This window comes from Ursus maritimus, unplaced genomic scaffold (assembly GCF_017311325.1).
Source record: "Ursus maritimus isolate PB19 unplaced genomic scaffold, ASM1731132v1 scaffold_1, whole genome shotgun sequence".
NCBI classification, from domain to species: Eukaryota; Metazoa; Chordata; class Mammalia; order Carnivora; family Ursidae; genus Ursus; species Ursus maritimus.
The window spans coordinates 18,108,335-18,178,167 of NW_024423343.1; the positions used below are offsets into that span (position 1 = coordinate 18,108,335).

Sequence of the window (69,833 nt, forward strand, 5' to 3'; positions counted from 1 at the left end):
GTGGTGCCTCTCTTCTTCCCACCCCTAGGAGGCCCCAGGGCGATCGGGCTGCGCAGGCCTCAGCCGTCTGGCCTCCCTGTAGCCAAATTCAGACACTAGCCTGACTCCTCACCTCACTTTCCCACCTCTAGGCCTTCCTTACTGCTCTCCCACGTGCCCAGAACACCCTCTCCCCCAAAGTGCATTTCTTCCCCTGGAACTCTTACTCCTCCCCTCTCAAGGCCAGCTCCAGCCTGATTGCCCAAATTCCAGACTATAGACTCTGGGCCCAGACTGCCTTGGTCCCTAATCCCGGCTCTGCCTCTCACTAGGCATGCAACCTTGGGCACGTTTCTTGCCAGAGACTCTTCTTTCCTCATCTGTAAATGGGGATCACAACAGTGCATGTCTCAGAGGGAGGCTGTGAGGATTAATTGAGTCACTTTATGTAAATAAAGTGCTTAGAACAGCTCTGGGAAGATTGCAAGTGCTATTTAAGTATTCAGTGAAAATTATCTTTTTCTGCCTTACATTACAATGACCATTTCCTCCAAGTTAAGACACCCATGAACTGTGAAACACGTCATTTATTTAATAACATCATTTCAGGGGGAAAAAACATCACCCTGTGAAACGTACAAATTGTAAGCCATCCTCCAGTTTCATATACGTGTAAAGCAGCTCAGTAATGGTATCTGTGGCACGTCCTCCTCTCTCAGAATCTAGTCAGCCAGCCCCCTTTTCAGTTCCATGGGCATTCATCGTTGGTTTTTTTTTTTTTTTTTTTTTTTTTTTAAGTAACCTCTATGCCCAAAGTGGGGCTTGAACTCAAGACCCTGAGCTCAAGTGTCACTTGCTCTACCCACTGAGCCAGCCAGATACCCCTTGCATTCCTTTGTTATGGTCGGTACACCAGGGCTTGGATTCAAGTTCTTACTCCCAAATGGTATTTAGCTGAGCAAACTGTTTTTCCTAAACAGCCAAGGTAACTCGCAAGTGTAGTGAATGTTAAATGAGATAATATATAGGTTAAGGCGTTAGCACTATACCGGATATTCCGCACAGGAGAAACCATCAAAGCGATGATTTAAAAACGTGTCTCTCCGAAGTCGTGAGAGGTGGAAGAGAGTGGTATTTCAGGGTCGAAGTGCCCTCCAGTGGCCATAAGGGAAAACTGCAGGCTTCGTGAGGCGCTTGGGGCGCCCTTCCTTTGCTGGTCCAGCAAGGAACTCAGCCCCACCTACTACCCCCCAGCCAGGCTTATCCAAGCCTTCTGGAATTTTTCATATTATCTTTCCTTTTACAGAGGCCTTAAGGGGCTTTAAAGAAGTACTTAATAGGATAAGAGACCAGGGGCAGAGCTTTCGCCCAGGAAGGGCTATAGCCTGGACATAGACTGTTTCTCAAAACTTGTAGGCCCAGAGCTCTGTGGCAGGGAGGTAGGATGGTGGAATGCTGTGCGCTGGGCATCAGTTCTCCTCTGGCTGGGACACTGGTATCTGGCCTGTGAGATACCCCTCTTGCTGCCCACATCCAGAAATCTAACACAGACCAAGTATAGCCCATTACAAGTATCTGCTTCTATGTTTTGACAGATGTGTCATTTATCTTCCCTCCCTTCCTTCCTTCTTTCCCTCCTTCCTCCCTCCCTCCCTTCCTCCTTTCCTTTCTCCATCAGTATTTACACTGTGTACCAAGCTTCACATCCTGGGTGCTGGGGTTAAAAAGATCAGTCCAACACAGACACACCCACAGCCACCAAGAGCTGTTCACAATGTCCCAGACACCACATGCAGAGCTAATCCTTGCATGTGAGTGTTTACAGCGTCTCTGTGTGGCTCAGTGGGAGGGCAGAGGCAGGAATATCAGATCCAGGCTGCCTAATTTCCTTTGATGAAACACGTCCATAGTGAAAGATTTGTCTGGCCAGGTTTGGGGGCTGACTTCCCCCTCCTGGGCCACACTGCTCCTCTGAGAAATCCTCCCCATCTCAAACATTGACCAACCCCCCAGCTCCACCTGCCTCGGGGTCCCCGATCTTCCCTCCCTTCCCCCACCATTGCCCTTTGCCCAGGGCCCAGTGCTGGGAGGCAGGGAGGGCTGATGGGAGCTACCCTTGCAATGGATGGCCTGGATAGGGATTTTACTTACCTGATACTTAGCATCCAAACCCAGATCGCTGGCCACCTCTGGCCAACTCCCCATTGTCCAGGATTGAGAGAAAGGAGACTTATTCTAGACTCATTGCATGGGGTTGGGGGGGGAGGTGACTGGAGGTGCTCAAGTTTCGTCTTTTGGGAAGATGACAGGAGGGGGAGGAAGAGCTGGTGGGTGATGTGTGCATTGTTCCTGGGACTCTGTTGCCTCCCTGAGCTGTCATCCTCCTCTTTCCCTTCATGATCAAACTTCTCAAATGTCTTCCCATCCCTTCCCACCTCATTGCTTGTTCCTAATAGTTCCATTTCCTTAGAATGCTTCCCAGCTGCCTTAGTACAGGCTACTGGTCCGTCATCGGGTCCCCTGCACTCCTGGACCCGTCTAACAGATGTGTAATGAGAACCACAGATATGTCGCTTTACATGTTCTAGCAGCCACATTTTTTTAATTAATTTATTTTATTTTATTTTATTTATTTTTTAAGGCTTTATTTATTGAGAGAGCGAGCCCTTGCAGGGGGAAGAGGGAGAGGGAGAAGCAGACTTCCCGCAGAGCAGGGAGCCTCGACGCAGGACCCTGGGATCACAACCTGAGCCGAAGGCAGACGCTCAACCGCTTGAGCCACCCAAGCACCTCTAATTTATTTTTAAAGATTTTATTTATTCTTTTGAGAGAGAGAGCTAGAGAGAGCACAAGCAGGGGGAGAGGCAGAGGCTGAGGGAGAAGCAGACTCCACGCTGAGCAGAGTGCCTGATGCGGGTCTCAATCCCAGGACCTGGAGATCATGACCCGAGCTGAAGGCAGATGCTTAACCATCTGAGCCCCCCAGGGGCCATATTTTCAAAAGGTAAAAGAAACAGATGAGGTTAATTTTTATTTTTTAGTATTTTATTTATTTATTTGAGAGAGAGCGTGCACGCAAGTGTGGGGAGGAGCAGAGGAAGAGGGACAAGCAGACTCTGGGCTGAGCGTGGAGCCCGGGGTGGGGCTCGATCTCATGACCCTGGGATCAGGACCTGAGCCAAAACCAAGAGTCGGATGCTTAACCAACTGCACCACACAGCCACTCCAAGGTGAGATTAATTTTAATAATACAGTATTTTAAGCCAAAGGATCCAAAATTTTATCATTTCAACATGTAATCAATATTTTAAAATTGAGATGTATATTTTTTCATAAGCTGATGTGTATATTATATTTTAAAATTGAGATGTATATTTTTTCATAAGCTGATGTGTATATTATTTCATATGCGTGGCCCCCCTCAGTTCAGCCACACTCTGAGGGCTCCGGAGTCACATTGGCCTGGGGCCACTCAACCGGGCAGTGCAGTTCTAGAGCCTTCATTTACTACTTGGCTTATGCACTTTTATTACGTGTGGTTAATCGGCTCATCTCCACGTGGTGTGCTGTCTCCCGAGGGAGATGAGAAGCCCCCTAGGCCGGAGTCTTCATTTCATTCATCCCTGCCTCTCCCACCGCTGCAATCTTAGCAGAAACAAGCAGCCGTGCTTGTCAGCAGAGGCAGAGGCCTCGGGGCAGATAGGACTCCCTGAATCCAGCAGGGGAAATCCTGCCAGACCACAGCCCATTTCTCTCGCTTAAGAGCCTGTCGTGGGCACCGTGCAGTCCTGCCTGAAGCCCCATCTCTGTAGACCTGGGATAGAGCCCTTGCTCTTGGGGTGGGTTACACAAAGGATGTGGCTCCAGCATCCCACCACCGGGCTGGGAGCTCCTGGGGGCAGAAAAGGAGTGATTCGGGTCGACAAGAGCCAGACCCGCCACACGTGCACAATGCATGCTTGTCGAGTGAATAAAGGACTGGCTGGCCGGAGGCAGTGAAGCCTCTCATTCACGTATTCGTGCACCCGAAAAATGTTGGAGCATTTGCCAGGCATCAGGCCCTGTGCTAGGCACTAGGGGTTCAGCAGTGAAAAGCAGATGTGGACTAGGCCCTCCTGGAACTTACCTTCTGGTGGGGGGAGTGGGGGACAGAGGGTAAATAAGGAAACCGTTGCAAATGAACTAATGAGCACCCTGACCCGGGAAGGGAAACAAAGGGGCCCAGATAGAGGATGAGGGTGGAATTCTTCAAGTGAAAAAGAAAGGCTATCTGTGGCTTCCTGGGATTCAGGACCCTCCCACCCCCAGGTCAGGGGTCACCATGTAGACATTGGCCACTAGAGGCTGGCCTGAGGCTGGGTGCTGTGAGGGCTTTGCTGTTTCCAACTGCATTGATGATGTCACAATGGGCCCTATGGGGACAGGGACTGAAGACCCTGGACGTTGGAGCAGAGGGGCAGAGGCAGGGGGAGGAGCTGGCAGAAAAGGCAGTAGGGCCCCCGAGGTGTCTCTTCAGCCTCTGACAGACCCCGTCCGGCGCGGGAGGAGGTGAGCAGGTGACCATGGCGCTCAGCCTCTCCGCCACGTCCGTTCCCAACAACTGGCTCCCAGGCTACCCTGAGGTAACCAGGCCTGTCTTCTAGGTCTGTCTTCGGTGGGAACGTCCAGCCAGAGCACGGTGCCGACCTGTAAGCCAAGCATTGTCCTAGGCATGGTGGGGGCTAGTAAGATGGGGGAGATACGGCCCCTGCCCTCAAGTTGCCAACAAATTAGACCTTAAGCAAGAGGCTTACAGGATCAATTCTCATCTTCCTTTCTCGGCTCGCTTTGGGGGAGCGGTCTCGTCCCCCAGCTTCTCTCTGTGTTGGCCCACAACAAGGCGCTGTCCTCAGGGGCAGCTCACCCATGGCACTAGTGTTCTTGGGAATCTGGACTAGTGTCTCTCAGGGTGATCTAAGGACAGAATTTGCAGCATGGGTTAAAAATGCACGTGCCTGAGCCTCAGCCCAAACCTTCCAAAGCAGAATTGTCAAGTATGGGGCTTGTGAATCTGCTTTTTAAAAAACACTCTAGGTAACCCTTACCCTAAGCACTGCCCTGGTGTTTTTCGGTTTTTGGTTTTTGGTTTTGGGGTGTTTTTTTTGTTTCTTTTTGGTTTTTTTGCCCTGGTGTTTAAATACCTCCTACGGTTCCCAAGTCTGGCTAACCAGGGTGGGTCAGTTTCTCGGTCTGAGATGGGTGTTGGCTTTGATATTTTTATTACTGATGAAAAGCTGTGATTCACAGGCTGCTGGTGGCTGGCTGTCAGTTTGGAAGGAATCAGAGGCCACTAAGAACAGAATTCTCTATCTTTTCGATCTATCTATAAAATGCTTACCTGAGCAGACACTGTTTAAAGGCCATTAAAATACCAGACACAGAATAACCCAGTCCCTGGAACTTTATAGACATATTTACTCAAACCCAAGTGCTTGCAAAAAGTAAATAAAAGGGAAACAAAATGAGCAAGCACCCCTAGAAATACAAACTGAAAGTAAACAGCCCTGTTCACTAAAATAAACAGGACAAATCCAGGGAGGATTAAATGACCTCTAGTCAGACAGGCTCAGAGCCAGAAATGCCCCATCCTGGCTCTGGGAGGAAGGAGACAGGAGGCCTGTCTCCATCACCTGAGGCATGGGCCACGATCGCTGTCCTGGGGGTCAGGGCCAGGCCTGCAAGAGCAGACAGTATCCTGGGGGGTAAGGGTGCCCCCTAGCCCTCCCTGCCAGCCTGCCACAGCGCCTAAAAATCAGGTTTAAAGATCAAGAAGTGTGCCCTAAAAAGCCTCTGATAAAATGCACGTTTCCTGGGGGTGTAGAACCTTAAATCACTATTATCTGCCATTTATTCCTGAATTTAGCGACCGTTTATTTAGCACTCGCTGTGTTTTAGGCCCTGAGCCAGTCACTAGAGGTATCCAGATAAGTAAGGCATAACGGTGCCCCCAAGTTGCACACCGTTTACAACGAAAGAAATGATAATAAATGGTAACATTTATCGCTCACTTAGCATTTGACAAACTTAATGACAAGCACCCTCCAGGCACTTTCTAATCCTCATAACGTTATGGATCTCATTGACTCTTCCTAACGTCACGCAGTCACTGCTGTTGTCTTTCCCCATTTTACAGACATGTCAACTGAGGCTCAAAGTCTGTGGTGTGATAGTACGTGGGTAATACTAGCTCTCTGAAGAAGGAAAAAAAGCTCTGATCTGTAGTGTTTGCGAATCGGGAGTGTTCATCCTCCCCGGCCAGTTTCAAGCTACCAGCACATTGTCCCTGAATGTGGAGTTGGAAAGAGGCAGGGGTGTGGGCTGGCTCCAACATCCCCACTGGAAGCAAGGCTCACAGCTAAGCAGGGGAGGGGCCAGCACTTGAACCCAGGTGGCGTGATCCCAAGCCCCCGCCCATAACCACTTTGTTATACCGTCAGTCACCTACAGGAGATCATTGACATTGGAAAGGGATACATCTTAAGACCCTGGAGAAGCGCCAAAAGTTGACAATGGTCCATAAAACTTCTTGGCTGGTTAATAGCCTGTGCTTCCTCTATCTCTGTTTTTATCACCAACAGGGGCAGTTGGTTTTCTTTTGAGAACCATTTTAAAAACTTCTAATTTTGAAATAATTATCATTCACAGGAGGTTGCAAAAATAGTATGGAGAGGTCTTATGTACCTTCCACTCATTTTCCCTCCATGGTCCCATTTTAAATAACTACAGTACATAATATCACAATCCAGCAAGGGATATTGGTAAAAAGTGTGTGTATATTTCTATGCCCTGTTATCTGGGCTTGCCAGATTTAGCAAATAAGAATACAGGATGCTCAGTTAAATTTTGTCTTCTTGAGTTTAATTTAGTTTAGTTTAGTTTTGATTTTAGTGCAAGTATAGCCCATGCTATATTTGAGACATACTTATGCTAGGAAATTATTCTTTATCTGAAATGCAAATTTAATTGGGTATCCTGCACGTTAGCTGGCAACCCTCATTTACCACATGTATGGAGTCACGCAACCACTACCCTAATCAAGATAGAGACCTATTCTGCCACCACAAAGATGTTCCTTATGCTACTCCTTTACTATCCCCTACCCTCCCTAGCCTGTGGCAACCACTAATTCGCTCTCCATTCCTATAATTTTGTCATTTTTTCCCACTTAGCATAATGTCCATGAGATCCATCCAAGTTGTTGCAGTTTTCAATACTTTGGTCCTTTTTATTGCTGGGGAGTATTCTCCGAGTGCAAATTTTCACAAAGAATTTTTTTTTAATCTCATTCATTGGATAAATATTTATTGTATCGCTACTATGTGCCAGGTGCAGACACAGAGCAGGTGAGGAGCTGGTTGCAATCAGGGTTGGGTTTTTGCCAGGCAAGTAAGCAAATGCAGAGTGGCAAGGCACAGGCATGATTAAGACAACTGAGTGGATGACGTGCTGGGTGGGAGGGAAGCAGAACCGGGGGCGGGGAGACAGGATCAATAGTTCATAGTTCTGTGTAGGTGAAGAATTAATGGAGGTGGGTACCTTTTTCAGAAGGGTTCCCTATCTCCTCCCCAGTTTATTTTTTGTTTAAATATCAACATCAGGGGCGCCTGGGTGGCACAGCGGTTAAGCGTCTGCCTTCGGCTCAGGGCGTGATCCCAGCGTTATGGGATCGAGCGCCACATCGGGCTCCTCCGCTGGGAGCCTGCTTCTTCCTCTCCCACTCCCCCTGCTTGTGTTCCCTCTCTCGCTGGCTGTCTCTGTCGAATAAATAAATAAAATCTTTAAAAAAAAATATCAACATCAAATGAGACATTCCATCTACTTCCCCTTCCACATGGAGACACAATTTCCAAATCAGAAGTAATACAGTTTTACGTGAGCATATTTTTTTAAGTTTTTATTTATTTAAACTTCCTTCCACATGGAGACACAATTTCCAAATCAGAAGTAATACAGTTTTACGTGAGCATATTTTTTTAAAGTTTTTATTTATTTAAACTTCCTTCCACATGGAGACACAATTTCCAAATCAGACGTAATACAGTTTTACGTGAGCATATTTTTTTAAGTTTTTATTTATTTATTTATTTGAGAGAGCGCACCAGCAGAGTGAGCTGCAGGCCTAGGGAGAAGCAGACTCCCTGATGAGCAGGGAGCCAGAAGTGGGGCTCGATCCCAGGATCCTGAGATCGTGACCTGAGCCAAAGGCAGATGCTTAACCGACTGAGCCACCCAGGGGACCCTTATGCAAGCATTTTTAAACTGAAGGTTTTAGGGATAAATGCCAACCAACAAATTGCTTACTAACTCAATCAGAGTACGGAAGAAAACAAAATTTTGGTCCCAGAAAGTACTTACAGATCATCTTTCCACCTGTTACTTCTTAAATTTGCTAGTTGGTTTTAAAAGTAGGGAATATGTGGGCGGATATAGGAAAAAATTCAAAAACTGCAAAAGGATTTATTGGAAAAGAGATGTGTTTCTCTTCCACAGAACCTTAGCCAAAATTTCTCCTTCCTAGTGTCAGTTACTATTTCCTTGTGACCACTTTTAAACATATAAGAATATATATGTGTGTCTGTGTGTTTATACACAGGGAGTACCTTAACTGCTATTCTGTACCTTGTTTTTTCATTTAGTATATCTTGGAAATTATTCCCTATCTGCCTATAAAAGTGCTGCATTCTTTTTAAGCTTACAAAGTACATTAAAAAAAAGATTTTATGTATTTATGAGAGAGTGAGAGAGAGAGAGAGCAGGGGGAGGAGCAAAGGGAGAGGAACAAGCAGACACTGCGCTGAGTGCAGAGCCCCACACGGGGGGTTCTATTTCAGGACCCCGAGATCATGACCTGAGCTGAAATCAGGAGTCGGATGCTCAACTGATTGAGTCACCCAGGTGCCCCTAAAGCCTCCCTCCTAGAACATAACTTGATTGAGAATTACAGTCTGGCCGAAGCTGCTCACCTCAAGGCATCCTGGGATTTGCAGTTCTTAATCAGTAGAGTCTTGCATGGAAAACAGAACTTGAGCAGAAGACATGTGTTGGAGACAAAAGTGCCCTTCCAACAACACTGTAGAAGGACGTATTGTACTGTGTCCTATGCACGCTCCTATCATTATGCCCAGAAGCAAATTATTTATGTATTTAAACAACCAAGATAGCTACCAGCAATGAGATACCCAGGGCTGTCTCGGCATCGGGAAACCAAGATCATTTTAGCAGACAGGGACAGTACACACACACACACACACACACACACACACACACACACACACATACAGTCCACACACCTTCTCTTCCTTACACCATTGCTTTGGTCTTCGGTATCTCAAATCACTCTTAACAATTATGTGACAAATTACTACTTAGGAAGCTTCTCACAAACTGAGGGATCAGAAAGGACATGTATGTCAAATGAACGCACACTGAAGTGTCACCAATTGCTATGGTAACTTACAAACATTTGCACTTTAATAGTTGTTCAGCCAAACAGAAGTGAATGATGGTAGCCTTGTAAACATCAGCTAAGGACTGGTGGGGAAGATTTTCTCAGCAGGCTGAGGGCAAGAATGATTCTCAGAAATGTTTTTTGGATAGCTGAGGACCCCCCCTTGACCCTCCCATCTCAGAATCAATACCATTCCACTCTCTTTCCAGACCTGTTTCCGTGCATTTACATATACACATATATAAACTCTAGACATTTAGCTCATTACGTGAGTTTTACCTAAATGCCCTTGCCCTGGAAGTATTATTCTGGAAATTGCTTTTTCTTTCACTCAATATATTCAGCACTTTTTTCTATGATAATACATAAAAATTGACCTCATTGTTTTTTTGCAGCCATATGGCACTCAGAAACTCTGTGTCTCAAACTTCAATTTGCATTCAGATCATCTAGGGATCTTGTTAACATGCAGATTATGATCTGAGAGGGTTAGAGTAAGCCCTGAGGTTCTTTCTGCATTTCTAGAAAGTTGCCATGTGTTGTAGATGCTGCTGGTCAAGAAATCACACTGTGAGGAACAAAGATGTAGAGGAGAAGTGAAGTTGTGTGTTTAGAGCTGACTTGGACCAGCCCATGAGAACTGATGGTCAGATTTCCAGGCATTTTGTCATCCTGTCGCTAAATGCAGCGATCATTAAAAAATTCAATTATGTAAACTTACAATAAATTATATTGCAAACAGATAACAAATACTCAAAAATCATCACTTTCCTAGCTATTTTGCTATCAATGTATGTTCTTTAGGTTATGGATGTCTATAATATCTGTAGGGTACAAATCTATACAATGGCACGCTTTTGTGTGTCTCTTCCCAGCTCCACACTCAGTTCACGTTGGCAGCTTGGAACCAGCCACCGGGAGTGTTTACAGCACAGAAATCGGTGTAAAGTCGTGCATTTCCCCAGGCCTTCTCCCACACTTCATATTACCAATCTTTTTCATTTTTGCTACTCTGACAAATCAAAAATGGTATGTCATTTTTAACTTGCATTTCCCTGATTACAGAAAGACCAAGTCTTACACTCATTCCTAGGAATTTATTTATTTATTTTTAAAGATTTTATTTATTTATGTGAGAGAGAGAAGCGAGCGTGAGTGGGGGAAGGGCAGAGGGAGAGGGACAAGCCCACTTCCCGGCGAGCAGGGAGCCTGATGCGGGGCTGGATCCCAGGACCCAAGGATCATAACCTGAGCCCAAGGCAGATGCTTAACAGACTGCACCACCCAGGCACCCCTTATTCCTAGGAATTTAATAGTATTTCTTGTTCTTGTAATTAGGAAGTATGTAATTATGAGTATGTTTTCTAGTTGATTGTGCATGGGAAGGCTGATGACTTTTAAAATCAGGCCATTCCTCCTAACCAGTTCAAATAGCTTGTCAGTTTATATTCTTAGAGGTTCTAGGTAATCAAATAATCTATAAGTAATGAGAAATTTTATTTTTCCATGTATATAATTGTTTTGCTTTGTGGCACCGGCTCTGACTGCCACATTGACAACCAGCAGTAAAGCTCACTGGTGTCTTACTTCTGACTTGAAAGGAGCACTTCTGTACTTCCCCACTAATTTCTGCTGTTATGCCTTTATCCTTTCTCTTTCTGGCTTCTTAAGAGGATTTCGTTTTGTTTTTTGTCAAGAATGGATGTTCAGTTTATCCAATGTTTACTTTCACTTTCTAAGTTACCCATTTTGGTGATATTTGAATTTCTCACATTAGCATGTACTCTTTTTTTGTTCTCAGAAGATCATTACAATTTTTTTAAGTTTAATCTCCTTCCCTTATACATCACACCCCCGTTTCAGCTCTTGTCACTGTCCGTGAACGTGTCCCTTCCCCACTAGCCAGCCTCTGGATCTCAGAGGAAAAGAATGTTCTCTCCATGACCCACTCAGCACTGAAACTTTATACCTAATGACATTTCAACAAACAGGGAATGCCATGAATTTACCCCACCATCTGTATATTCTTGAACACCTACAATACCTACTCCTGTGAATTGAGACTGCTGGGCCTTTCTGACTGCTCCCCACCCCCCTCCCAACATTCCTACCCCAGTATATAAAGGGCAGATTGCACTGTGCACCTGTAATCCCTGGGGTGTTAACACCCCTGGTTGCTGGGCCCTGTTTTGTACCCAGGGGCCACCAAGAGTCCTGATCAGAATCTGTGACTAGGCGAGTATCCTGCTTTTTTAGACTGCTACTCACCACTCTGGACATATGAATATTGGGATTGTCTCCAAGAACATGTGGAGTTTGTTTTATTTTGTCCTTTTAAGAAGTGGAAAGAGTGCAGATAGGGGTCAAATTCTAGATGCATCCAAATGGCTGTGTGATCTTGGGCAAGTCATTAACTTCTCTGTCCCTCAGGGACTTCCCGGGTAACAGAAACTTACCAAGGTGCATATGAAAAGGGCCAGGAAAGATCTGAGGGCGGCTTGTTCCAGGCCTCTGGAGTCAAATTAATTGAGTCCAAACCCCACCCCTGCCATTACTGCCCTGGACGGGTGGTTCGTCTCTGTACTTGGTTTTGTTCATGTATAAAATGGGGACAGTGAAAGTACAAAGTTGATAGAGCTGTTGTGAAGATTAAACAGATAACACACGAAGCCTTATCTAAAGCTCACCGTGAGCGTCCCATGAACACTAGCCCTGTTGCTTTTATTATCACAAGGGTGCCTGTGGCGAGAGAGAGCACTTTGTACAGTACTCGTCGGACCAGGTGAGCTGCCAGGGGCGAGTTTTTCCTTGTACTCTCTAACCCGGGGCAGGCGTGGGCGCGCGCGGCTCGCGGCTGTCCTAGCACCTCCGGGGCAGCAGAGGGACCCCGCCACCACCGCTGACAGCGGGGGCGGGGCGGGCGGCGAGGCCTAGAGAGGGGCGGAGCAGAGGGCGCGGCGGGGGCGGGGCGGGCGGAGCGAACGAATGAGGGGCGGAGCAGACGGGGCGGCGGGGGCGGGGCGGCCTGGAGAGGGGCGGAACAGACGGTGCGGCGGGGGCGGGGCGGGCTTAGGGGGCGGGCCGAGCACGGGGGCAGGGCTAGCGGACGCGAGCCCACGCGTGGGGCCATGCAGGTAGGTGTCCACGGCCTGCCCAGCTCTAACTCCGGTTCCAGACCCGGCTCGGAGTCCGCTCGGGCCTAAGCTCAACAGCGCGCTGAGGTGAGGGCTGTGCCTGACCCAAAGCGAAACCGAAAGTCCGGCCTCCGTGACCTGATCTTCCTGGGGCTGGGAAGGGTGGCCTGCGAAAGACTGGGAGCATGGGCGGGGCGGGGGGGTTAATTCCCCGGCCAATAGGACTTTGGCTGCTTGGTGCAGGCCGGCTTGGAGTTAGGGGTCCGCTTGGGAGCCTGGAGCTCGGAACCGACCGGGATTTCTGGGCTGGGCAGGCACGTGGGGGTGGGATTTAGGGGGCCGGGCTAAAGCTCGGATTAGGGGGCGGGACGTCTTGGGCGATCTGGGCGGGGAGTGCGGCTGGGGTTCTGATACTTTGGCGAGAGGGCTGGAGCTTTCGGCGGAAAGAGGTTTGGCCCGGCATCTGCCTCTGTCGGTGGGGAAAGGGGCGGAAACAGAGGTCTGAGCCTTAGAGCAATCACTTCGCGGGAATGGGGCTTGTGGTGGGGGGGAGGTGGTTCCCGGGGCCTGGATAATATAAATCAAGGGTCCCAAACCTCGTAGGAGTCTGAGCAGCACCCCCACCCTCCCGCCCCCACTAGGTGGCCATGACCGGTAGGGCCCGCAAAGAGGCGGTGCAGGCCGCGGCCCGGGAACTCCTCAAGTTCGTCAACCGGAGCCCCTCTCCTTTCCACGGTAAGTGACCAGGACAGGGGAGGAGGGTGGTGGCCGGTTGTCCCCAATCCGCTTCCGTCGCTATGAAAGGGCTCTTTTTGTACAGCCGTGGCCGAGTGCCGCAGCCGCCTCCTCCAGGCTGGCTTCCATGAACTCAAAGAGACGGAAAGCTGGGATATCAAGCCAGAGAGCAAGGTACGTGGGGTGGGGTGGGGGCAGAGAACCAGGTCCCTAGTCTGGGACTCAAAGTCCTTTGTGCCAGCTGGCTAGCTAATCAAATCAATCTCCCCCCTCCCCACCCCCCAGTACTTCCTGACCAGGAACTCCTCCACCATCATCGCTTTTGCTGTGGGAGGCCAGTATGTTCCTGGCAATGGTTTCAGCCTCATTGGGGCCCACACGGACAGCCCCTGCCTCCGGGTGAGGACCTGGGGCTGGGGTAGGGGAGGCATCACCGCAATACAGGGCAAAAGGGAGTGGAGAGGTACAAATTGGGGGCCTATTCCTGCAACGGGGGAGACTTGTTGCCCCCTTTCCTCCACACTTTGGGCTCTTCTTCGTCAGCCATATTCTTTCTGTGTTCCTTAGGTCTCGGTCCGTCTGTCTCACCTCCAAATCATGCCATTCAGCCTTCTCTGACTTCTCATTCCCCATCTTCACACTTAGGTGAAACGGCGGTCCCGCCGCAGCCAGGTGGGTTTCCAGCAGGTTGGCGTGGAGACCTATGGTGGTGGGATCTGGAGCACCTGGTTTGACCGGGACCTGACCTTGGCTGGACGAGTCATTGTCAAGGTGGGAACTGGGATTGGGCCTGGGAGGTTCTCACCTTCAGCTGCTTGAGGATTGACTGTGACGTTCCTTCAGGGTACCAGTGGCGAGCTCCCCAGGGAAGGGGGTGTGGGGCAGTCTGGGTTTGAGGATCACGTTGGTTAGTCTGGGTGAAGTGGGGGGGCTTTAACCCGCTGTGGTTGGGAGGCGCCATCTTTTGACCTGGCCTGGTGGGCCACAGTGCCCTAACTCAGGCCAGCTGGAACAGCGGCTGGTGCACGTGGACCGGCCCATTCTCCGCATCCCACACCTGGCCATCCATCTGCAGCGCAACGTCAACGAGAACTTTGGGCCCAACATGGAGATGCACTTGTGAGCCTGGGGCAAGGGCTGCGGTGACTGGGAGGGAGGGCCGTGGCAGCAGGTGGTGGAAGGGACCCAGTGGGACCTGGGCCCCTGCTGCCTCGTGGTTGCCACAGCCAGGTCCTACTCTTGGGACCCGATTGATGATATCCGAGGGCCCTCATAGCTCTGCCATTTGGGAAGTGAGCTGGGAATCGAAGGGCAAGGGCAGTTCCCATTGGGAGATGCCCGAGCTCAGGGTTGCCGTGCCCCCCGGCTCGCCCCACACTTTCCTCCCGTGTCTCCCCAGAGTCCCCATTCTTGCCACAGCAGTCCAGGAGGAGCTGGAGAAGGGGACTCCTGAGCCTGGGCCTGTCAATGCTGCAGTAAGAGAGTCCCCTGCTCATGGGAAGGGGTGGGGGAGAGGGGGAAGGGACTGATTCCCTGAGAAGGGGGAGGAGGGGAAGAGCAGACCTCCTTCCTCCTGGCATGCTTCTGCCCTGCAGGATGACCGGCACCACTCCGTCCTCATGTCCCTTCTCTGTGCCCACCTGGGACTGAGCCCCGAGGATATCTTGGAGATGGAACTCTGCCTTGCTGACACCCAGCCTGCGGTAAGGAATGGCTGTAGGGACTCATGGGTGGGGGTCGTGGGGATCCTTGCCTGCCCCAGTGTATCCCCTAAAGTACTCACCACCTCGGCCAGTCCCTCGGTTACTCTCATCCCTCTTCTTCCCAGTAGACACCATGTCCCTCTGCCTCCCGGCCAGTAGTTCTCAAAAGGGCACTTTCGTGCTCCAGACCTGCCTCCTCGGATGCCTACAGTGGGCCCTGAGAATCAGCCCCTCCACAGATTTTTCCCCTCCTAGGAATTTCTGCTACAGGGGGTCACTGTGTACTTTGACCCACCCTGGCCCTGCACCTCTGAGGGCAGAAGGCCCAGATGCGGCCCCCCTTTATCTGGAGCCTGCCCTCGAGTCCCTCTCAGTTGCCCACAGTAGATTATGAAATCTTTGGATGTTCAGTCCTGTTTGAAGGTGCACCGTTTCTGGGCTGGTCTCCTCTTCTGTTTATTTCCTTAGCGTTTCTTGTGTCTGTTCAGCCTCCCCCCTTTTCCCCGTCCCCCAGGAACTGGTAGGAACCATGGGCATCACCTGCCATCCCTCAGCTCCTGCCCAGTTCCGTTCCCCATTGTCCACTCTGTCCCACCCAGCAGGATCATGGCGCCCTAAGCCGGGGGACAGGGCGGGTTGCACACAGAGCCAAGGAGGCTCGCTCAAACCCAGGCCTTTGGGAGCAGGGAGAAGCAGGTGAGTTGGGGTGGAGGCTTGAAGGTTGGGCCGACTGTCCTGTGCTTCTAGGTGCTGGGTGGTGCCTACGAGGAGTTCATCTTCGCCCCCCGGCTGGACAACCTCCATAGCTGCTTCTGTGCCCTGCAGGTGAGCCGCTGGGGCCCCCCAGGGCAGCCGTGGTCAGGGGCTGCCTCAAGGCCCAGCAGGTCCTAAGAGGGCCAGTGGCCACCTCCTCCGTCTGCTGGTGCTAGGGGGACCGTGGGGAGGGGCCGGGGCTGAGGCGGGGGACAGCGGTGTCTCCTCCCCTGGCTCCGCTGCGTGTTCTTTACGTGAGCCTCCGCTTCCGGGGAGAGGCCTTAGGGCCTCATAAGGCAGCACCACCCGCCTCCCTCTGCTCCCCCTGCCCTCCGAGTTTGCACCCACACAGCCTGCTGTCTGTGCCTTGGGGTCTCCGTGGGGCCATCTCTTCTCCTTCTGGTCACTTTGGTGTCCTGGCCTTCTTTCTCCCCTAGTCTATTCTATTTCTTCCTTTCCTCTCGTTTTCTGTCTTTTCATCTCTCTCCCTCCTGCCCCATCCTATTCTTGGAGAGAGGCTTTGGACTTTAATGGAGACCAGGGCCGAACCTGGGACCTGTATCAGCTTCTGCAGCCAGCCAGCTGTGTCCCCTTGCTGGCGTACCAGTCCCCTCTGTGGGTCTCGATCTTTTCACTGGAGCCAATTAGTTTCTGTGCTCTGTGTGGTGTGTTTGACTTCCCCGGATTCTCCACTCTTCCCCTGCATTTTATTCATCCTCCTGCCTTTCCCGTGGGCAGGTATGGGGCACATCCAGAGGGTGGTTCTCCCAGCCCCGCTGAGAAGGTCTCCCACATGCCAGGCAATGTCATAAGCGATGAAGGCCAGTCAGAGCCCCAGCCCATCATCCTGGCCATGACGACAGAAGGCAGGCCGGGAGCGTGAACCTCCCAGGTGTTGGGGGGCAGGGTTCTGGAGGAAGGACGAGTGAAGAGGATGCCCTTGATCCCCCCGAACAGGCTTTGATCGACTCCTGTGCGGCCCCTGCCTCTTTGGCCGCGGAGCCCCACGTGCGCATGATCGCTCTCTATGACAACGAAGAGGTACGTAGAGGGCTTTGTGGAGGGTCTCTTCTGTGGAGGGTCCCCTCTGTGAGGCTTCCCGCAGCCAGCTTGTGCCAGGCACCCATCGTAAGCCAGGGCTGTTCTGGAAGCCATGGAGATGGGAAGGCCTGTGCTCCCTTAGCACCTGGTCGCCCTCGCTCAGCATGTGTCTGCTTCTAGAACTAGGACCATATCTCCCACGTCGCTGTGTGTGCCACAGGGTGAGTTCCTCGAGGACGGGGACTCTGCCCTTCATCCTGTAGTCCCAGGGCTCTGCGTGCAGTGGGGCCTCACTCCGCGTGCTCCCGTGAGATGCACTCTTAGACACCGCCACAGCCTGGACACACGGGTCCTTCTCGCCCCTGGAACAACACGGGTCAGAGTGAGCAGTTCAGGACAGGTGTCTGCCGTCCTGAGCACTTGGCTTCCATCTCAGGATCCCGGCTGGCTGGCTGTTCCAGCTCCTGCCATCGTGTCTATACTGAGTGAGGAGGACGAGAGGAAAGGGCAGAGGGAGGGGGCCCGCCCATCCTTTTAAGGCACAACCCGAAGATGGCATTCGTCACTGGCTGTGTTCTGTGGAACTCGGTCGGTATGGCCATGTTTAATGCAAGGGAAAGCTAGGGGTGGCCTCTCTAACTGGGTAGTCCTGTGCTCAGCTGCAATTTGGGTGTTTTCTTGTGCAGGATAGCGTGGATAGTTAGCAGTCTCTGTTACGTGCATAAAATGTGACTGGCCAGCATGGTGGGGCACCTGTCCTGAACCCCAGATGTGAAGGTCAGGAGAGGAGGAGGCGAGGCAGGTGCAGGAAGCCCACAGAAAATGCTCTTTCTGCCCCAGAGATGACGTAGGACTAGTTCAGCCCCAGCCCCCCATCATGTTTTCAGGGGCACGGAGTTGGGGAAGTTGCTGACAACACCCCGCATTCTTCAGTCACTGAGTCAGCGGGGTCCCAGGCATCAGTGGTGGTCCTGGGTGTTGGGCTCCTCTCCCTGGCTCCCAGCTCCGGCCCCTGAGCCCAGACCCCAGAGCCAGTCTCTGCTCTCACCAGGTGGGCTCCGAGAGCGCCCAAGGGGCGCAGTCATTGCTGACAGAGCTGGTGCTGCGCCGAATCTCAGCCTCGTTCCAGCACCTGACGGCCTTCGAGGAGGCCATCCCCAAGTCCTACATGATCAGCGCAGACATGGCCCACGCTGTGCACCCCAACTATCTGTGAGTCTGCTGGGCCCGGCATGCAGTCCTCACAACTGGAGACCCAAGCGAGCCCGCCTTAAGGCTCAGCCCTGGGCCTGGCCTCTCTCCCTTCCCCTTCCTCCTCCTCCTGGCGGGAAGGTCAGTGGTGGCTTCCTTTTGATTGTGCCAAGACCCTAGTGGGTCAAAGCCATGTAATGCCCAACCCTGGTATGTTGAGTAGACTCCGCAGATTTCTTTCCACCTACTGCCAGAGGCCGCCTGGGATGGTGTGTTCAGCGTGCCCATCAGCTCCTGCGGGCTGGGAGGGGAAGAATGGTGTGGTGTGTTAGTGATGTTTCCAGGGGATAGATGGAGGTGGGTGCTGACGGGCCTGCCTCCTGTCCGCCATCCCAGCCTTTACTCGGTCTCTTACAGGGACAAGCATGAGGAGAACCACCGGCCCTTATTCCACAAGGTGAGATGCTCCTGTTTCTCCTTAGGGACTTGACGGCCTGGCTGGTTCTGGGCCTCGTCTCCTTCCCTGTGGGCCCATCACCCCTGTGTGCCTCACTCTCGCTTGCTGGTCTCCCTGTCCCCAGGGCCCTGTGATCAAGGTGAACAGCAAGCAGCGCTATGCATCCAATGCAGTTTCCGAGGCCCTGATCCGAGAGGTGGCCAATAAGGTCGGGGTGCCTCTGCAGGTGAGGCCGGGCCCTGCCTGGGAAGACGGGATAGAGGGAGTGGGGTTGGGGGGGAGGGGCATAAGCAGAGGGGCCCCCAGTGAAAGGGGGGGCCTGGGAGCCCACCTTTGGTGGATGGGGTTCCAGTAGAGTGAGAAGAACGGGTTTTGGATGGAGGCCGCGCTGGGCTCAGTGCTGGGTGTGCGGCGGGGCTCTAGCCCCGAGGCTGAGGACCAGGCGCTCCGTTTCTCTGAGTCCATTTCCCCACCTGTAAAATGGGGCTGAGGATGACGCGTCTCCTGCTGGATTTCTGTGAGACCTGAAGGTACGGTGTGCTCGTGGCACGTGGGTCTAGTCCTGCTTTTTACCCATCCAGCTCGTCCTGTCTCTCTTCCACACCCTGGGGTCCTCTGTACGTGAAGTTCAGGGCTGGGGAGACTGGAACTCCCGCCTGCTCGTTTTCATTCTTGCCGTGGCAATGGCTCAGGTCGTCAGAAATAGGTGGAGGTAGAGGACTGGGGCCCCGGGGGTCCAGTGACACAGAGCCAGCAGGTCCTGGTGGGTCAGGGCTGGGTGCTGGCATCCTGCCTCCCGGCTCCCTGCCACACGGCCCCCCACTGCTGCATGTGGACCTGAGTTGTTCCCTTCTTGGGAGGCCTCTCTGAGGAAGTGACACTTGGAGCCGAGACTTTACTGTTGAGAAAGAGGCAGCTGTGGGTGAGTCTGCAGGGAGAGCAGCCCCGTGCAAAGGCCCCACTAGGCACAGGAGTGCGCTTGGGGCGGGCGAGAGCCAGAGTGCAAGGGAGAGAAGCCTGCCCAGGCCAGTCGTGAGGGACTCCTAGGCCATGGAAGGGGGTCTGCGTGTTCTTCTAAGGCAGCGAGAAGACATGGGCGGAATTTTCTTTAATTAAACTCACAGCAGAAGCAGGACATGTGTACTTAAAAAAATCAGGAAATGCCAATAGAAATAAGAAAACATGAACCCACAGAGATTTGTGTATGTGCTTCCAGATTTTCTTTCTATGCATATACTTACCACATATCTTATAACAAGTGGAATTATTTTGGATATATTGTTTGCTTCCTCTTCACTCTGTATTCTCTGCCTTTTCATTCCAGTACGCTTTTGTTTCCGTAAATTTGTATCTAATCCTAACGTATGGATCATTTTTTTTTTAAAGTTAAGCTCTACGCCCAACGTGGGGCTTGAACTCACGATCCCGAGATCGAGAGTTGCATGTTCTACCAACTGAGCCAGCCAGGTGACCCCAGATCATTTTCAGTTTTCCCTAGTTGTCCCCAAAACAGTCTTTACAGACGTTTGTCCCACCGCAGTATCTAGTTCAGGACCCTCATGTTACGTCTGGTTGATTCATGGCTTAAATGGCTCATAGTGTAGGGCAGCCCTCACCACCCCCTTTTAAAATAATGTTGACCTGGGGCATGCAGTCAGTTAAACATCGGACTCTTGGTTTTGGCTCAGGTCCCGATCTCAGGGTTGTGAGATTGAGCCCCGTGTCGGACTCTGCACTCAGCGTAGAGTCTGCTTGGGATTCTCTCTCCCTCTCCCTCTGCCCCTCCCACTCGTATGCTCACTCTCCATCTCAAATAAATAAATAAATCTTAAAAAAAATAAATAACATTGACTTGTTAAAGAAATAAGGCTCATCATCCCACATAATGTCTCACTTTCTGGATTTGTCTGGTTGCTTCCTCTTGGGGTCGTTTAGCTGGTGCCTCTAGGCCCTGTATTTCCTGTAAACTGGAATTCCTACCCAAAGGCTTGATAGATTCAAGTTAGACATTTTTGGCCAGAAGACATCATGACGGGTGTGTCCTTCGTGTTGCATCATACACGTATTATCTGGGTGATCAGCCCTTCGTGATGATAAGATTGAGCACCCGATTGGGGTGCCCTCCAGTCCCTCCGTCATCTGGGAGTTTTCTCCTCTGGATGGACAGTGTCCTGTGCCAGTGATGAGTTTCCTACTGGCCAGATACCTAATGGTTTTGACACCCATTGATAATCCTTGCCGAAATCAATTTCATTCCCCGATTCATCCCTTCTACGAGTCATCCCTTCTGTAGATATTAGCTGCTATTCTTCTGGGAAGCGGAACTTTCTCCCCATCAACTAGGGCTATTTAGTTATCACGAAATATGGTTTCTACTGGAAAGACCAGATAAATGCTCATTCTTTCCCTTTTATACCCAGTTTTCAAGGTGACGCATGTTAATAGCCACGTCAAATGGTGACACATAGAGGTTTTTTTCTTTTCCTTTGCGGACATTAAATCAGATTTTCATTGGTTTAGTGTGGATCCAATGCACTGTAGTAATTTTTTTTTTTAAGATTTTATTTATTTGAGAGAGAGAGAGAGCAGGGGGAGGGGCAGAGAGAGAGAATCTCAAGGAGACTTCCCACTGAACACAGAGCCTGACACGGGGCTCGATCCCAAGACCCTGAGATCATGACGCAAACCGAAATCAAGAATCAGGTGCTTAACTGAGTGAGCCACCCAGGTGCCCCTGTAGTCACCTTATTTCATCCTCAGTCATAACTTTGACCAATGGGAGTCCTTTCGACACGTGGCCTTTGACAGGACCCTTGAAAGTTTTCTTGCTCTCTGTACAACAAGAAATTGCAGGCTCATCTTGTTCATTTGAATGGTGATTTTAGAGACCATGATCTGGCACCATTGTTATCATGGGGGACAGTGCTTTGGGGTCATTTCTGTTGACATAGCTAGAAAAAAATACATACTTTGAAAATCGTGATTTAATACTATAATTCTTATTCAAAAGAATAATAGTTATTACTTAATTTATCTGATTTTATAATTCTGTTTTCCCTTACACTAAAAATCTTAATACTGGGGGCGCCTGGGTGGCACAGTCGTTAAGCATCTGCCTTCGGCTCAGGGTGTGATCCCGGCGTTCTGGGATCGAGCCCCACATCAGGCTCCTCCGCTGGGAGCCTGCTTCTTCCTCTCCCACTCCCCCTGCTTGTGTTCCTTCTCTTGCTGGCTGTCTCTATCTCTGTCAAATGAATAAATAAAATCTTTAAAAAAAATCTTAATACTGAATGTCATATTATGATTTTCTTATTTATTTATTTTTTTGCCAGAATATAAGGAAAATGGTTTTAGAATGCCAATAGCAATATTTCTAAAAACACTAAAACTGCTGAATGGTTGTTCTTTTTTTTTTTAAAGATTTTATTTATTTATTTATTTGACAGAGAGAGAGGAAGCGAGAGAGGGAACACAAGCAGGAGGAGTGTGAGAGGGAGAAGCAGGCTTCCCACTGAGCAGGGAGCCCAATGCGGGGCTAGATCCCAGGCCCCTGGGATCATGACCTGAGCTGAAGGCAGAGGTTTAACGACTGAGCCACCCAGGCACCACTGAATGATTGTTCTTTGTGTGTGTATGGGGGCGGGGAGAGAGTGTATGTTAAGCAAGAGGTTGATGTAAATGGTACCTTTTTTTTTCTTTAATTCCCTTGCCTACTATGGATTCTTAATGGAAGGCAAGGTGCTGGTAGCCAGAATTAGGGTGGAGAGAATGGAACCAATTCAGAATATACTGTCCCTTGGGCCTGCCATTTAATGTGTGCTTCCTGTTTTCATTTTGGTCACATCCGCTCTCCAAGGGGCAGAAGTGGGCCCCTTTCAGCAGTTCTTAGGCGACTCCCTCTTTGGGCTTAACGAGCAGACACCTCTCCTCCCCTCCCTAGGATCTCATGGTCCGGAATGACTCTCCCTGTGGAACCACCATCGGACCTATCTTGGCTTCTCGGCTGGGGCTGCGGGTTCTAGATTTAGGCAGCCCCCAACTGGCCATGCACTCCATCCGGGAGACCGCCTGTACCTCAGGAGTACTCCAGACCCTCACCCTCTTCAAGGTGACTCCCACCTCACCCATCCTCACGGCAGCTGGGCTCCTTCCTTCCCCGGTGCCTGGATTGGTTGCTGGGGGCAATGTCACCATCGCTAGGTGGCCAGCTTGGCTGACGGGAGGTGGCTGTCCTGGGCCTACCATGTAGGAGAGGAAGGGTTCCCATTCTTCTCCAGGCACAGGGGCCCTCATCAGCCCCCAGAGGATAATGAGAGGACAGAGAGGGGGCAGGAGATGGGAAGACTGGGGCAGTTGTCAAGTGTGGGTGAACTGGGCCTCTCTGGCTGGGCCCTGTGTTGGCGGGAGGTGTGCTGTGGGGCACCCCCCTCTGGCCTCCATTGATTCCAGATCCTATGTTGCTTTCCATTTTAGGGCTTCTTTGAGCTGTTCCCTTCTCTGAGCCGTAACCTCCTAGTGGATTGAGGCCTCTTGGAAAGACTTCTCTTGCACTTGAGAAGTGGTCAGCTGAGCTGAAGCTGGATTATTAAAGTGGATTTCTCACTCAGACTCGTTCTGTGGCGCTTATTTGGAGACCAGAAGAGTGGGAGTCAAACCTGACTTGACCTCTGGAACCAGAACAGAGGGGTGGGGAGGGGGCAGGTAGAGGAGGCCACAGCTCCTGGGAGCTGATGGAGACCTGATCTCAGATCTCTTTTCCTGAAGGCCGTGCCTGAAGTGGGCGTGGGTAGGTGGGTCCACAATGGGAAGGTCCCTTCTCCCATCCCTAGTCCTCCCTTCTGGGAAGTGGCCTCAATGCTCTTCCATTACCAGAAGAGTCCAGGAGCCCATCTCAGCGCCGTGAGGTCTCCACACTCAGCATGAGGCCCCCAGGGCTGCCCTGGACAGTCTGGGTGGTTCCCCTTCCTGCCCCTGTCAGTCTCATTACCTTTTATAAGCAGTCTCTTATTATTCAGTGTTTTTTTCCCTGGTTAATAATTTCCCCCCTGTCATTTCCCTTTTCTTCTTTCTCCTTTTTTCTCCTTCCTTTCTTCCTCTTTTCCTTCCTCTTCCTCTACCTCTTCTTATGTTTATTCATCCCCCCCCCTTTTTTAAGATTTTATTTATTTGACAGAGAGACAGCCAGAGAGAGAGGGAACTTTCCACAAGCAGGGGGAGTGGGAGAGGAAGAAGCAGGCTCTCAGAAGAGGAGCCTGATATGGGGCTCGATCCTGGAACGCGGGGATCACGCCCTGAGCCGAAGGCAGACGCGTAACTACTGAGCCACCCAGGTGCCCCCATCCCCCTTCTTTGCCTTGCAGTTTGCCTGATTTGTGGCTTTCCCCCTGAGCACCAGCAATCTTAACGTTAGTGCTAAGTGTGCTGGTGACAAGCTGGCTTGGGACACCATGGGGTTACAAGCCTCTGGCTAAGTCATCTAGGTACAACTTAACCTTCACCCTTGGGTTTGTGGCTGACCCTGAGGATGACATTGACACGAGACAGATTAACAGGAAAAGGGGCATACAAATTTGTTTCCTACAGGCGTCACATGACAAAGCCTTCCTGAGGAAATGAAGACCCTGAGAAGGAGCAAACCCTAAATGCTTGTGTATTGGGTTGAACAAGGAGAGGCGATTGTGGAAGGGTGACTGAACTATGTGGGGAGGCTAAGAGAACACAAGGATTTGAAAAAAAAAAAACAAGATCTGTTTGTCCAGAATTCTCACTCTCATTCTCAACTTTCTGTCTTTGGAGATAAGAATGTCACTCACGGGGCGCCTGGGTGGCTCCGTGCCTTTAGGTTAAGCAGTCCTTTGGAAGCCAACTTGACTGACTTGACCCTGCGTAGCCCGCTGCTTTGGAACCGAGCGCCCCCTAGTGTTGATGTGGTCCTAGGATTTCTGCAGAGACCAGGTGGCAGCCCTTGATCACCAAGTCTGGAATATTTTCTCAGACTGCTGTAAGCATGAAATAGGAGTATTTGTATTTCCTTCCTTCTCCTTTGGTTGAACTGGGTGATTTTTGGAGGACGTATGGAGAGATCTGGACTCAGGCAGCCATTGCCATCCCACAGGGGCTGCCAGTGCTGTTTGTAATAGTAAAATATGAGCGGTGTTGGTGGGAGACACTGTTAGTAACCCACTTCCATCCCTCACTTTGATCACTTCGATAGACTTGGCCCAACTTCCACCTGCCAGTAGCAAAACTTCTTTGCCCAGGGGGTATGCATTTGCTGCTTGACTAGTTTTCCACTGGAGGCATTTGGAAGTGCTAGGGAACTAATGCTCCCCACCCCAGAGACTCCAACCAGAGACTGCCAAGATTCTTCAAGAAGACTCCAGCTCCCTCGCATCCTGGGAGATCACGCTGACATGGGTAGTTGACACTGGCTCCCTGACCCCAGCAGAATTAAGCTCCAGGATTAAGCCTGATAACACCCCCTTTACTGGCCACTCTCCCTTTGTCTCGCATCCCCATGCTCCCCCCCCCCCCCCCGGTGTTTTCCTCTACCTCCCAAATATCTCAGGTCTGCTGCTGAGAGCCTAAACTAATCCAGTGTTCCTTTGAGAGTGAGAATAAGACAAGGATGCTTGGTTTTCTATTTAGAATCAACATTGTACTGTTGGTTCCTAGCTTGGGTGATAAGATGAGACAGGATAAAAGGAACACTGAAAGGGGAGGAATAAATGTCCTTTTGATATGATTTGTTACATAGACAATCCAAAGGCTATATTCCTTGAATTAATAAGAGTTTATCAAGATAGCTGGCTGAAAAATCAATATACCAAAATTAATTCTATTTTTTTAGACCAGCAATGAATAGTTAGAAAATGAAAATTTTAAAAGGACAACTTCTACAAAGCATAATCATCAAGTACCTACGAAGAAGCATAAAAAGATTTCTCTAGAAAAACTTATATGGAAGGAAGTCCAAGTAATTTGGAAGATTGGTGTTATTGGTGGATGTGAAATTCAATATCGTAAAAATACTGGTTATCCTCCAAATTGATAAATAGATTCAGTGCAATCCTAATAATGTAATGGGTTCGCTCCTCTCTGCTGTTCATATAAATAGTGGAAATTGACACGTGAGTTCTATAATATATATGAAAATAGCTAAAACACTTTGAAGAAGACAATTGCCTTATCAGTTATCAAAGCTTATTACAAAACTGATTAAGACAGTATATTATTGGTTCAAGGGTTGACTAACCAGTAGAACCAATAGAGACAAATGATATCTGACACTTGATTTATGCTGAAAGTGGCAACTCGGATGATCTTTTCAATAAATTGTGCTCTGAAAATTGGATATTCATATGGAAAAATTAAATTGGAACCCTCCCTCCCACAATATGCATAATTAATTGCAAATGGATTTTAGATCTAAATATAGATGGCAAAATAAAGCTTTTAGAAAATATTAAAGGAGGGGCGCCTGGGTAGCGCAGCGGTTAAGCGTCTGCCTTCAGCTCAGGGCGTGATCCCAGCGTTCTGGGTTCGAGCCCCACATCAGGCTCCTCCGCTATGAGCCTGCTTCTTCCTCTCCCACTCCCCCTGCTTGTGTTCCCTCTCTCGCTGGCTGTCTCTGTCTCTGTCGAATAAATAAATAAAATCTTTAAAAAAAAAAAGAAAGAAAATATTAAAGGAGAGTATCTTTACGATCTTGGTTAGGGGAAGATTTAAATGGGATACAAAGAACACTACGCATAGAGGAAAATATCGACATATTTGACCTCATTGAAATTAAGACATCATTCAGAGTACATAAGACCTACAGTCAGTAAGAAAAGTCAGATATCTAAAAAAATGGGCAAAGTACTTACATGGGCACTTTGTAATAAAAAAAACCATTAAATCTATGAAAACACACTCTACTTCATTAGTCCTCAGAGAAATATTAGGTTGAATCATGAAATTGTTGATATTTGACCATTTTGACCTACAAAATGGCAATTTCATACGGCTTAATCTAACGGTTTAATAAATTAAAACCCTGATAAGTCACCACCACACACCCACTATGATACATGAAATTTTAAAATCTGACAATACCAAGTGTTGGTGAGGACGTGGAGCAAGAAGAACTCTCGTACAATGTTAGTGAGAATGTAAACTGACAGCAGTTTAGGACGTCGGTTCGTCATTAGCCTCATTGATCAGCTACTCTACTTCTGTAGACCCCTCAGTAAAATTGAGATAAGGAAACTGAAGGACTCTGTAAAAATCTGCTTTTTGCTCCTTTTCCTGCTTCTCTTCTTGCCAAGACTGCTCACCCACTTTACACATGCTGCATAATGCAAACAGCATTGTCCTCCTTGTAAGGGACAAAGAGTTAAGGGTTTCTTTAGAACAGCTAACATCTAAGGAAGGACCAGATGAGAAGGACTGGACGAAGCCCTCGTATGCATATTCCAGACAACCCACATGAGACATCTCAACGCCAAGCCCCCCAGTGGCTCCAAGGACTAATACCTGGGCCCTTGTCTTTCTTCTAACCAGTTCTTGATGCCTGAGAGGACACGTACAGTGGACCACAGTCCTCAATAAATGCCCTAGATCTCAAGCAAAGAGGAGACTCTCTCTCCTGTCCTTTCTGATTCCCCCAGACACTCCGTCTGTACATGCACTCTCTCTCTACCTTCAGTAAACTCTGCTTTCATCTCCTGCTGGCTCGCATTTGATTTCCATCCTGCGTGCAGCCATGAGCCCTCTTGGCTGGTCCTGCGAGACCCCTTCTGAGTCCCTGGCCCCAGACTGCTGGCATCAAAAGCATTTGCATGTGCACCAAGAATATTCAGAGAACCTGTTCCTAAGATTTCCAAACTGGAAACAACCCCGAGGGTCCATACACAATACGGTAGATACCGGGAGAGATCCCAGCTTCGTGGGGGCTGAAACATACAATTTGGGGACCCTCTTTAAGTAGAAGGATACAAAATTACAAATCAAAATTTAGTATGAAAGCAAATATCTCATAAGAATAAGGACAAAAGTTTAAGGAAGAATTCTATGCAAAACCCACATGATCATCTCAATAGATGCAGAAAAAGCATTTGACCAAATTCAACATCCTTTCATGATTAAAACACACACACACACACACACACACACACACACACACACACACACATTTAACACCCAGAAATAGAAGGGAACTTCCTTAACCTGATAAAGGGTACCCGTGAAAAACCCACAGATAAACATCATACTCAGTGATGATGACTGAAAGCCGTCCCCCTAAGGATCAGAAACAAGACAAGGATGTCTGCTCCCACCAATTTTAGTCAACATTAGACTCGAGCTTCTATCCAGGGCAATCAGGCAAGAAAAAGGTGTAGCTGGAATGAGAAAACATAGTATAACAAATTACTTTTGCAAATCATATACGAATATTTGATCATGTGAACACATGGCTAGGGCTCCTCCCAGAGCCTTGGAAGGTGTCTGTGAAGATTTTGAGGACCCCCAAAGCTAGAGGTTCCTCGGCTTCTGAATGATAGTGTAAAGTTATCACACAATGGAAGACTATAAAGCAATGAAAATGAATACAGGACTGTTTCATTCAATGATATGGATAAGTTTTTAAAATATAATGTTGGGGGAACGCCTGGGTGGCTCAATTGGTGAAGCATCTGACTTTGGCTCAGGTCATGATGCCAGGGTCCTGGGAATGAGCCCCGTGTCGGGCTCCCCGTTCAGTGGGGAGCCTGCTTGTCCCTCTTCCTCTGCCCCTCCCCCTGCTCATGCACAGGCGTGCTCTCTCTCTCAAATAAATAACATAAAATAAACTATAATGTTGGGATGCCTGGCTGGCTCAGCCAGTAGAACACGTGACTCTTGATCTCGGGGTCATGAGTTTAAGTCCCACAATGGGCATAGAGATTACCTTTTTTTAAAGATTTTATTTACTTATTTGACAGAGAGAGAGAGACAACCAGTGAGAGAAGGAACACAAGCAGGGGGAGTGGGAGAGGAAGAAGCAGGCTCCCAGCGGAGCAGAGAGCTTGATGCGAGGCTCGGTCCCAGAACCCTGGGATCATGACCTGAGCTGAAGGCAGATGCTTAACAACTGGGCCACCCAGGCACCCCGGGCATAGAGATTACTTTAAAAAAATGAAATGTAGGGGCGCCTGCGTGGCTCAGTCGGTTAAGCACCTGACTTCGGCTCAGATCATGATCCCTGAGTCCTGGGATCAAGTCCCATTTTCGGGGGGGGGGGTGGTGTCTCTGCTCAGCAGGGAGTCTGCTTGTCCCTCTCCCTCTGCCCCTCCCCTCACTCGTGCTCATTCTCTCTCTCTCAAATAAAATCTTTAAAAAACACAATATGTTGAACAAAAGCAGTCAGCACAAAATAATACATATTGTAATTTAGTGAGTTGAATAGTGTCTCTCCAAAATTGCTGTCTCCCTGGAACCCTGGAATGCGTCGTGATTTGGAAACTGGGTCCTGCAGATGTAATTGGTTAAAGTTCTCGAGACGAAATCATCCTGGATCAGGTGGGCTCTAAATCCAATGATTAGTGTCTTTATACGAGAAAAGAGAGGGAGACATGGACACACAGAGACACAGCAGAGATGCTGTCACAAGCCAATGAATGCCAGGAGTCCCCAGAAACTGGCAAAGGTAAAGGAGGATACTCCGTAGAGCCTTTGGAGGGAGCATTGCTCTGTCAACACCTTGATTTTGGACTTCTGGCCTCCAGAAGTGTGAGAGAAGACATTTTTGCGTAGAGAGCAAAATGGAGTCTGTTGTGTCAAGCAGGGGCCTGTGTCAGGCTATGACGGAAGCAGGTAAGGTATCGCAGCTGGGAGATCTTGCAGGGACCAGCGTCAGCTGGCACCTAGAACTGATAAGCAGCAGAAGCAGAGCAGGTCTGCGGGTCCCCCAAAACCAATTAAATCCCTTTTAAAAGGGGAGGATTTGGACAGCCAACTGTCAGTCTCTACAGACCTAACCTCTCTATGTCTGACCACTTCAAAAAGGCAACTGCCCAGATTGATCTCTGAACAGAACCGAGAGCCTTCAGGGCTTGAACATCAGAAGCAGTCAGTGCGGAGCGCGGACTGGGACCGGACAGAGGCTTTATCTCAACTGCGAGCCCACAGACTGACTTCGCGTTTGTTCACTCCCTGCACCCTTCTGTTATCTTGTTTGTTGTGTGGTTTGCCTTCTACCCTGCTCTGGGTGCTATGTAAGAAGCCAGGTTTAATCACATGGTGAGATGTCATCGAGCTTGGAATCCTGAACCTGCTTTATCATTGCAATTTAACTTTGCTTTATGACTGAATAAAGCTGACATCGTGGAAAGACACAACATGTGTGTGCCCCTTCGTAGTGTGCTCATGACATTTGTTTGAAGTCACCAAGCTTGTAATTTGTTGCAGGAGCCCTAGGAAGCTAGTTCCACCATATAATTACATTTCTAAAGCCCACTCTTTAGAAATGTGTGCTTAAGTAACACAATGCACATCCATTGTTGCCCAATGACAAAGATAAGGAAGGGAGTTATGCCCCCAAAGTCAAGAGAGGGATTAACTTTGGGGGGAAGGAGGAGAGATGTAACCTGGCAAGAGCAAGGAGGTGTTTCTGCAGGTACTGGCAGCATTCTGTCACCTGGAAAGCATGACATGGTTGTTCACACTCCAATAATCTGTTGAGCTGCACCCTTAGCTCTTATCCACTTCAGTGTATATGTATTACTTTTCCCAACCATCAGGTAAAAATACTCATTAAGGTGCGGGGGGACATGCATGGGTGGCTCAGTCGGTTAAGTGTCCGACTCTTGATCTCAGCTCAAGTCTTGATCTCAGGGTTATAAGTTCAAGCCCTGCACTGGGCTCCACACTGGGCATGGAGCCTACTTAAAAAGGGGTGAGGGTGGGGTCATAAAATCCTCCAAATACAAAAGTTGGCATTAGACACATTCTAAATTGAAAGAGGAGAGGAGTTCCTCTAAGATGATCAGGTTATTAGATATAAAGAAATGCCCCCCTTCTTGCTCAATGCACCCTTGAAAAGCTTAGGATAGGCCCTGGGCAGAAAGTAGATGAGAGGGTCAGTGGGGGGTCTCCTGGAAAATCCCCTTCCCCTGGCCAGGCTCCCCTTGCTTCCCCCAGGGGGCGCTGCTCTCCACTGAACTCAGCTTCTGGGGCCTGGAGGCCGCCCTTCCTTAGCTCCCTAGCGCACAGCCTCTTTTCCAGGAGATTTCCACCAGGGATGATCACGTCCTCGAGGGAAGACCCTGTTCCCCGACAAAGGGTCTTGCAGACCTCAACGCAACGATATTATCTCCTTCCCTGGAGATCCATGAGGAGGCGCAGTAATGGAGGCCCATGCTTTGCTCATTGCCCCCTTCCCCCACCCCCTCCCCAAATAACCCACAGACAAGAAGTTCCTGGGGAGCCTCCAAGGCTGAGTCTGGCTTTTAGTGAGGTTGTCTCAGGGCTCCCCCTCTTCCCATCAGGGGGAGCAGCTTCTGTGCTCAGGACTAGCTGGGGTCTCTCCCATCTCCCTGATGAGCTGTGAAGCAGGACTCCTGAGTTCTGCTTCTGATACTACTCCAGACCAGGCCTGCCCTTCTGGGTTTCAAGGTCTCCCACCCACCCATGGGGCTTGGGCTGTGGTCGGAGAATCCCAGGGAGGCTGACGCTGACGTGGAGAAGAATTCCGCTCCTACGGTGTCTGTATAGCACGCGCTGTTCTCACATCCGTCATCGCCATTCCATTCTCACGGCTCCCTCACAGCGTGCCCATCTCATGGATGAGGACACTGAGGCAGAGACATTTCTTATCTGTCTCTGGACCCAGAGTGCCTTTCATTTGTTCAACAAATGTGTACTGAGCATCTGCTGTGAGATCGGTCTGGAGCTGGACGCTGACATGTCCCCCGCTCCCTCTCACAACTACACTCCAATGAAGAGGTAGAAACGAAAAAATCATTATAAACAGTGGTGTGTGTTGTGGAGAAGAGGGATAGAAATGAGGCGGTAATGATGCGTAGGGAGAAGAAACACATCTCTGAAAGGGTGGTATTTATGCTGAAACAAAGGGACAACCGTGAGGACAGGGAGAGGAGGAAACAGTCTGCAACAAGAGCTCAGGGATTCACGAATGGAGAGGAAGCTGGTGTGGCTGGAGCAGGGAGAGGGAGAGAAGGAAACAGACCGGAGAGGAAGGGGAGGCTGGGTCTTGTCGCGCCTTATAGCCATGGGGTGGGGTGTGTCAGCGATTAGTCTGAAGTGTAAAGGAAAGCCACGGAAGCAGGGGAAGCAACAGTGAAACATGCTTCAATTTCTATTTTAGAAAGCTCCTCTTGGTGCTTATAAAAGAGATTATTGGGAGGCAAGAGTGGAACAGCACAAATTCTAGGCTCCTGGAACACACCCCGATGTATCAGCTACTCCAGGCAACCAGATGAGAAGCAACTTCAGTAGCAGGTAAGAGATGATGTGGTTTGAACAAGGTTGGTGGTATGGGGTCTGGAAAAGATACAGACTGACAGGAGGACATTTTTGCAGGGAGAAAGCTTGTCGAGGACTGGGGCGGCGGGAGGCAGCGGTAGAAAGGTGGGGCAGTCATGGCCAATGTTAACTGAGCACTTGCTATGTGCCAGTCCGGTCCTACTTCTAAGTGCTTCACAGGGTATTAAAAGAATCAATCCTCCTAGGAACACTGTGAGCTAAATACTATTATCATCCTCATCTTGGAGGTGAACGAGGCCCCAGCGAAGTTAAAGGGCTGCCTGAAGGTGCTTGGGTTTGACCCCAGGCAACGTTACCCAGCACGGTCTTAAGGGGTATCCAGATAGGGGACCCTACTTCTCAAGAACTATGCCCAGGCTCCGTTTACAGATTTTCAATGACACAGGATATCCACCTCTCCCAACCCCCATCCTTAATCCTTGGAAATAAGGAGATGGAGGCGATTCTCGTGTGTGTGTGTGTGTGTGTGTGTGTGTGTGTGTGTGTGAGATGGGGGTGTCCGGAGGGGGTTCTAGAGCGAGGGTCAACTATATTTAGGAGCAGCCCACTCTTAAAAGGAGGACTCTGACGCCAAGACCCGGAAGAGCAGGGGTTGGGGGCCTCGTTACCAGCCGCCGCGGTTGGCCGAGCTGCCGGAGGGGGGCGCTCGCAGCTGCCGCCGGGGTCTGGCCTCGCCGCGGCGGGGCCCGCGCTGGAGCTTACGGTCCGCGGCGACCATGCAGCAGCCGGCGCGGCGGGCGCGGGGGGCCCGGGGACCTGTGGGGATGCGTCTGATTCTTTGCTTCCTGCTGTTGAGCAGCTGCCCGGGGGGCTGGGACCCCGTTTGTCCCCACGGTCAGGAGGAAAGCTGGGGGAAGGGCCGGGAAACGGGGGCTGCGGGAGCGGCGGATGCTCGAAGCTCGGGGAACTGCGTGGGGTGGGGAAAATCGAGCGCGTCTTGCAGGCACGGGGGTAGAAGGGGGCGTTAAAAACCGGAAGGTGGAGGTAGGACAGAAGAGAAGCGGGCCCCAGGGGAGATTGAGGGTTCAGCAGGAGGAACGGAGAGGACCCCAGAGTGGGCCAGGGGACACAGATCCGGGCCACGAGGCCACGAGAGAAGAAACACGCGCTGAGGGCCAGGGCGGAGGTGCCTGGAGCCGAGGGGTAGGCTGAAAGAGCCGGGCCCTCAGGCATCCGGTCCCGACGACCTGGGGAGATGACTGGGCCCAGCCAGGCGCCTCCACTTACCCTCTAGCCTGGGGACGCAGGTCCGGGGTGGGGTGGGGGGGGGGCTGTTAGAGGACGCCTAGCCTTCCCTGCACTCGTGTCCCTCCCCCTCCACTTGTCCTCCACGGTCCTTGAACTTGGAGACCAGTGCGGAGGACTCAATGCCGGCGCTTTGTGGAGGGCTGGATGGGCACTAAGGGACGGTAGGCCTTGTGCAGATGCCTGAACCCTTTCACCTTCTGGATTCTCCCCCACCCCACCCCGTCTACCTGGACAGAGGAGGGTGTATATGGTAGAAAGGTTATTCCCCACATCGTGTAGCTGGGTATACTGCGGCTTCCAGGATGAGAACCTGGGCTGCCAGCCCTAATAGTCTGAACCCAGGTTCCAGGTTTATTCTTCCAAAGATTCCAGAACTCTTTTCAGCTCTCCACCCAGGAAGCAGCCAAACTTCTTCCCCCATCCCTAGCCTGTCCCCCTGTCTGTCCATTCAATTTCTGTAGCCCTCTGAGGCTCTGCTCACCTGTCCATCCACAGGCTGTCTCTTGGCCCGCAGACTCTGCTCTTACCTGGAAGTCTGTGCCAAAGGTGAGTGAGACCCAGACGATAAAGAGCAAAGCGTGGAGATGAAGGGAGAGCTGATAACCAGGAAGGGGGAGGGATCTGAGAGTGATGGTGGAGAGGGTGCTGCTTCTCTGGGACCAGACCTCCCGAAGGCTTTTGGCCAACGTCCCTGCTAATGCCTTTCTGTGCCCTTAGAAGGACAGAGCCAGGTGGGAATGCAGCGGGCCAGGTCCCGGCGAGAAGTCATCACCCTGGTCTTCGGATACTGGCAAGGTGTGCTCCAGCAGCTCGTGCCTCAAGGTGAGAGCAGAAGAGCTGAAAGAGAGAGACTAGGCTGTCAGATGTAAAGGTGGGGGAGGGATCCCCAACTTGACATGAAAAGCACTTTCCAGAAATTTCTCTGCCTGAAACTTTCTCATCATATTCACCTTTGGAGCCTCACCTGCCCAGACCCTGAGCAAGAGAGGGGTGGTGGTCTCCCAGCCTTTGTGGGGAAACTGTTCTCACTTAGTTTCTTTAGAGGAGCACAGTAGAGGCGATTAGAAGTCCCAGGAAGAGGTTGGCATCCATCTCCTTGGGACCAGCCCTGTACTTCTCCCCACTGTGCTATCCTAGTGCTCAGAGCCAGGACTTATGGGATCTCCAGTCAGACCCTCCCCCTCCCCCCCCCACATATATTCCAAACTCTGAACTGGGGGGAGTAGGCAGTTCAGAGCATATGGCAAATAGAAGCATGACAGATGGGGGTGGAGAGTGGGAGGCGATTCCTTGGGGAAAGGTGTCTGACCCTTCTTGAAAGCAGGGTTTCGTGGTTGCAGGGTTCATAAGGGAGATCTGCTTGGAGTTCAAATGACTGCTACTAATGATCATAGTGTCTAATGTGCACGGAATGCCTTAGAGTTTTAAAAGCACTGTGTACATCTTCAACTTCATTCAGTTCTCATAACAGCACTGTTAAGTTCACATTTGACCACTTCCTGCACACCAAGCACCGTGCGAAGAACCTTACATGGACTATCTCCTGTAATTCTCTCAGCAACGGTTCATCATTTCATGGGTGGGAAAACTGAAGCTCAGCCAATCTAATGACGTTTCCCAGGGCCAAAGAACTAGTAAGAGCAGGGATTCCAATGCTGAGGTGGGCAGAAGACAAACTCCTGTACCCCAGTCAGTCTCTGGATCCCTCCAATGCACTGTGGTCCTTATGCACTTGGGGGAAAGCAGAAATTCTAATCACACTCTGGTTTCTGGGGTGGGTCAATCCAGCTCTCCCAAGTGTCACCTCACACTCCTCCCTCTCTCCCCATAGGACTGTTCTGGAAGGATGATGTCACTCAAGCTGTGAAGACCAAGAAGATGGAGCACATGCCCAGGCTCCATGCCTCAGAGACCTGCATGAGAGATGAGTAGACAGCCTTTTCCACCAAAACCACCACGGCAAGGTGTGGGAGGCCTGTGGTCTGTCCACACTGCGCATGACCGGTAGACAGAACAGTGGGAAGGGAAGGAGTGTCAGGGCTGCAGGTAGGAGCTGTCAGAAGTCCAGGGAATAGAATGAAGAGAGCACCTGTCTGATTTCAGCCCGAAGCAATCCCATGATACAGTGGTGATGTCTGCAAAGGGAGGGGATTGGGACGCAAGGCTACTACTTGGTATCTCTGGCTTAATCTTTGTCTTCTAGGGACAAGTGCAAAGAGAAACTCTTCGTTGTTTGCTGTTCGCTAGGGTGAGGGGCCTTCAGGGATTTTGAAATTCTTCATTTGGATCCCATCTCTTTTCCTCTGGGCCTTTTCACATCTTCTCTTCATCTTTGACTCCTGCCTTCCTTCCCCTCAGAGCCCAGTGACCAAGGTGAACAAGGAGCAATGCTTGAGCTCTGAAATGGTTTCAGAGGTCGTGAACCAAGAGATGACCACCCATGGCCAGGCCCCACTGTAGGTGAGGGCCTGGCCTTGTCTGGGAATGCTGAACCCACCCAGGGCCTGTTTATAGAGGGAGGCAGGGTGAAGGAGGGAATAGACATTGGTTGATAAGGAATGACAAGACTTCACTGGGGCTGATGGAGAACCTTCTGGAAGAGAGCTCCTGGAGGATGGAAAAGAACAGAGTTTTCAGTACAAAGCCAGCCCAATCCGGGCTCTACCGCTGCCCGGCTGTGACCTTGGACACATTCCCTAGGCTCTTTAAGTCCTTTCTTCCACATCTGTAACATGGGGATGGTAATAAAGGCGACCCCTCTGGTGTTGCTGTGTGGATTAAAGACAATATACGAAAATGCCACTGGTTGCTGGATTGAGGGGAAATTCTCCCTTTCCCCACTGGAGGGCACGCCCACTTTCTCTCTCACAGAACTTTTCACCGATTTTGGCAACTGTGGGATGCAGGGGCTGGGGGCCTCCATTGGCCTCTTACATGATCAAGCAGAGGCACAGAGCTTGAAGGGCCTGCAGAAACCTACTTGGGGGGCTTTACAACTTAAAAAATATATATGGGTCTCTGTTTTTCTAAGAAAATCTTGAGTATGACATGACCCTAATCCTTACCTTGCCCATCCATCCATATCTATATATCTATATAAATTTCTCTTTCTCTACACACACACACACACACACACACACACACACACACACGTACACATACATCTCTCTATATAGATCTAAAGCTACTCTCCTTAAATGGGACAGGAGTACCCAGAACCCCTCACATTCAGCCTCCCCCTTGCTCTTCTCTGTGGTGTGGAAGAAGTCACCTGGGGAAAAAGCCCTTGGGCATCCCCTGGGACCCTTGAGCTCTTGGGAGCCCAGGTATAAAATGACTCACCTCTTAGTTATCATCCGTCTTTACAGCTGAGAAACTGACTGGGCAGACCTGGAGCAGGGCCAGACCTGGTCTCCTGACCCGACTTTCCCCCACCCCAGCCCCATCGTTTCTCTCCAGGGCCCCGGTAGAAGCTGGGCTGTTTCACACATCAGACTTCTTCACACTCATGATAGCCTAAGGAGGTGACATTTGAACTTTGACCTAAATGACACAAGGAAGCAGCCAGGGGAAGATCTGGAAGAAAAATCCCCAAGGCAGAGAGAATTACAAATACAATCGCCCTTAGGTGAGACTGCAGGGCTCCTTCAGAGAACTCAGCGCTCATCGCTCATCGTCTGTAAGGCAGGATTTGGGTTTTATTCAAAGTGCGGTGGAAATCATCAACGAGGGAAAGGCAATGTGATAAATATTGTATAAAGATACAGTGATGCTGCTGGAAGATGGATTATGAAATGGACAAGAGTAAAACCAAGTCGGACTGTTTGGGGCTATTGAGTTGTCCAGGTAGGATCTGGTGGTACCTTGGACAAAGGTCGAGGCAGCATTGCTGGGAAGCTCCAAGCTGGACTCCATCCACAGGCAGCCTGTACCTCAGAGATGCTCCAGCCTTTTACCCCTTTCAAAGAAACTGGTCCTCCTCTCTGTCACCATGGCAGCCAGGCCTCCTTAGCTTGGATTGGTTGATGGACCACATCGTTGGTCCTGTGCCTGACCCCACGATGGGGACTGGTTGCCATGGTTCTATCAAGTGTGCAAACAAGGAGCAGGCCCAGGGGACCGGCAAGCCCTGTGTCTAATGGAAAATCCCTGGAAGGAGATAAGATTAGAGATGGGGACCAGGGAAAGGGCTGTAGGTCTGACAGCACCTGAGTCCCTTGTCTCAGGCCTTATTCACATCAAGACTGCTATGGAGACTTGCTCTGAATTTGGTGGGGAGGGGTGGGGAAAGGAGTTGCAACCCCTGCCTCAGAGCATTCATTGAAAATTCCTTGTTTCTTCCTATTCTAGGGTGACTTTGAGCCATTCCCTAGTCTGAGTCACGAGTCACGAGTCACAACCTCGCAGCTGATTGAGGCCTCAGGGGAAGCCTCCCATCCCCCACACCTTCCTGGTGCTCCCAGGAAGGACAATTTCAGGCTGATCCAAATGTGGATCATGAAAGCTGATTTTCAAGCAAACTTTCTACAGACTTGTCTGGAGGCAGGAGGGTAGGATTTGGATCTGACCAGAGCATCTGAGGTGAGAGAGGTGGGATCGAAACACAGGGAAGTTTGGGGTGTGGGATTCGGAGAGCACAGCCTCGGTTGCCCCCAGTGCCTGGGTTCCGATCCCTTCCTCCCCTCACCGATCATTTCTAAGGCAGATGAAAGGCAAGATGGAATCACAGCTGGAGAGACAGCCATCCCCACCCACAGCCTTCAAACGTGTCTTCTGGGTCTCTTCCATCTGTGGAAGGAAAGTCTTTCCTCCAGACCTCGGATCTGGCAGGCCTGGGACCTCGCTCTACCTTTGAGGTTCACAGTACTCTCTGAGCATTAGGGTCCCCTACAGAGCAGTCATGCCAGCCCCAAACCCAAGAACCCATACAGAGAATTCTGTGACTGCAGTCTTTGCACATTTAACATTCTGATGCCTGTGGTCACTTTGCCCCTGGGAGAAGGGGACCAGCCAGCATTGCTCAGTCCAACCAAACTCCAGACATCCCATGCCTCAAGCTTAGTATTTCTCGAATCACTTAGCTCATTTGATCCTCACAAATGGGAGCACATGGGAAAGTACCAAGCCTACTGTCTGTTCAGACTGCTGTAACAAAATACTATAAACCGGGTGGCTTATAAACAACAGAAATTTCTTTCTCATAGTTCGAGAGGCTGGAAAGCCAATATGAGGCTCTGGCAGAATTGGTGTCTGGTGAGACCTGCCTTCTGGTTCATAGATGGTGTCTTTTCAACACGTCCTCACATGGAGGAAGAGGCAACACATCTCTCTGGGATCTTTTTTTATAAGGGCACTAATCCCATTCATGAGGGGTCCATCCCCACAAAGGCCCTACTTGCAAATACTGTCTTATCACCTTGAGGGTTAGGATTTCAACATATGAATTTTGCGATGGACACAATATTCAGACCATCACACCTACCTACTTATAGAACCCAGGGGAATTAAGAGACACTCCTCTGATAATCCAGGCTTAACCATGCTGCCAATGCCATGTCCTAACCCCTGCATCTGTGCATCTAAGGATATAGCTAAACATAAGCTCAACTCATCATATTTTTCTATACCTGGTTTTTATTAGGTTGATCCCTACCACCTATCCTACTTTTCCCCGTCATGCATTCACTGTGTCTGGCCACCACAGCACATGGTTCCTGCCTCAAGGCAACCGAAGCTTAGTCAGGGAAGTAAGTTATACATATGGCCTATGTGTGCGATAGATATTTATTGAACACTTGCACAGCAGATTGATAGATTCCCTGCTTCATATCCTCTGGTCCATCTCTGAGTTCCCCGTAGCTGCAGGGAGACTGTGTCTGTACATGCTGACAGCTTCCCATCTCAAGCTAGGACTCTGCTTCTCGTCCTGTGGGTTTTCTGGAATGCCAGGGGATCTTGCCTACATGTGCTCAAGACAGCTTTGAGGTGTCTGGGACTAAATATCCCCAGAAGCAGCTCTCAACCAGTTAAGGACCGAGTTTAGTGGATAGATATTCCAGCAGATCCGTCCCTGGTGGGGTAAATCTGAGACAAGTTCTATGCAGATCCTCAGGGGTCCCCAGCAGAGTTCATTTCCAGTTGCCCATGGTGATGGTTAATTTTATGTGTCAGTGTGACTGGGTGAAGGGATGCCCAGACAGATGGTAAAACATTGTATCTGAGTATGTCTGTGTGGATGTCTCTGGAAGAGATCAGCATTCAAATAAGTAGATTGAATACAGAAGATGCCTTCCCTAATGTGGGCGGGCATCATCCAATCCACTGAGGGCCCAAACAGAACAAAAACGTGGAGGGAGGGTGAATCTGCTCTCTGCTTGAGCTGGGACATCCATCTTCTCCTGTCCCTGGACATCAGTGTTTCTGGTTTTCAGGCCGTTGGACTCGGATTGGAACTTATATCATCAGCTCCCCTGATTCTCAGATCCTGGGACGTAAGTTTCCCGGTTCTCTCCTTGCAGAGGCAAACCATGGGATTTCTCAGCCTCCATCATTGCGTGCATCCTTTACTTCCTCATTTGGGATTATCGAAATGCTTTTCAGTATTTGATTTTAATGTATCAGTTATGTTTTTTTAAATTATCTTCCTATACTTTTTAAGTGGTTGCTCTAGGCATCTGAGTATACATATTTAACTTTCCATAGTCTGCTTGTAATTGCTGTTTTATGGGGCACCTGGCCAGCTCCATCAGTAGAGTGTGTGACTCTTGATCTCAGGGTTGTGAGTTTGAGCCCCACGTTGGGTGTAGAGTTTGCTTAAAAATAAAAGCTTAAAAGAAAAATAATTGCTCTTGCCAGAATATATTTCTTCCCTTTTCTCCATTTATGTCATAGCTGTTGATTAGAATCAATTACATCTACATACATTGGAAACTCTATCAGAGAATGTTAGAATTTTTGCTTTGAGCTATCAAATGCATTGTAAACCATTCAAAAGGGGAAGAATAGCCTATATTGTTTACCCAGATAGCTCCCATTTCTATTACTTTCTCCATTCTTGATGTTCTGGGTTTCCTTCTGATACCATTTCCCTTTTATCTGAAGAACTTCCTTTAGCAACTCATTTAGAACAGGTCTGCCGGCTACAGATTAGTTTTTCTTTATCTTTGTTTCACCTTCATTCCTGAAGTATATTTTGCTGGATATAGAATGCTGGATTGACAACTCTTTTCTTTCACCACTTTCAAAATGCTATTCCATTCCCTTCAGGCCCCCATAGTTCATAATGAAAAATCCACTGTCATTTGGATTATTGTTCTCCTGTAAGTGATATGTTGTTTTTCTCTGGTTGTTTTCAAGATTTTGTCTTTGGTTTTAGTTTTTAGAAGTTTGATTATGATGCATCAGGGCATGGATTTCTTCAAGTTTCTCCTGTTTGTGTAACCAAACCCAAGTTCATTGCCTGACACAAGGCAAAGGCCAATCACTGAGACATTGAATATACAGCAAGGAGAAGGTTTATTCAAGAGGCAGACAAGTGAGGAGATGGAAGGACAAGCCTCAAATTTGCCTCCCCAAAGAGAGAGAGTCAGGAATTTTTAAAGGCAAGCAGAAAAGGGTCTGGGTAAAGGAGAAAGAAGCTTCCATGACCCCAAAATGAAGTTAGAGAGTATTATGTGAAGCAAAATAAGTCAGTCAGAGAAAGACAAATACCATATGATTTCACTCATATGTGGGATTTAAGAAACAAAACAGATGAACATAGAGGGGGGAAAAGAGAGAAGCAAACTGGAAAACAGACTCTTAACTATAGAGAACAAACTGAGGGTGGCTGGAGGGGCAGTGGGTGGGGGCATGGGCTAAATGGGTGATGGGTATTAAGGAGGGCACTTGTTGTGATGAGCACTGGATGTTGTATATAAGTGCTAAATCACTAAATTCTACACCTGAAACTAATACTACACTGTATGTTAACTAATGGATTTAAATAAAACATGAAAAAGAAAAATAAATAAATAAAGGCAGTTACTAAGTAAGAGACAGTTAATTTCATTTTGCTCTTTCATTTCAAAGAGGGGGCCATTGGTCCTGACTGGTTCTGGCTAGCTTCTTGCTGAAACCTTAGGTCTCTGCAAGACGAAATCAACACTGGGTTACCATGGTGTCAGGCAAGGATATTATCTTATAGAAACAGGGTGGCAGACAGCATTCTCAGAACAAGCAGATTTGGGTTAAAAAGTTGCAGCTGTGCTTATCTGCCCTCTTAACCCTTTGGTTGCAGGTTTCATTGGGAGTTCACTGAACTTATTGGGTCTGTAGGTTTGTGGCTTTTGACAAATTTGGGACGTTTTCAGCCATTATTTCTTCAAATATTTTTAGTGAACTACCCTTTTTCTCCTCTTCTTCTGGAACTCCAGAGACATGCATGTTAAACTTTTAGCATTGTCCTACAGGTCCCTGAGGCTGTTTGCTTTTTTCCCCAATGTTTTTCTGTTGTTCTGATTGGATCACTTCTATTATTCCATCTTCAAGTTAACTGATAGTTTCTTCTGTATTCCTATTATATTATTGAGCAGTGGGTTTTTTATCCTGGTTATCGTATTTTTGGTTCCAAAATAGCACAATAAAACAAACAAACAAACAAACAAACACATTAGAGGAACAAACAGAACATCCAGTGGTAGGAAATGCTGTTGGAGAAGTCGCCCAGAACTGGTTATTTGGGGCCTTGCAGTTAGTAACAACGAGTCTAGATTTTATACAAAGAGCAGAAGAAAATCACTAGGGATTTTAAGGAAATTACTAGAATTACGTGATGTACAATCCTAGGGACATCTGGGTGGCTCAGTCGGCTAAGCGTCTGCCTTTGGCTCAGGTCATGATCCCAGGAACCTGGGATCAAGCCCCACTTCCAGCTTCCTGCTCAGTGGGGAGTCTGCTCCCTCTCCCTCTGCCTGCTGCTCCCCCTGCTTGTGCCCTCTCTCTGTCAAATAAATAAATAAAATCTTTAAAAAATAAAAAATAAAAAGACCACCCTAGCACTGCTGGATAAGGTATAGATAAAGGGCCAGAGTGGAACCCACAGGCCTGTTAGGAAGTATTGTTTTGGTCTAGGGGACACTGTGATAGCTTGCACTGGGCAATTATATAGAGCTGAGTACTTCCAGCTGGCCATGCACTCTACGGAGAGACAGCCTGAACCTCAGGGGGGATTCCAGACCCTCACCTCTCCAAGGAAACGTCTTCTGCCTCCTGTCACCATGGCAACTGTGCTTCATCTGCCAGGGATTGGTCGCTGTGGTGACATCACCAGCACTACGTGACTGATCCCACAATGAGAACTGTTGCCATGGTGCTAAAGAATGCATAAAAGAATCTGCCACTTTTCTCCAAGTCAAGGTCCTTGACTAGCTCTGAAACTATGGGGATATCAGGGGAGGGAAGAGAAGATCAGATGCCAGACCCAAGGGGTTGCCAGCTGTCAGGCAGTTGCTAAGTCCCTATGCTCCAGGACTTGCCCAAATCAGGACTGCTATTAGAGCCTATTATTTACTGGGGGAGAGGTGGTTTATGTTGGAGGTGGGAAGTCCTCCAGCATATATACACACAAATTCCACATCTCATGTTTCCTTACACTTCAAAGCTTTTTTTTAAAGATTTTATTTATTTATTTATTTATTTGACAGAGAGAGAGAGAGCCAGCAAGAGAGGGAACACAAGCAGGGGGAGTAGGAGAGGGAGAAGCAGGCTCCCAGCGGAGGAGCCCGATGTGGGGTTCGATCCCAGAACGCCAGGATCACGCCCTGAGCCAAAGGCAGACACTTAACGACTGAACCACCCAGGCGCCCCTACACTTCAAAGCTTTTTAAGCTGTTTCCTTCTCTGAGCAAAATTTTGTAGCTGATCGAGGCATCCTTATCCCCCATGCCCTGCATTGCCATCTAGAGGGGAAGTTCTAGGACAACCTGCTTCTGTATTTTTAAAGTGGGTTTTTATCAAAGCTCTTTCTGTGGGCTTGTCTGGTGGCAGGGGAGGTGGGCTTCAACCAGAGCTTCTGGAGTAAAACATGTAGGGCCATAACAGAGAAGACGTTTGGGATGGTGACAGTGCAGATGGTAGCTTGGTTTCTAATCCCTTTCTCCTTCCAGACATCAATCATAACATGAATGCAAGGCAGGGTAGGACCACAGCTGAATTGCAATCCTTCCTCACCCACTTCCTCCACCCACCCACAACACGTTCTGGTGATCTTTTTACTCCTGGGAAAAGAACTTCTTCCCTTTGAACTCCAGGTCCCATAGGCCTGAGAACCTGCTTGGTCTTCTGGGGTTATTACTTCCAGCATTAAGGTGTCCTCCAACAGATAGCAAAAAGAAGAGCAGTATCTGTGCATGCATAAGTTATTATTCTGCTAGCTATTTCCCTGGCAGTTTGAAATTTTAGAAGGGAGAGAGAAGCAGTGCCACCTCTGCTCAACTACCCAAAACCCAGAATGTTCATTTTTCCTATAGCATTATGTATCTCAGAGCAGATTCAGACTCATTTGTTCTTAGGCCTCAAATTATTTCTGTAAACAACTTTCAAATATGTATAACACAAGTCAATGATAACCAAATAACCCTCCAGTTCCTGGTGTAACAAAATAGCTTGTGTTAGTCTCTTTCTAACATTGAATATAAATGCCCTACCCAAAATATAAAAATAACTGTTTGAAAGCATGGAGACCAACCAAAAGCAAGAAAAGCTAGAAGGAATATAATCCTTGAAAAAAGGGAAGTCTACAGGTGAGTCCTACGTTTAACAGGCTTTCCTCCTAAGGACACTTCACAGTTTCCTGCAGCACCTGGGGTAATAGAGCTCAGGCAGAAAGTGGCCTCAGAAACATAGGCTGCAGCACAGAAACACCAGAGCAACTGGAAATTGAGGAAGAAATCTGGGAAATGAGTGAGCTACAGAGAGGTGAACCCAAAATCCAAATACAAATTTCCCTCAAATACTTAACTACCTTTTATTTATTGATTTTTAAAGATCTTATTTGTTTATTTGATAGAGAGAGAACGAGAGAAGCAGGGGGAATGGTGGAGGGAGAGGGAGAAGCAGACTCCCCACTGAGCAGGGAGCCTGATGTGAGGCTCGATTCCAGGACTCTGGGATCATGACCTGAGCTGAAAGCAGGGGCTTAACCCACTGAGTCACCCAGGCAACCCCTCTGGAGTCTTAAATGGAGAATCATTTTCTTGCCTTTTTCAGCTTATAGATGCTGTTTGCATTCCTTGGCTTGTGGCCTCTTCCTGGCATCTCTCTAACCTCTTCCAATGTCACATCTCCCACCACTGACTCTGACACTCCTGCTTTTCTCTTATAAAGACCCTCGTGATTGTATGGCACATACCTGGAAAATCCAAGCTAATCTCATCTGAGGTTAATCACCTTCTAAGATTAATCACACTGCAAAGTCCCTTTTACCATATAAAGTAACATATGCATAGGTTCCAGGGACTCTGACATGGACATCTTGAGGGGCCATTATTCAGCCTACCAGACATCTGTGGTGGATGTGGTAGGGCATGTGACTCTTGATCTTGAGGTCATGAGTTTGAGCCCCACGCTGGAGGTAGAGATTACTTTTAAAATTTTTTAAATGTAAAAAAAAATGTTGAAATACCAGATTATGGTTTAGAAAGTTCACACAGTAGCTTATAACTAAACAAGAATGGACACAAGAGATCAGTTAGCTTGTTAGCTAATTATCAAAGAGTACAGTGGTTTGAACCAAGGCGATGGCAGTGGATGTGGAGAGAAGTGGATGGATATACGGTATATTTTGCAGGTTGAACTCATGCACGTTGAAGATTTTTAAGAGGTGAGGGTAAAGTAAGCAACAAAGATAATAAAAATTGACTAATTACATTGTCTACTGTCCAGTCGCTATTCATATTTAATCCTCATAACAAGCTTATGAGGTAGGTACAATTCTCACCCGCATCTTACGTGCAATCGGTTTTTTCTGGGAGTAGAAGCAGTAGTCCTTGCGACCTGGTTTACGTAAAAAAGCGGGCGCCTAGGGGTGAGTTGGAATGCTTCTGCCTGCGGTAAAGGGAAGGAGGAGTTGGCTACGCGTCCGCAGGGGCAGGGACCAACCGCGATTGGCCAAGCTGCCGAAAGAGGGTTGTGCAGATCCAGCGCATGTTGTGTGTGGGAAGCTACAGTCCCGCTCAGCTCCTCCGGCTGCTATCTCTACTTTCTCTGCGACTTAGGAGGGGGCGAGCGCGCCGAGATGGGGAGGATGCAGCACCTGCTGTGGCCTAGGAGCTCCAGGGGGCTCTGGCTGCTCCTCTCCTTCCTGCTGCTGAACAGCCGCCCAGGGGGCTGCGGCGACATTAGTGGCCACGGTCAGGAGGAAACCTGCGGGGGAGGGGGGGAGGACGGGAGGTGCGGGCAGGCCAGAGAGCGCTCCTGAGAGAAGTGGCTGAGGGAACCTCAAGGTTTGGAACTCAGGAGGAAAAGGATGTATTGGGGGGCCGTGAAAAGAGATAAATGTAGTGAGCATCTTGTAGAAAGAGACGCAGGCTTGAGGTGGCCCTCGGCATATGGGATCTGGCCTTAAGAGAAGCGACCTCAGAGGAAGATTGGGGATCCAGGAGGAGGACGGAAAGACGAGTGGGCAGAGGGAAGTAAGCCCCGCCTATGTCGCCATAAGAGAAGTAAGACGCACTGAGGGGCCAAGGAAGAGATGCCCAGGGCTGAGGGATAGGCAGGGGACCCGGATTTTTGGACAATAGGAGCAGGGACGCACTACGGGGTCCTGGCTCCAGAGAGAAAGCTGGGCAGAGAAACGAGCTAGGATTTCATCACAAGCCCTCAGAGGCTGGTATCTGCTCTCTGATTTCTGATAAGAAGGGGTAGGTTAGGCTGGGGTAAAAGAGAATGGAGGGGGAACGAGTCCATCCTTCTTCCTCTCCCTCCTCTCTGAGCCTTTGGGGTAGACCAGCGCTGACTCACGTCTGAGCAGCCAGAGACCGACTGCGCATACTCGAGGATTCCAGGGCCAGGCGCGTGGGGAAGAGCGCTCAAAGTCCTAGTCTGACGCCAAGTTTCCCCCCCAGATTCTTGGGTTTTAGAGGCCAGTGCGGAGGGCTCGCGAAGAACTGTGGGAGGAGGCCTGGTGGCGGAAGACAGGAAAGGTGTGTGTGTGGCGGGGGAAGGGGATGTTCCTGTAGGGATACCTCGCCTTCTTTGCCGCCCAGACGCCTCTTCCAAGCCAGGCTTTGGTCGCTCCCTCAGCACCACGGACAGCGCCAGGAGCCTTTGGCTCTGGCAGAGGGTGTCCAGGTCACCACTTTTCCTATCCGTCCTGGAGCGATGCCTCAGACAACAATTTCCCCTTCCAGAAGAAGCTCTTTTCTTTCTCATGAGGGTGCTGGAGGTGCTGCTCCTTCCGAAAGCCAGGAAATTGGTATGGGAATCCTTTTGATTTCGGAGGACCAGTCCCTTTTCTTAACGCCTGTCCATAATGACTCATGGTAATTCCACCACATAAAAAAATGGACTCTCGGCCAAGTCTACCCCATCTACTTGGAATAATGAAGGTGTTAGAGCATTAGGGATTATCCTCCCCCACACTCTGTCATTCCTCTATGCACAGTTAGATAAACTGTGGCTCTCAGGACAAAGATCCAGACACACAAACCCTATACACACCAATACTTTCTTCCTCAGAGGATTCCAGGCCTCCTTTCTAATCCTTTCCAGGCTTCCAAGCCTTTGAGATGCAGGTCACCTGATTCCCACGCCCCATTTGTTCACCTGATTATCAATTCCATGTGTGTAGCTTTCTGAGTCTCTGCTTACTTCACCCTCCAAGGCTGCTCTTTGCTTGTAAGCTTGGTTCTTATCTGGAAGTTGGCATCAAAGGTGAATGAGGTTCTGAAGAACAGGGCAGGTGGTGATGGGGGAAGGGAAAAATGAAAAGAAGGGGGACTTGAGAGGAGGAAGGGATGTGGTGAGGGGGACAGAGACCAGGGAACAAAGAGGTAATAGTGGAAGAAAGCTGATTTTCTTCAGCTGGGATTTGAAAGCTTTCTGGCCAAGCTCCTTGCTGATGCCACCATTCTGTCTCTTAGATGGTCAGGGCCAAGTGGGAGCGGGGCAGCTCTGGACCCTCCAAGGATTTGCTACTCCAGTCTTCCAGCACGTACAAGTTGTATTCCAGCATATTGTGCCCCAAGGTGAGTAAGGGCTGGGGAAGAGAGGCTGGGACCTGATCAAAAAAGTTGGAAAGAGTGAGGGGCTGTTTGATCTGAGGATGGGCTTTCTTCCCCAGATGTCTCTGCTTGAAACTTTCCTGTCATGCTCACCTCATGGAGAAGGGGGTATGACTGGAATGGGGGTGGAGTTGGACAGGTGGGCTGTTTGTTCTTGAACACCCTAGAAGAGCCCAGCAGGGGCCTCTAGAAGAAACCCCTGGAAGAGGCCAGCATCCAATTCCTTCTGATCAATCCCAACCCCTAGAGTTATCTGAGTTTTTCCATAGCCAGCAGTCCTTAGGTTCTCAGTTAGGAAAACACACATACACATCCCTCAGCTTCTGAATAGGAAGCAGAGGAAATGGCATGATGAGTAGACAGGAGGAATGAAAGGGAGTGAAAAATCCCTTGGAGACAGATGGCTGACCTTCCTTAGAGCAGAATTTCATGGATGGAGGAAAGGGTCAGAAAGGAAATCTACCTTGAGTTCATATAACTGCTACTACTACCAATGTCTAATATGTGCATAAGGCCTTAGAGCAGTGGTTCTCAAAGTGCATCCCAGGACCAGCAGCATCAGCATCACCAGAGAACTTGTTAGAAATGATCACTCTTGAGCTTCACCCCAGACCTACTGAATCAAAAACTCTGGGGGTGAGGAACAGTAATTTGTGGCTTTTTTTTTTTTAAGATTTTATTTATTTACTTGAGAGAGAGAGAAAGAGAGAGAGCAAGGGCAGGGCAGGGGGCGGGAGAGAGGGTGAGGGAGAAACAGATTCCCTGCTGAGCCGGGAGCCCGGCCTGAGCTGAAGGCAGACACTTAACCGACTGAGCCACGCAGATGACCCTAATTTGTTGGAATTGGAAATTCCAGAATTTGGGAATTCTAATGCACACTAAAGTTTAGGAATCACTGCCTAAGTTTTCTAGGCATTTTTTATACCCTAATGTCATTTAAACCCTCACAATAGCATCAAATGAATCAGCAAACAGCATACAATCCTAGTTGAAGGTTTACTACACACCAGGCACTATGTTAAGCAACATGTATACACCAGTTCATTTAGTTCTCTGCACGAGTTGTGATTCTTTATCTACTTGAGGGAGAGGGGGATTGCTGATCTCACTATGGTTCCTGGAGTGGACCAGTCAGTGTGTCCCAGGTGTCAATTCACCACATCCTTTTACCCTGCAGGTTTGTTCTGGAAGGATGGCATTACCCAGGATGTGATGGCCCAGAAGCACATTAGCAGATTCCACCCCCAAGATCCATGTCTGAGGCATGGGCAGGCAGCCTTTCCCACCAAAACCACTGGGATAAGGTGCGTGAGGCCTATGGCCGGTCCATGCTGTCTATCAGACAGACAGCAGGGAGGGAACAGATGTTAAAACTGTAGGTAAGAGCTGCTGGCAGGAGTATGAGAATGATCTTTGAGAGGTTCTGCCTGGGATCCATGAAAAACAAATCCATTAGCCATTAGTGATATCTGCAAAGGGAGAGGAGATGGGTGTTACAAGTGTAGCTTCCATATGTCATCCCTGTCTCTTTAGGGGCAAGCAAAAGGAGAAACTTCGACTCCTATTTCCCAAGGTAAGTCTTACATGTCTTCTCAAGAATTTTCAATCCCTGACTTTTGGGTCCTATACCTTTCCCTTCTGGAGCCCTGTCATCATTTTCTGCCTTCGTCTTGACTCCTGGCTTCCCCCTTCCCAGAGCCCAATGGCCAAAGTGAACAGCGAGCAGTGCTTTACTTCCAAAGTGTATCTGAAGACCCTTAAAAGAGAGGCTGCCAACCCTGTCAAGGTAAGGGGCTTACTTTTTCTCCGGAGGTTGGAATCACCAACAAGCTGTTTAAATGAGGGAGGTCCCTATGAAGAAGGGATTGGAGACTGAGGTGTGAACAGATAAGCTGAAGAAAAGTTCTTTCCTTTCCCAATCAAAGTGATTCCTTTCCCAATCAAAGGAGGGATCCTCCTTCTCTCTCACAGAAACACCAGTGGGTATCAGTATGAGAGGTTGGGAGGGCAGATACTGGGACCCTCTAAGGATGAAATGATCTAAAGGATTGTGCATAGACATTGAGTCCCAAATAGGCATTGAAAATTGCCAAATTAAAAAAGATTAAATTAAAAGTCCTTTTTTTCTCCATACTGTCCTTTGCATATAACAAAGGGTAGCAAAGCTCCTTTGGATCAGTGGGAGAGGTAGCCCAGAGACCTTTACATTCAACACTCCCTCCTCTCCTTGCTCTACTCCATGGCCTGGGCAAAGTGACCTGGGCAAGGCTCTGGGTTATCTCCTTGAGATGCTTGAACTCTTCAGAATCCAGATTTAAAACACTCATCAAGGGGTGCCTGGGTGGCTCAGTCAGTTAAGCATCCAACTCTTGATGTCAGCTCAGGTCATGAACTTAGGGTTGTGGGATCGAGCTCTGCATTGGGCTCCTCGCTCAGCGTGAAATCTGCTTGGGATTCTCTCTCTTCCTCTCCCTTTGCCTCTCCCCCAGTCATGCTCTAAATAAATAAATAAAATCTTAAAACAAAATAAAACACCCAACTGGCACCCCCATCTGTCTTTGTAGTTGAGACATTGGGGCCCAGGCTGGTCAAGGGACTTACTCAGAGCTGCACAGCAGGTTCATGGCAGAGCCAAGACTGGACCCAGGTCTCCTGATTCCTAAACCTTTCCCTTGCATAGCCCCTGCCCTTCCTCTCAGGGACTGCAGTGAGAATTAGACTGTTCCAAACTTCAGACTCCTCCACACTGATGAAAGTCTTTTTTTTTTTTTTTTTTGGACTAAGACCTAAATTGCAAGAAAGTGGCAGTGAGAGGAAGGTATAAGGGAGGGGCATCCCAGGCAGAGAGGCTTGCAGTGACAAAAGTGCCCTGAGGCAGGTATACCATTCACTTTATGGATGGAAAAGTCAGTGGCAGAAGTAGGCCCCAGAATGACCATACAGGGGCTCATGGATCGTAGTGAAAAGTTTGGATTTTAAGTGTAGTGACAACTTCACTGGGAAGTTTCAAGGAAGGGGATGTCATAATGTGATACACAATTTCAAAAGGTCCCTCTTATGATATTGGGGTATAATATCTTTGAGGAGAGCAAGCATGAAAACTGAGAGCCTGCAAGGAACCTGTACTTCAGGGGGCTTCCAGCCCCTCAGGCTCTCCTGGGAAACCAGTTCCCACCCCATCAAGTGACAGCTGGTCTTCCTAAACCTGGATTGGTTGCTGGGTCGAGGCATTCAGAGCTAAGTGACAGACCCACTTGTGAGGAATGGTTGCCATGGTGCTTCTGTGAATGCAAACAAGGTGCTGCCGTTCTTCCCCAGCCCAGAGCCCAAAGGAAAAGCATGGGAGGGAGGGTGAACTATCCGTGGGAGCCAAGGGGATAGACAATGGGTGGGCTGAGTCATTGTAGCTTACATAAATCAGGCTCTCATTGAAGCATTTTGTGAAGGAGAGTAGGTAAGGAAGAGGCCACCTTCCCATATAATGATTCCGGTCCTTTGTTTCTTCTTGTTTTAGGGCTTCTTTGAGCCACCCCCAACTGTGGGCCGCAACCTTGTTGCTGACTGAGACCTCATGTGAATCCCCTCTGCCCCAGTGCCCTCCTGTTTGCCCTCCAGAGGGGCAGTCCTAGGATGTCCCTAATCTGGATCATTAAAGTGGACTTTCATGCAAACGCTTTCTGTGATTTGTCTTGAGGCAGGATGGGTGGGGTTTGGATACAGCCAGAGCCCCTGAAGTGAAAGAATAGGGGTGGACCAGAACAGGGATGCAAGGAAGAGAGCACAGCTCTTTGGTGCTGGTAGAAGGCTGGTTTTTGTCTTGTCTTCCCTCCAGTGACCTGAAGTGGGGAAAGTGAGAGAAGGACCACAGCGGGAATGCAGCCTTCCCTACCCATATCTACCAGCGCTGTGTGGCCTAGTTGCATCCCTTCCATGTCAGACACGCCTGGACCCTGCTATTTTATGAGGGTCTCCTTCTCCAGCATTACCACACCTGCCAGCCATCTCCCACTCATCTTGCTCCCAAGAATCAAGAGAGAAGTGCTATAACCAAAGTGTACACACATTAAACATTTTGATGGCTCTTGCCAGTTTGCTCCTGGTAGCTTCAAGGGAGTGGGTAATCTGACCACCTATGCTCAACCCAGCTGAACACCAGAATATCCTGTTTGCAGAGCTTTATACTTTTCAAGTCCTCTCACACTCATTGGATACTCAGTGTAAGCAAATGGGCAGGTATCAGGATTTGATTTTTCTACGAATTTATGGAGTTGTGTACATATACTAATGATCATGTAGCTACAAACCTAAGTTTATAGACTTTCTTGGTTATAAGTTATACTTCAATAATAAATAATAACAACTATGAACTTCTCAAAGTAAAAAATGTAAAAAATGAATAGGAGAAAAGATGTTTCTGAAAAGAAGAAGATGGGATGATTTGCTCTACCTGCTATCAATACTCAGTATGAAGCTGTAGTAATTAAGAAAGTGTGGTATTGGGACACCTGGGTGACTTGGTGGGTTGGGCATCTGTCTTGGCTCAGGTCATGATCCCAGGGTCCTGGGATTGAGCCCACTCTCCTTCTCCCACTGCCCCTCCACCCCACTCATGCTCTCTCTCTGTTTCTCTCTCAAATAAATAAAATCTTCTTTAAAAATAGAAGATAGTATAAGAATAACTTCATGTCTTAATGGTTAGAAAAGATTTTTAAAGAGGAAATGAAAGTGCAAAAAATAAAGGAAAACGCAGTACATTCAGTACATTAAATTAAGAATATCTACAAACTTTAGGAGCGTCTGGATGGCTTACTTGGTCAAGCCTCCAACTTTTGATTTCGGCTCAGGTCATGATCTCAGGGCCATGGGATTGAGCCCTTCATGGGGCTCCATGCTGGGTGGGGAGTCTCTCTCCCTCTGCCCCTCCCCATGCTTGTGCACGCGCTCTCTCTCTCTCTCTCTCTCTCTCGCTCTCTCTTTCTCTAAAATAAATAAATAAATAAATAAATAAAATTTTAAAAGGAATATCTATAAATTCTTACAACTGAAGTAAGACAGTTTTAGGATATACTATTATCTCTGCAATGTGAATGCAAACTTCTTCCAGCTATCTTCCCTGATAGGAATGAAAAAGAGGGGCGCCTGGGTGGCGCAGTCGTTAAGCTTCTGCCTTCGGCTCAGGGCGTGATCCCGGCGTTATGGGATCGAGCTCCTCCGCTATGAGCCTGCTTCTTCCTCTCCCACTCCCCCTGCCTGTGTTCCCTCTCTCGCTGGCTGTCTCCATCTCTGTCGAATAAATAAATAAAATCTTAAAAAAAAAAAAAGAATGAAAAAGAAAGAATTTTCTAAGTCAGTGCTGTTAAGTAGAAATATAATTTATAATTATATACGTAATTTAAAATTTTCAAAAAAATAAAAATTTCTAGTAGTCACACTTTTTAAAAAGCAAAAAAGAAACAAGGCTCTACCAAATCTCCTGTTCTCTGTAAAAATGTGGCTTGGAAAGGTATTTTTTACTTTGCTACCCTGCAGAAAATCACACTGGTCCATTAGTTGTTGTTGTTGTCATTGTCGTCATTTTTCTTTTAAAATGGCCTTTATTACAAATTTGAAATCTAGGGAAGCTCCTTTTTCCTCTACCCAAAGAGTTCATAAATACAGACATTGGAGTAAGTACTTCATTGAAAGGTAACATTTATGGGGCGCCTGGGTGGCTCAGTTAGTTAAGCATCTGCCTTCAGCTCAGGTCATGATCCCAGGGTCCTAGGATCAAGCCCCACACCAGGATCTCCACTTGGTGGGGAGCCTGCTTCTCCCTCTCCCCCCGCCTGCTGCTCCCCAGACCCTGTTTGTGCTCTCTGTCAAATAAATAAATAAAATCTTTTTAAAAAGGTAACATTTATAAATTGGTAAAAGATGATATCCACGGACACCACACAGCTTCTGATACATAGTACAATCCTCAGACAGTCACCATGCCAAGGTCAACAAGGTTGCCTCACCATCTAGAATTTATAGGTTAATTCCCACACTTAACAGGAAAGGATAAAATTTATATGGTCCCAAGGGGGAAAATTATACCTAAAAGACAATTGTTGATGAGTCCCCACATTTTCCATTTGAAGTGATATTGACTTTTCCTGTCCCACTGGCCCTTGGAATGTTTCCCCATATGTACAACTATTATTCTTTATCTCTTTTTGCCCAAAGGTGAACAAAAACTTTGATTATAGTATGATATTGGGAGATAACCAGGAATATTTAAATTTGCTGGCTTCTAAGTGATTGAACTTTCAATGAGAATCCCCAATGGGCACCCTTCAGCTTTGATTCCACAAGAAGAGAGAGGGTAAAGGAACTCAAAGAAATCCAACAGCCATCGGGTTGTAGGACAGCCGGGTCCCAGATATATTTCATAGTGTGGGGGTTGCTGGTAACACAAATAAGGTTTTTGTTTAATTCTGACCTGAAGCCAGTGCTCATTACAGCTTAGAAACACATCTTCAAAACCACAAGTCAACACAAAAAGCATGAGGAGTCCTCCAAACAAGCCAAAGACCCTCATCATTTCAAATCTCAACCCAAGACATCAGAGGAAACAGGAAATCACACTGGTCCATTATTTTGATGATATTGTGGCAATTGAATATGGTGGACAGAATAGCATGTACCCTAGATGTCATAAGACACATGCACAGAAGAAGAATGTCAAGAAAGTTCAGAGTCCTGCCACATTAATGAAGTTTCTATGGTCCAATTATCTGTGGCATGTCAAGATGCCCTCTGTAAAGTGAGACAAATTAATTAACCTTGAACATCTACCACAATAAAAAAGAGACAATACTTTTTATGGAAGAATGAGCCTCTTTGGCATTTGAGGCAACATAAAACACATTTAAATGTGCTACTCTGACCCACTTACCAGTAACCCACTAGGCTTTTAGTATGGCCTGAAGCAAAGAAACATTCTGCAGGAATTCCAGGTTGCAATGCAAGCTGTCCTTTTACTTGATAATTATGACCAGTGATCTCAGTAGCGCTGGAAGTGTCTGCAGACTGTAATGTCATATGAATCCTCTGGCAAACCCCAGTAAGATTAGTATAGTGTAGATCCCTAGGATTTTAAAGGAAGGTGGTGCCCTTTTAGGCCATCAGCTATTCTCCATTTGAAGAGCAGCTTAGTTTCCTACCAGGTCCTGGTATACTGAACACCTGGCCATGGGACAACCAATAATTATGCATTGGGTATTATCCAGTCCACTAAACCATAGCATTGGAGGTTAAATGGAAATGGTGTATACAAGACCGGGCCCAAGAAGACCTGGATGAAAAAAGTTGCATGAGAAGGTAGCTTCCTTGCTTCACTGCCTTTCCCATAACCTTATTATTGCCTTACGGGGAATTCTCTATGACCAGCTAACAGACTGGGGGAAAGCACAGAGCCAATTTATGGATGTTTGCACAAAATGCAGGCATCAGCTAGAAGTGGAAGGGTGCTACATTACAGCACAATTCAGAAGTGTCTGTGGACTACATTGGTGAAGACCAATTCCTTTGTGGGAAGTTTTGTTGGTAGATCTGGTGGTCCACTTGGAATTGAAGAAGAAAAGAATTGAGGTGTCTATACTGATAACAATATTCATGATTAACAGGTTGGTTGGCTGATCTGGGGTTTGAATAGAACAAGATAAGAAAATCTGTGGCAAGAAAGTCTGAGAGGGATCACTTGGGATGAATACAGAGTTTGAAGATAGTCATGGTTTCCTGTGTAAATAACCATGAGAAGATATAGACTATAGAAAAGCTTGTCAGTAATCAGGTTAGGAAACGGCCAATTCTGTGGATATCAGTCATCCTCTTTCTCCAGCCACCCTGGTGCTTTCTTAATGGGCCCATATATCAATGGATGTGGTGGCAAGAAATGAAGCTATGCATAGGCTTACTAATGTGAATTTCCGTCCTCATGAATGGTATGATTACAGCCACCTCTGAATACCAGTTTGCCAGCAGCAGAGGATAATATTGGGCTCCCAATATGGCACACCTGGTGACAGATTTTTATTTCAAACCCCTTTCACCATGAAAAAATGCAGTGAATTATATTCCGGATATAATTTGGATTTGCCCTTTCTGTCCACAATACTTCTGACAACACTCACTCGCCATTAGTGAACTTACAGAGTGGTTGTTTTATTCATCTCCAAGAGTTTTGGAACCAAAAGGTAAAGGTCAGAGTGGCCCCCTCACTATTATACCTCAAAATCTTTGAAGGAATCTTTGCTTCCCATCTTCTGAATGATGAGTTTGCACGTGCTAGTGCCCAAGAGAGGAATATTTACACCACAGTCATAGTCAGAGTTGAATTGGAAGCTGAGACTACCACCTGGTCACTTTGGATTCCTCATGCCACTGAACCGTAGACAGATATGGGTATCACTAAATTAACCGCAGTGATTGACTCCAGTTACCAGGGAGAAGTTGAGTTGCTGCTACAAAATGAGGACAAAAAAAGATTATTATTGAAGCCAGAGGAATTAACCTGGGTTCTTTGTGTTCTTCTTCCCAGTAGTATTGGTCCAACAAAAAACCCTGTAGAAACCAAACAAAACCAGGAACATCAAAGATTCAGATCCTGCAGAAATAAAGATTGGGCTCAACCCAGTCTGATCCAGTCAAGGTGCTGATCACAGTAAGAAAGCCATGACATCGGTGGGAGCATAAGGAAGTTGTAACTGTCAATTTAGGCTTCAGGATCCCCTACAGGAGAAGGGATTGTAGCAGCTGTGTTTAAAATAACTTGAGACAGAAGTTTTTTTCTCCCATTTCTCTTCCCTGCTACTTTGTATCAGGAACAATGGCACTGCACTTTGTTTTAGGTTTCATATGAGAGTACACCTGAATTAAGGGATATGTGTGTCAATTGTCATAAGAGTACATGGTTTTCATTCAAATAAAGGACAAGAGTAGAAGCTAGGATTAAGCTAGATATTCCCCATTTTTCCATCACATTCGTGTTCCATCTTTCTTCACCCTGCTTTATGGCCCCAGGTTAATGTCTATGAACTGAATCAACTCCAGGTCCTTGCTCACTGGCTTATGGTTGGATTTGGCCAAGAGAAGGTATTGGCAAGATATCAGGGTCCAAAAAGGGAAAAAATTCAGGGTATGCATCCCTCTGGCTTCATCCCTGACTGACTATGAGTTGACAAAGTTCTATATTTCTTTACCTATCCATACACTTATAAATAGTTCTATAATTAAACTCTTTGGATTTACTTTGATTGAGTGTACCATGGTTTCTGGCTGAGTTCAAGGCATCAGACTGTACACATATGAAGAGAAAATTAGTAAACTGGACTGTAGTTCAAAAGAAAATATACAAAATGAAGTACATTTTGTATAGAGAGACAAAAGAATGGAAAATACAAAAGATAAGGTAGAACCATAAAAGATACCACATGACAGTCTAATATACTTTTACTTGGAGTTCCAGAAAGAAGGGAACAAGAAAATGGGGTAGAATCAATATTCAAGGAGATAATGTCTGAGAATGCCTCAAAATTGTTGAAAGACATCAAGCCATGTATTCAAGAAGCTCTTTGAATCTCAAGGAGAATAAATGAAAAGAAATGTCTCTCTAATCACAGCCTAGAAAAACTGTTGACAATCAAAGACAAGTTACCTACAGAAGAGTAACAATCATACTGACAGATAATTTCTCAAAAAGAAAGAGAGAGAGAAAGAGAGAGGGAAAAGGGGATCAAAAGCAGACACCCAGATACCTCAAGTTTGCCGCTAGGATTTACTCTCTACTTGACTTCACCCTATTTTCTCTCCCAACAAGCTAGCCTGTATGGACTACTTCAATGAGCTCCCTCTTCCTCTGTATTCTTGTTAGGTTAGGACAATGGGAATACCTAGGAGAGATCAGAGGGAGGGAATGAGGAGAATGAGAACAGGGTGTGTTTTTCCCCTCATCTTCCTCCCTTTAAGGTTGTTACAGGCTGTCAGCTCCTCCTGACACACATCTGCAACAGGAAACATGTATAATAGTATACATAGTCACACTACTCATGATAAACCAAGACTGGGGATAACCCAAAGTCTATATATCTTTACTTTTTTTTACGGTTTCATAACCTAACCATGCATCCTTAGGTTATAAAATTGTAAAGAAAAGCAAATAAATATGGTCAAAAAAAAGAATGAATAATGGTCACCTTTGGGGATTGCCTGGGTGGGTCAGTCAGTTAAGCACCTGCCTTTGGCTCAGCTCATGATCCTAGGGTCCTGGGATGGAGCTCGATGTTAGGCTCTGGGCTCAGCAGGGAGCCTGCTTCTCCCTCTAACCTTCTCCCCTCTCATGCTGTTTCTCACTCTCTCTCTCTCCATCTCTCTCTCACCCCCCCCTCCCTCTGCCTGCCTGCTTCAGCCTGCCACTTCTCCTGCTTGTGCTCTCTCTCTCTCTGTCAAATAAATAAATAAATAAATAAATAAATAAAATCTTTTTTTTTTAATGGTTACCTTTGGGAAGGGGTAATGACTGGGGGACACAATAAGGTTTCTAGGGTGCTAGAAATGTTCTATTTCTTGACCTGGATTACATGGGTGTTCACTTTGTGATAATTTATTGAGTTGTTCATTTTTGTTTTATGCATTTTCTGTTTTATTTCACAATTTACAAGGTTTTTAAAAAGAAAATAAATGAATAAAGTGATAAAGATGGGAGGAGGGGGGCACCTGGGTGGCTCAGTTGGCTGAGTGTCCAACTCTTGGTTTTGGCTCAGGTCATGCTCTTGGGGTCGTGGGATCAAGCCCCACATTGGGCTCGTGCTCGGTGGGGAGTCTGCTTGAAGATTCCCTCCCTCTCCCTCTGCATCTCCCCCCGCCCTCGCTTGTGCTCACTCACTCTCTCTCTCTCTCAAATAAATAAACAAATCTTTAAAAAAGAAAAGATGGCAAGAGAAATTGTGGAAGGTGCAGAGAATTCCCTGAGCATATTTTATTATATAGTTTCGATTTTTGAAAAATGTAAATATTTTACACTTTCAAAAAAATAAATTATATACAAAGTAAAAAAAACAAAAATTGAGAACAGACTGAAACAAGCAAACTGAATTACATATCAAATTGGTAAAAATAATTACACAAACAAAAGAACTATTTCAAATGACCTTGAATGCAGTATTTTGATGGTATACTCTAAGGAATTATATTCCAAGGACAAAATAAACTACCACACACCTTAAATATCTTTATTGTTTTATTAGTAGAGTAATATTTGCATTATTATTTGTAAATTATTGTATGCATATTGTAGGATTACACATATAAGTGATTATTTTAATGTTATAAGAAACCAAAGTTTTCAGTGTAAGAATAAAGAGATACAAGCACAAAATCAAAAGAGTTCAGTAAAAATCACAGTTAAATTTTAATTGGAAATATGAGTGTATGTGAACGTGTGTGTGTGTGTGTCTTAATATTCTAGCTCTGTGCACTGAAAGGGCCTATAAGCAATGTCATCCCAGTTCCTATTATCACCCTTAAATCCCAGACTGTGATCTTTAAAATCAGTCCTTACTAAAAGCTACCAAGTCTCTTTGGAAGAATGGCTGCTTCTATGTCTAGGGCAGGGAATAAAAAAGATGAACCTGGTACCTCCTGAGTGATAAAAAGCAAGAGAACTGTCAGTGGGATGTTAGTGGGATGTTTCAAAAGGACACCAGAGCCAGTTCAAAGGAGCTTTCACTGACTTATTCTGAGGCAATTTGAATATTAAAAAATATATTAAATAGTAATATAATTACTGTAATTGACTGATGCACATTGAATATATGAAAATCCATACTTCCATAGTAATGTTCAAACAAGAAAATCATTAAAATATTTTTTAAAAATTTGTCACTGTTGAAGGTAACTACTACATCTAAATTCATTACACTGCAAATTGTAAACCAGAAAAACAAGAATGTATGCTACCTTTCCAGTTGGAATTGTATTTCAGGGTAAATAACCCCAGTTGATGAAGAAAGCTTTTCTTTATAAAATAATTATCAGCTAATAAATGTTAAAAGAATGATAGAATTAGAAAAGTCACCATTTTGTGGCCTCTAATGAAATAATTTGGTCGAAGTCCATCAAGGAAGAGCAAATCCGTTAGGTGAAAAGTTGATGGGAGCTAAATATTTTCACAGTGCCAAAATATCATCCCACGACTCCATATTAGTCACAAGAGGGAAACATAAGTTAACGTACAGTGATCTGTCTTTACCTTAAACCAGTGATCAATTTTAACATCACTAATAGTAAGACAGGCAGACATTACGCACTTCTTAAAATGACACAATTGAAGGCATAAGCATCACCTATAAAGCATTTTGCTGAAAAAAAAATTTAACCTGATCCATTCAAGACTTTAGATATAACTTCTAGTTTACAGTAAATGAGGGGAATATACAGGATAGATACAGGGGAAATACAGGGAAATCCATCATAAGGAAACAATCAGACAAATTCAGAAAATGGGGAGTTGTAAAGAAAAACTAACCTGGTCTATTCAACAAGACAATGTCAAAAATGGGGGGGTGTCCATGTTAATTTAAAGAGAAGTAAGAAACATAACCACATGCAATGATGGTCTTTTGACTCCTATTTTTTTTACTCCTAGTTTGAACAAAACAGATGGAAAAAGGCATATTTGGAAACAATTTGAGAAATTGAATAAGAACTGAGTATTAAATGATATTAGAGAGTTACTGTAAATTTTGTTAGAGGTCATAATGGCATTTGGACTATGTGGGAAAATATCCTTATTTCTTGGAGATGCATATTGAAACATTTATAAGGGAAATATGATGTCTTTAATTGGTTTTTATTAAAAGAAGCAAATTTGGCAAAATAGCAATAACTTACATCTAGATGATGAGTATATGGATATTTACTATGCACTCTATCTTTTCTTGTATTTTGGAAACTTCTTAAGAAAAGCAAGAGAATAAAGTGATCAGATTTGAACTTTAGAAAGCTTACTCCCTAGCTTACTGGGTGAGAAGAGTGAAAGCAAAAGACTAGATGATTACAGTAATATTCGTGATGAAAGAGCACAGTGGTTTCAAGTAGTGAATATGGAGGAAAGGAGAAATAGACAGATGGGAGATACATTTTGCAGGTAGAAACCATAAGATTGTTGATAGGTTTGAGGCAGGAGAGGTTAAAAGAAAAGAGGGTCAAAGCTAATAAGAAAAGTGAGTACGTACATGTGTTTAGTACATGCCAGTGCAGTCATTGTTCTAGGTGATCCACGTGATTACTCGTGTAATCCCCACAACCACCTTGCAAGGTAGGAATTATTAGCACATTTATTTTACAGATTAGGAATTTGGCTACAGAGAGGTTCAGCAACTTGCCCAAAGTTATACTCTTAGCAGGTGGCATTGCTAGACCTGGAATCCAGGCACACATGCATAACCATCCCTGCTGTTAAGGATGATACCAGTACCATTAATTGAGATGAGTAACATTACCTATTCTACTCACTTTTATGCTCATCCAGGGTTTATACTAACCGACTCACATATATTTCCTGGCCCCCACCCAACTGTAGCCCTTTTCTCCGACCTTGGGATTGGGTGGATAGAGGTGGTAGTCCTTGGGGAGAAACATATGTCAGAAGGGGGTGGGGCCAAGTGGGAATGTTAGTGAAGCGCCTACTATTTGGTAAAGAAGAGGGCGGGTAGAAACCTCCGTAAGACAGAGCTCTTACGCCATGTATGACGCAAATAAGCGTAAGAGCCGGGGGTGGAGATGCCGTCACCACCAGCCCAGGGTTGGCCGAGTTGCCGCGAGAGGGGCGTATAGACCCCGCCTCGTAGGTGGGTGGGGAGTGGCAGGCCCCGCCTCGCCCCTGTGGCTGGCTCCGGCCAGCGTCGCTGCGGTTGTGGCAGGGGAGCGAGAGCGCCGAACCCAGAAGGATGCGGCGCCCGCTGCGGCCTGGGGGTCCCGGGGGATCCGGGGGTCTCCGGGTGCTCCTCTGCCTCCTGCTGCTGAGCAGCCGCCCGGGAGGCTGCAGCGCCATTAGTGCCCACGGTCAGGAGGAAATGCGGGGGGTGGGGTGGGGGGTGGAGTGTGGTGCCGAGAGCAAAACTCGGTGGGGGGGTGGGGAGGGGTGTCACGAAGGTCGGAAGCTCAGGTAGAATATATGTCTGGAGCAGAGTAGGGGGAAGCACTGGGAGGTGAGGAAGATGAGAGGGCGTCTGAGAGGAAAGGGGCGTAGGCCTGGAGGTGGGGCTGGGAATACGGGGGCGGGACCTAAGAGAAGCAGGCTCAGGGCAAGATTGCGGGTTTGGGAGGAGGAATGGGGTGCATATGGACAGAAGGCTTTAAAGACTGGCCACAAGACCACGGGAGAAGTCGCGCTGAGGCGCCAAAGAAGTGGTGACGCGCTGAGGGATTGGGAGTGGGAGGTAGGGGTAGGATGTCCTGATGTCCGGGCAGTAGGAGTTGGGGGTCCTAGCTCCCAGGAAAGGATCAGGCCGAAGGAGGGGTCAGGGTTTCTCTTTAAGCTTAGAGAGGCAGATTGCTGCGATCTGATCTCCAATAAGAGGAGGACGGCTTGGGGAGGCGGCAAAAGAGGGTGAAGAGAGAAGGGTCCTTTCCTGTCCCCCTCCCCACAGCCAGGCTGGTGCTGACTCACATCTGAGCGGACAGAGACAGTCAGCGCTGACTCATGGGCCGGGGGAGGGTGGGGTGGTGGGGCGCGTGGGGGAAGGGGCGCAGCCTCATCGTCTGACGCTCTCCTTCCCCACCTGGCTTGGAGGCCAATGCGGGGTACTTCCTGTGGCGCTGTGGGTTGGTAGGGTGGCAAATGAAGTCTGGAACGGCGGAGGGGTCAGGTCTTGAGGAGACTCCTGACCCTAGCGCCCTTCCCTCCCCCATAACTGCTTCCAGGCTAGCTAGCCCTCGGCAGCGCCCGACTCAGAGCTTCAGGACCGCGGAGAGCGGTAGTGGCTCTGGGGCCGCTGACAGTAGGGACATTGTGGGGAACATTGCTTTAGAGACACCCCAACCATACCCCTTTCCCACACGGAGGGAAGGTGTGCTAGGGTTTCCATCTCTTTCGAGTCCCAGACCATTATAGTTAGAATGCTTTTGGAGATTTGGGGTGGGGGGAGTCCTGTTTTCCTCAGAATTTGGCTAAAAATTCCCCCCATAGTAATTCTATGAAAGTAGAAGTATATGATCCTCCACTACTTCCTGCACCTGGAAGCCTTCTCCCCATCACTCAGTTAGGCAAACTGAGGCATTTAGGGAAAGGATCCAGATTCTCAGATCCTTAAAAATCCAAAGCCAGATTTTGTGCTTCCTTCTCTTAAGAATTCTAGGCCTCTTCCCTACTCTTCTCCCAGCTTAAAACCCTTCTTAGGATGAAAGAATGAACCCCATCTGTTTCCCCCTTTCCCAGCCTGTCCATCCTCTGACCATTCTATGTGTGTGGGTGTCTGAGCCTCTGCTTGGTTTTCCCTCTACAGGCTGTCTGTTTGACCGCAGACTCTGCTCTCACCTTGAAGTCTGTATTCAGGGTGAGTGAGGCCCAGGCATAAGATTTACAAGACAGGGGACACAACAAGAAAGAAGTGTGGGGGAGATCTGGAAGGGGAAAGGGGTACTAGGGGAGAAGAGGGAATGGCCTGAAAGAGCAGAGTTCTCTGAAGCCAAGAGAGAAGATGGAGAGAGTGATGCCCATTTGCAACCTGGATTTTGGAAAGCCTCTTGTCCAAGCCCCCTGCTGACACCACTTTTGTGCTCTTAGATGGCTTGTTTGGACAGTGCCAGGTGGGAGTGGGGCAGGCCCGGCCCCTTTTGCAAGTCACCTCCCCAGTTCTTCAGCGCTTACAAAGTGTGCTCCGACAGCTCATGTCCCAAGGTGAGGTCTAGCTGCACTGAAGGAAAGACACTGGAACTTGGTTAAATAAGGGTGGGGAAGTGAGGGGCCACCTGACTCAAGAATTTATCTTCATGAAACATTCTTATCACACCTACTTTTAGAGTCTCACCTTCCTAGACCTTGCTGGAGAAGGGGGCAAGACAGAAGTGGGAGTAGAACCATAGAGATGGACTGTTCACACTTGGACTCTTTGGAGTTGTCTAGAGGAGTCCTCCACAGAAGGAGCCACTGGAAGAGGCCAGTGTCCATCTCCTTAGGACCAGCCCACTCCCTGGAACTGTCTGAGTGCTCCAGAACCATGAATTCTGGTTGGCTGGCTCCCCACCCATCAAATTCACTCATTCAGAAACTATTTATTGAGTATTTACTATTTGGCAAACTTAGTTTTAGGTGCTTGGGATGTATCAGGGAGTAAAACAGACAAAGATCTCTGTCTACTGGGGCTTACATTTTGGAGGGTAAGGGGAATACAATATATAAATTAGAAAATATATAGTATATTATAAGGTGATAAGTGCCATGGAAAAAACAGATATTACAGCATGATAGAGAGGTCAGAAATGGTAGGGTACAAAGCTTCAGTATCAAATTGAGTGGTAAAGGTAGACCTTATTGAGACTATGAAATTTGAACAAAGACATCAAGGAAGTGCAGGTGTTTTCCTGAAGGTTATCTGGGGGCAGTGTTTCAACTTGATCAAAGAGCTAGAACAAAAGCCTTTACTAAAGCAGGAGCATGAGTTTGAGGAATACCATGGAGAACATCTCTATGGTCTGGCTGTAGAGGAGTGATAGGAAAGTAGAAGATGCAGTCAGGTAGGTGTTGGGGTAAGGGATGCAGAACATCGTAGGGACTTATAAGAGAATGTATGGATGGATGTTGTCTTTACTGTGAGTAAAAGAGGAACCCATGACAAGGTTTTGAGCGTAGGGGTGCATAATCTCACCTCTTCTTCAAAAGGATCATGCTTGTTGCTGTTGAGAATAGATGGAAAGGAGTCAAGGGTAGAGCAGGGAGATCATTAAAAGCTACCACAATAATTCATGTAAGAGATGAATGTGGTATGGACCAGGTGGTTGTGGGGAGGTAGAAAGGAATGACAGAATTCTGCATATATTTTAAAGGTAATAAGCATGAATTCATGAAATATTGGACAATGCTGTGAAAGAAAGGGAAGTGTCAAGGATGACACCAGGTTTTATTGCCTGAATAATTGGGTTAATGGGGATGTCATTAACTATCAAAGGATCAACTTGGGGAAGGGGGTGTTTAGTTTTGAATATACTGAATTTAAGATGTTCATTCAAGTAGAGTGGGAAGTTAAGAGTATGAGATTGGATTTTGAAAGAGAGATGGAGAATTCTGGAGTGGAGATAGGAATTTGGAATTTTTTGGCATATTAATGACAATTAAACTCATGAAGTAAATGAGATAACCAAACAATTTAGTGTATATGAAGAAGAAGCCTAGAGAATTATAATATTAAGGGTACCAGGACAAGGAGTGGAACCAACAAGGGAGACCGAGAAGGGGAAGCCAAGGAGGTAGGAGGAAAAACAAGAATGTTCAGTGTCCTAGAGGCCAAGTGGAAGTGTATCACAGAGGAAGGGGTGATCAATAGTGTCAAATAATGATGGTAGGTGAAGATGAGATCGGAGAATTAGCCACTGGCTTTAGATAAGCAGAAGCCACTGGTGATTTGTGTGAAAATAGTTTTGGTAGAATAGGTGGGAGTATAATCCTGAATAGAGTGGATTAAGAGGGAGGAAGAGGAAAAGAACTGGATACATCCAGCAGAGATAACACTTTCAAGGAGTCTTGCCGCAAAGAAAACAAAAGAAATGGAGTGATCACTGGAGAGGAATGTGGGGTCATGCATTAACTTTTTTTTTAAGGTTTTATTCCTTTATTTGTCAGAGAGAGAGAGCACAAGCAGGGGGAGCCTCAGGCAGAGGGAGAAGTAGGCTCCCCGCTGAGCAAGGAATCGATGAGGGACTCGAGTCCAGGACCAGAGCTGAAGGCAGACACTCAACCGACTGAGCCACACAGGCATCCTCATGCAGTAACTTTTTAAAATGAAAGGAATTCTATCATGTTTGTAAGCTAAAGGGAATAATTCAGTAGAGAACAGAGGAAAATGATCATGTAGGAAATAGGGGGAAATTGCGGAAAAGATGTTCTTAAGTAGGTAGTGTGGGATGAAATCCAGTGCTCAAGTGGAGGAATTGGCTTTAGATAGGATGAGTTATCTAATGTTCAGAGGCAAGAAGGCAGGTAGGGATGCTAGTCAATCTTAGAATGTGAGTTAGGAGCAGTACAGACCGTTAACTCAGAAGAAAGGAAGAAGGAATGGGGGTGGAAAGTGGGAGATTATGCCTTTAGAATAGGTAACTGACCTTTCCTGAGAGCAGTTTCATGAAAGGAAAGAGTCAGACAGGAGATCTGCCCCAGCATAAGGTGATTAATGGTGGTGGTGGTGGTGGTGGTGGTGGTAGTGGTGGTGAAGGTTTAAAATGTGTGTAGTGCTTTTGAGTTTTGTAAGCACTTTCATTTCTCTGATTGCATTTGATCTTCACAATAGCCATACAAAGTATGCATTATTCCCACTTTCCAAAGAAAAGTAAGGTTCAGAATAGAAATGATGATGATGATGATGATGATGGTGATGATAGCAGCTGTTCAAAGTACACTATATGACAGGTACTGTTCTTACCATGTTACATTGGGTTATTTTAATTATCACAATCTTAGGAGGTATAAACCCCCATTTTACAGATGAGAGAATTGAGGCTCAGATAGGTTCAGCAATTTGCCCAAAGTTGCACAATAAGTAAATAGCAGAGGATTCAAACTTAGTCTCACTGGAGTCAGTCTGACTCCAAAATCTACACCTGAGTGTGGGAAGAGGACAGCTCAGATCACCCACCAGGTCTCTGGACCACCTCCACTGCGCCTCTGCTCTGCCAAACTCAGTATGCTGCAGGGTAGGGAGTATGGTTTTGATTTCCACTGGTCCCTGTTACTGGGTCCTCAGTCTGTTTCGAGCCAACCTCACCCTATCCTGTCCCCTGGCAGGATTGTCCTGGCATGATGACCTCACCCAGTATGTGATCTCCCAGGAGATGGAACGCATCCCTAGGCTTCACCCCCCAGAGCCCCGTCCAAGGGACAGGTAGGCATCCTTTCTCAATAGGTCTAGCGTGGCAAGGCTGGTGGGTCTGTGGTCCTGTCCTGATGGACAGAGGGAAGCGGGAGGGAAGTGGGCACCAAGGTCAGCAGCCTCAGGCATGGGTAAAAGAGGTCAGGAGTGGTCATCTGACATGTTCACATGCTCGGTATGAGCTGAGCTCACCCCCAGGGCTCCACCCAAACAGAAAGAAAAAAAAAATTTTGAAAAACTTGGACATTTCATAATTTAAAAGAAGCATCAAAGGAGTCAGCATGGACAAATGAGAATTTTGTCATACAGAAAAAGTTTAATGTTCCATTTCATTACTATGTGGAAGTGTATGTGGGGAGACCATCGTCTTTCTGTGGTTAGGGCCTCTGAAGGCATTGTTCAGACCCTGCAAGCAGAGGAAAGTCAACGAGGGCCAGGGGCTCCAATGATGATAGCAGGATGAAAAAGGCAGAATGGGGTAGGAGGGGAGAGCTGGGGGGGAACAGTACTGAATGTTTGAACTGAAAGCTTGAACTCACACTTGGAGAGCCAAGTGTGGGGATATAAATACAGTGGGGAGCAGGGCAAACTGCAGCCACAGTTTATCTATAAAGGTACCTGGCTGCCTTCCTCTGCACCCATTCTCTCCTCCTTTCCTCATCTCACACTCCCCTAACTTCCACCACTGTGTTTCGGGGACCTAGGCATGCTTACCAGGGAGGCAATGACCTGTGCCCAGGCTTGGCTTTCTGGCCCTGCCCCATGCTACTCTCTCTTCCCCCGAGCCTATCTCCTTTCTTAAAAGGTCACATTTACTCTAAACTGCTGAGCCTATCTGGTCCCACCATCTCTGCCTCCTGTAGGCTCTGTAGGCCCTTGCCCCCCACAACCAACACACACACACACACACACATACACTTTGCTTTCTTCCCCAGATCTGGCTTGGTGCCCAGGAGACCTGGTCCCGCTGGGGAGCTGCTTTTACAGGGCATCCCTACTGGCTCCACCCCTGCAGCCCAGCACCGGCTTCCTCAACCTCCAGTGGGTGGGGGTGGAGCTGGGGTGGGCTCTCCACTCTCCCCTCTGCAGGCTGAACTGCTGCCCCCTCTCTTGGAGCACCTGCTGCTACCCCCGCAGGCCCCCCACCCTGCTCTGAGTTATGAACCTGCCCTGCTGCAGCCCTACTTGTTCCATCAGGTGAGCCTTAAACACTGGCCCCACCCCAACACCTATCCCCGAGCCCTGATATCTGCTCTTACCTGGATCTCTGATTTCCCCCACAGTTTGGCTCCCGCGATGGCTCCCGGGGCTCAGAGGGCTCTCCAGGGATGGTCAGTGTCGGCCCCCTGCCCAAAGCCGAACCCTCTACTCCCTTCAGCAGAACTGCCTCCAAAGGCATGTTTGGGGCTCACTCTGACCACTCCTATGGGGACCCTCCAGGGCCTTCCCCTGGTCAACTTTTCCAGGAGTCAGGGCTTCTCTACCTGGCCCAGGAGCTGCCAGTGCCCAGCAGGGCCAGGGCACCAAGGCTGCCAGAGCAAGGGGGCAGCAGCCGGGCAAAGGACTCCTCAGAGGGCTATGAGGAGGAAGGGCTAGAAGGTCGCAGGGAGAAACCCCCTTCTTCAGCAGAGCAGCCAGGTAACAGAGTTCTCAGCGTTGGTTCCCTTCCTGTGGGGGCTGCATTCGGGGGCTCCTTCCTAACGATCCATGCGTTTGTTAATTTGTCCTTAAAGTCCTTCATCTATTTAACTAATGTCTACTGACAACCTGATCTGTGCCAGGCACTAGGTAGGCAGTGGGGATACGGTGGGGGATGGTGGAGATGACATAACTCTTCTTCAGCTGGAGAGTCAAGATGTCCATGGTGGGCCTGACGTTTGGTCTTGGCCCTAAGAAGGCCTTTCCCCCAAAGTGTGGACAAGGGCTGGAAGGTGGAGGGCATCAGTGTCCTGGTGTTTGAGAAGAAGCTCTTAAGTGTGCTAGTACCCTCCCACCCCCAAGTGCACCCCACAAGTTCATCTCACCGCCACCATCTCGCCATAAGCTCTGTGTCTGGCTCCCAGCAGACGTGACTCTGCAGAGACTGGCAGCGGTGCTGGCGGGCTATGGGGTAGAGCTGCGTCAGCTGACCCCTGAGCAGCTCTCCACCCTCTCAACCCTGCTGCAGCTACTGCCCAAGGGCGCAGCACGAAATCTGGGTGAGTGTCCGGGCAGAGAGACTAGCAACCACCAGCGCCACGATGGCCTCTTGCCCCACCTCCCAGACCACAGGGAGCAGCCTAGAGGGGAAGGTCAGGGGCAGAGAAGGGAGTTCCTTTGAGACACGAGCACAGGGTCTTTGCCTCCCAAGGGCAGGAAGCAAGGGAGTGAGGTGGTGAGCTGAGTTAGAGCGGTAAAGAACTGGGGGGTGGGAGTAATAGAAGAAGAAGCCAACAGGGGGTATGAGCAGGGATCAGGAGGCACCAAGGAAGGTGGGTGGATGATAACAGCCTCTAAGGAAGAGAGTGGCCAATGCCAAGTGAAGCCAATAATTGATGGATAGGGGGAGGACTGAACAAAGAATAGTTTTGAGAGGCCAATAACTCCAGAAGGAGCAGATAAAACCATTACAAGGTAGAAGCAAACAGGCACGAGACCATGCTTAGGATGAGACCAAAGACAGGGCTGGGTCACTGACTGAGGGAAAGGAGGCCACAGCAGGTGCAACAGGCTCAGGGCCTCTGGCCCTTTCCTCTACCTGTGTTATATGGACCTTCACCTTGGCCCTTTGCCCAGAGTCTTGTTTTTCCTGTCTCTACAGGAGGGGTTGGAAATGTTGGAGCTGACGTCAAGAAAGTGAGTTTGCGGCACCTCCCTGGTCCATAGTGCCCCTAGTAGCCAACCCCCTTGTCAAAATTTGAATCTCAGCGTTCAGACCCAGATCTGTATTCTCCAACCCTCCTCATATGGGGGGAAACCAAGGCCCCGAGACTGCAAGTCCTTGCCTTAAGATCTCACCTCAAGTTGATGGTAGAGCTGGGTCTAGACGCTAGAATTCGCAGTTCGCTGCTTTTTTCACTACAGTCATGTCAGACCCTGCTCTGAAGATCCCTAGGTGAAGAGGGGATTTGCATGCAGGCTCCTGACCCCCCTGTAGCCTGAGGAGCTCTATCTTTTTCACATGTTCAACTTCTGAGATTTTGTGGCTAAGCAGAAATCTAAAAACCATTACCTA

General features: G+C 48.0%; 3 protein-coding genes across 8 annotated transcripts in view; all 3 read left to right on the plus strand.

Annotated features, from left to right (window-relative positions):
• Nucleotides 1–12,526: 12,526 nt before the first annotated feature.
• On the plus strand, nucleotides 12,527–23,086 carry LOC103662878 (aspartyl aminopeptidase). Of its 5 annotated transcripts, none has more exons than XM_040640149.1 (15): nucleotides 12,527–12,600; nucleotides 13,242–13,335; nucleotides 13,421–13,509; nucleotides 13,621–13,734; nucleotides 13,981–14,106; nucleotides 14,324–14,454; nucleotides 14,735–14,810; nucleotides 14,931–15,038; nucleotides 15,786–15,863; nucleotides 16,749–16,832; nucleotides 17,884–18,044; nucleotides 18,441–18,480; nucleotides 18,605–18,706; nucleotides 22,421–22,588; nucleotides 22,954–23,086. In XM_040640149.1, exons 1-15 carry the CDS (start codon nucleotides 12,595–12,597, stop codon nucleotides 23,002–23,004), a joined length of 1,428 nt encoding a protein of 475 aa, XP_040496083.1. In that variant the 5' UTR covers nucleotides 12,527–12,594; the 3' UTR covers nucleotides 23,005–23,086. The 5 variants fall into 5 exon arrangements, with proteins under 5 accessions (XP_040496083.1, XP_040496089.1, XP_040496074.1 ...); XM_040640155.1 differs by having other exon boundaries at nucleotides 12,550–12,687; XM_040640140.1 differs by lacking the exon at nucleotides 12,527–12,600 and adding an exon at nucleotides 12,894–12,914.
• A 21,946-nt stretch (nucleotides 23,087–45,032) lies between these two features.
• Nucleotides 45,033–51,081, plus strand: RESP18 (regulated endocrine specific protein 18). Its single transcript, XM_008690583.1, has 6 exons — nucleotides 45,033–45,069; nucleotides 45,510–45,644; nucleotides 47,376–47,480; nucleotides 48,694–48,820; nucleotides 49,215–49,302; nucleotides 51,031–51,081. Exons 1-6 carry the CDS (start codon nucleotides 45,033–45,035, stop codon nucleotides 51,079–51,081), a joined length of 543 nt encoding a protein of 180 aa, XP_008688805.1.
• Nucleotides 51,082–61,471: 10,390 nt separating this feature from the next.
• Nucleotides 61,472–69,833, plus strand: part of PTPRN (protein tyrosine phosphatase receptor type N) — a 20,144-nt gene continuing 11,782 nt past the window's right edge. The window contains exons 1-8 of one of the 2 annotated variants that reach the window (XM_040640184.1): nucleotides 61,472–61,601; nucleotides 63,044–63,094; nucleotides 63,325–63,438; nucleotides 66,535–66,631; nucleotides 67,555–67,816; nucleotides 67,903–68,257; nucleotides 68,686–68,817; nucleotides 69,420–69,454. In XM_040640184.1, the coding sequence (XP_040496118.1) occupies nucleotides 61,487–61,601; nucleotides 63,044–63,094; nucleotides 63,325–63,438; nucleotides 66,535–66,631; nucleotides 67,555–67,816; nucleotides 67,903–68,257; nucleotides 68,686–68,817; nucleotides 69,420–69,454 (1,161 nt within the window). In that variant the 5' untranslated portion in view covers nucleotides 61,472–61,486. The remainder of the gene's footprint in view (nucleotides 61,602–63,043; nucleotides 63,095–63,324; nucleotides 63,439–66,534; nucleotides 66,632–67,554; nucleotides 67,817–67,902; nucleotides 68,258–68,685; nucleotides 68,818–69,419; nucleotides 69,455–69,833) is intronic. The other variant, XM_040640176.1, reaches the window with a different exon arrangement.

What these genes read in the sequence shown, in the direction of transcription:
- LOC103662878 (XM_040640149.1), top strand. An exon ending in CCCAACATGGAGATGCACTT is followed by an intron (nt 14,455 to 14,734) that starts GTGAGCCTGGGG and finishes GTGTCTCCCCAG; the next exon opens with AGTCCCCATTCTTGCCACAG. An exon ending in GCTGTGCACCCCAACTATCT is followed by an intron (nt 18,045 to 18,440) that starts GTGAGTCTGCTG and finishes GGTCTCTTACAG; the next exon opens with GGACAAGCATGAGGAGAACC.
- RESP18 (XM_008690583.1), top strand. Translation starts at nt 45,033, where the DNA reads ATGGCAGTGGATGTGGAGAGAAGTGGATGGATATACG. An exon ending in CGGCGACATTAGTGGCCACG is followed by an intron (nt 45,645 to 47,375) that starts GTCAGGAGGAAA and finishes TCTGTCTCTTAG; the next exon opens with ATGGTCAGGGCCAAGTGGGA. An exon ending in AGGCTGCCAACCCTGTCAAG is followed by an intron (nt 49,303 to 51,030) that starts GTAAGGGGCTTA and finishes TTCTTGTTTTAG; the next exon opens with GGCTTCTTTGAGCCACCCCC.